Source organism: Artibeus jamaicensis, unplaced genomic scaffold (assembly GCF_021234435.1).
Source record: "Artibeus jamaicensis isolate MK-2021 breed Jamaican fruit bat unplaced genomic scaffold, CSHL_Jam_final contig_540, whole genome shotgun sequence".
NCBI classification, from domain to species: Eukaryota; Metazoa; Chordata; class Mammalia; order Chiroptera; family Phyllostomidae; genus Artibeus; species Artibeus jamaicensis.
The window spans coordinates 4,383,141-4,455,229 of NW_026521879.1; the positions used below are offsets into that span (position 1 = coordinate 4,383,141).

General features: G+C 40.5%; 1 protein-coding gene and 1 long non-coding RNA gene across 3 annotated transcripts; one reads left to right on the top strand and one right to left on the bottom strand.

The window, feature by feature from the left end:
• The first annotated feature begins 21,826 nt into the window (after positions 1–21,826).
• Positions 21,827–54,424, top strand: LOC128628111 (uncharacterized). 2 transcript variants are annotated; one of them, XR_008392442.1, is made up of 3 exons: positions 21,827–21,890; positions 23,753–23,926; positions 52,364–54,424. It is a non-coding gene; the product is annotated as an uncharacterized LOC128628111 (long non-coding RNA). The 2 variants fall into 2 exon arrangements; XR_008392443.1 differs by lacking the exon at positions 52,364–54,424 and adding an exon at positions 42,768–43,169.
• On the bottom strand, positions 46,499–47,606 carry TMEM229A (transmembrane protein 229A). The gene has a single exon (XM_037145505.2). The coding sequence runs from the start codon at positions 47,604–47,606 to the stop codon at positions 46,506–46,508; it is 1,101 nt and encodes a 366-aa protein (XP_037001400.2). The 3' UTR covers positions 46,499–46,505.
• Positions 54,425–72,089: the final 17,665 nt, after the last annotated feature.

Here is a 72,089-nt window from a genome sequence, read left to right on the forward strand (position 1 = left end):
TTTAACAAAATTCCTAAAAGAAATATGGTGAACTGATGTGGACCCCGACCCAGCGGGGTCTGTGTGTTGTGGCTGCAGCAAACACATTCACATGGACTACAGAAGTTCTGTGGAGAAAAAAGGATGGCATGGCCACTCTCTCAGTGAGAGAGAGAGGGACCCAACCCTTGCCTAGATTTTTATTGTTTTTCTGGGCACATTACATTGAGGATGGTCCTCATTTACTATGCACAGGTTCACTTTAGGTGGTTACCTTTCACAGAAAACAAAGGAGAGGATGTTGCTATTACATCAAAGAAGAAGGATATTTACAAATGCAAATGGAAAAGTGGTTGAACTGGTTGCACTCGTCCTTGGGAGGGTTAGCATAGATATAAGGAAGTTACTTTAAAGATATGCAGTAAACATTTGCTACCTCAGTTCAGGGTGAGGGAGTTTTAACAAAAGCAAGTCTCAAAGCTGCCCAGGTACAATGCAGGCCCGATTCCCCATTGGGAGAACCTATCCGTGGGCTTGGGTCCTGTGTGCCGGCCTCGCTCCCCATCGGTTTTCTGGATTAGGGGCTGGGCTACATTCCCCAACGCCACATGGAATGGTTCCCTATAGTTAACAAAGCTAGGCATTTTATAGCCCTTTTGTAATCACTAGTTTTCTTGTAAACACCACAGGTTGTAGAACTCTTTACAGAAGGAGGGTCTCAGAAGATCAGCTCTTCAGTCCCTGAGCCTTGCTCCCAGTTGGTATCTTCGTTCCTTGGTATAAGCAACAACGATAGTTGGGCTTTCTAAATAAGAATAAAAAGGCACCGATTTGGAATACAATTATGAAGACCGCATAGTGAAAGAGAAAACATATCTATGTATGTAGTAAGGAGAGGTTTCTTACATGTAAACAAAAATGTGAATGTTTTCGACTGAAGGCATTCCCCATTTTTCCTTCACATCCACGATCCTAGATGTCTTTCCACTGTCTGCTTAAATCCTATCATGAAAGGGTATTTATTTCTATTGCTCTGAGAACAGAAATAGAATATCATATTCCTGACAGGTTTGAAATTAATAGAAAGTTAGCTGTTTAAGACAATTCTTCTTTTACTCCAGGGTTTCTTTGAATAATGAGTTTCTTGAGCATTTAAAATGTGATAGGATTGACTAAAATCCATTTAAACATGTCATGCCTGAAACAATTCATTTTATAAAATAAAGACAAGTTGTCTATGTTAAATTTCTATAAAGAAGTAAGTTTTCACATATGGAAGAGAACCTGTGACTCTTTTCTTAAAATATTTTACATATGTACACTAAGAGAGAACATATGTGTATTATAGTTTTCTGTTTCTAGATACATCTGGAGATCATATAAATTTTACTCACATAATAGATTTCCATTTCTAATTAGACATCAGTTTAACTAGGTTGGTTGATAACACTGAATAACTGTTAGAAATACAGCTTACACTTAATTCTGAAAATGTGTACTGTGAAGACAAGACAGTGATTTCTACTTAAACATCCCTTGTTGGATGAGACTTTTAAATTATAAATGGAAACATATCTTGCTAATTCCATACTTTTAGAACATGCAGACCAATGAAAAAGTTGTGAGGCTGAAAATCTACCTCCATAAATGGAGAGCAGAAAAAGACCAAGGAAAGAGTCTGGTCGCTCCAGTCTGGCAATTTAATAGAGTTCATTAAGGACAATTTATATGCAAGGCTTGTCTTGTGTGGCTGTGAGATGAAGGGGGTATTCTGTGTATGGTTTGTAGGTGCCAAAGAATTACACAGGGCAGAAGGGGGTAGAGGTAGTCACGGATATTAGTACGTGAATGCTACTGGGTATGTGATTGCTTCATGTTTTACCAGTGATGACGATGGGCTGTTCCAGGAACCAGCACCTATTGGTAGGCAAGGGACAGGTGCTGATAAGTCAAGATGAACAACAATTATGGCGAGATAGTCTCTAAGGGGGTTTTTGGAAAGCAACCTCTGTTCTGGTTTGGGTATAGCTCGAGGAACAGACGTCACACAGTGGAACAATGTGTCCTCCACACATGCAAGTCATGATGAGAACTGGAATTAGACTCCGATTTATTCCTTTGCAGGGTTATTCCTATGTTGCCTGGACATGCACCAAGAAGTCAGCCCCAGCTCGCTTCTTAGTGCCATCATTTAGCTTTTTCATTGCCTCAAGTATGAGCTCATATATGCTATTACGGTAATTCTTTTATCCATCGTTATTTCCCCCTGCTTTTTCTCAGGATTTTATTAAATGTTTTCAGAATATAACTGTTCTATAAAAAGGCATTTGGTAGTCAAAGCCATTGGTACTCTTATATTCACAACGTACTTACTGAGCTCCAGTGTGGGCCAGGCACTGTTCTAGAGAGTGGGAGTGCATCTGCGAAGTAAAGAGACAGAACTTGTAGAGATTCTAATGGAGAGATAGAAACCAAACTACATTAAATAAACAAATGAAGTAGAATGCTAGAAGGCAGTAAGTGTTACTAAAATAGGAAAAATAAAGTAGGATAAGGGAGGAAGGTCAGGACTTCCCCAGAGGGGTGTGGGGCAGGCCTCACTGAGACGTGATGTTTGAGTAAAGATTAAAACCGGTGAAGGAGTTTTCATTTAACAATAACAAAAACCTTAACATCCTTTTCATTAAAGCAACACTTTTAAAAAATAATTTGAGTATCACAGATGTCTCTGCACCCAACCTTTTCTGTTATTAACCCTAGAAAAATAAATTCGCAGTTTCTACATTTCTGTTTTCAGCTGCACTTGTTATGCTTAAAAATAAAATTGAGTTTATTATTACATAATTGTTATCTGAATTTTTCATTTTTGTACTAAATGAAGGTAAAAAGCGAATATTGAAGGAATGATGCTCTATTTTAAATTAGGAAAAGTATATTGGATAACCTTTTTCTTCCTGATTAAAGAAAAGCTTCCTGACATGCATAGCACTTTTTTCATCTTCACAAGAGAAGGTAGTATGTATTATAAACCACACTAATGGCAATAATAAGTAGTTATTTAATGCTTATCATAAATTAGTCAGATCTTGGGCTTCGTATTTACATTATTATCTTAACAAAATCCTCAGAAAAATCTTGTGAGGGAGTTCCTGTTATTGTAACCACAGAACCAGCTCCAAATGGTCCCATCCTGTTTAACAGGATACTGAGTTGATTTTCAGAGATAAAAGACCAAAACCTCAAGCCATACCGTTGAAGCATGTTCAGAGAACTAACTGTGATCTTCAGCTGCACCTGGGACCAAATCCCTCCCACCCCCCCTAGTCCTCCTCCCCAGACATAACCTGAATTGGAACACCAGCACTCTGTCAGAAGCAAAGGGTCACCTGTCCAGGAAGATCAGGTGCTGATGCTCCTTATCATAAATGGTCAAGTTCTGAGGTCCTCCTATTAAAACTTGCCTTATCAGCACTTCTGCACTATGTTCCCACTAACCCCTTAAAAACACCAACCTAGTCCAGAGAACAAGATGGACTTGAGGCACTGCTTGGTCTCTTTTTCTCATTCGTTGCCTTCTCCATCAACGAACCTTTCCTTACTCCAAACTCTGACTTTTTGAGTTTTGGCTTCTCAAAGGATGGGGCCCCTGAACCAGTTTGGTAACATTATCACTGTGTCACAGATAAGGAAACACAGATTACAGAAGTTAGTAAATGCCAGACCTAAGATTCAAATCCATGTGGGTTTCAATGAAAAATTTTATTGTTTAACTTCCTATGGTTCTCAAGCATATACAGCACAGTTGTAAAACACGAGATCATTTTGGATGACAAAGGCATAAACAATATTTTTATTTTAAAAATTGTGTGTTTGTTTTTTTAAACTTTTTTTATTGATTATGCCATTACATTTGCTCTATTCCTCCCCTCCATTCCCCTCCACCCTGCATACCCCTCCCCCACCATTTCCCCCTTTAGTTCATGAACACGTGTCTCAAATTCTTTAGATTCTGTATTTCCCCTACTATTCTTACCCTCCCCCCTATTTTCTATCTACTGTCTATGCTACTTATTTTCTGTACCTTCTCCCCCCTTCCCCTCCTCCCACTCCCCTATTGCTAACCCTCCATGAGATCTTCATTTCTATGGTTCTGCTCCTGATCTAGCTGTCCTCTTAGTTTGCTTTTGTTTTAGGTGTGGTTCTTAATAACTGTGAGTTTGCTGTCCTTTCACTGTTCATCTTTTTTATCTTCTTTTCCTTAGGTAAGTCCCTTTAACATTTCATATAATAAGGGCTTGGTGATGATGAACTCCTTGAATTTGGTCTTGTCTGAGAAGCACTTTATCTGTCCTTCCATTCTAAATGAAAACTTTGCTGGATAGAGCAATCTTGGTTGTAGATCTTTGGTTTTCATGACTTGGAATACCTCTTTCCAGCCCCTTCTTGCCTGTAAGGTCTCTTTTGAGAAATCAGCTGACAGTCTGATGGGAACTCCTTTGTAGGTGACTGTCCCCTTAGCTCTTGCTGCTTCTAGGATTCTCTCCTTCATTTTAATCTTGGCTAATGTAATGATGATGTGCCTTGGAGTGTTCCTTCTTGGGTCCAACTTCTTTGGGACTCTCTGAGCTTCCTGGATTTCTTGGAAGTCTATTTCCTTTGCCAGCTTGGGGAAATTCTCCTTTATTATTTGTACAAATAAGTTTTCCACTTATTTGGTGGCTGTGCCTTTCCCCCTTCTGGTACCCCTATAATTCGGATGTTGGAACGTTTAAAGATGTCCTGGAGGTTCCTAAGCTTCTCCTCATTTTTCTGAATTCTTATTTCTTCATTCTTTTCTGTTTGATCAATTTTTTCTTCCTTGTGGTCCACTCCCTTGATTTGAGTCCCAATTTTCTTTCCATTACTATTGGTTTCCTTTGTATTACCATTCATTTCAATTAGTTTAGCTTCCATATGTTTCTCTAATTTGTGGCTAAAATCAACCAGTTCTGTAAGGATCCTGATAACCAGTGTTTTGAACTGTGCATCTGAAAGACTGGCTATTTCTTCATCGCTTAGATCTATCGGTTCTGGGGCTCTGAGTTGTCCTAGAGCCATTTTTGGTCTATTCGTGCTGTTAAGTAAGCGGAGCGAAGCCTTAGTTGTTTACCTGGACGGGGAGACCCAGGTCGCTGGTTTGTGACGCTGTGTGTGGGGGCGTGGTCAGAGAGGGAGCAATGGCGGTCCCCTCCGCTAGCCCAGCCCTTCCAGTCACTCCACACGCCTCGGGCCTGTTTATCCGATCGGAATTGTGCGAGGCTGCTGCCCCGAGCAGGCTTCCCTTCTCCTGGTTTCTCCGCACGTAAATGCGCACGACCGACCGACCCGCAGCGCCTCTTCCCTGTGTGCTCCCGTAGCTAGCTCGCTGGCGATCAGCACCTTTGGCTGCCTGCGCGTACCGTGCACCACCCCGGGAATTTTTTCTTGCTAACCTGTTCTGCTGCTGGCTTTGCTCCTTGTACCGGTCCAGCTGAGTATCTAGTTGTCCTTTGGACTCCGTATTGTCGATTTTCCGTGTGGCTTGGTTGTGACTGCTGTTAAAAATAGTTGTTCTTAGATTTGGTTGTGCACAGAGGCAAGGTGGTTCCTCCACCTACGCCTCCATCTTGGTGGAAGTCTCGTGTGTTTGCTTTAAATGGTTAAATTTACTTTCTCACTAGGTTTTGTGAGATGTGAGGGCACTGATCAAAAGAAGATGATTTTGACATTTGAAATGGTTGTATCTGAAAAGATGCAGAGAAAGCTATACCACGAAAGGACCCAGAATCACTCATATCCTTTCTTCCATGTCTTGAGAAAGTAACCCCAACCCCTGACTTTTTTGGAAATAGCTAAATATTTCCCTTAAGAAATATTTATCTGGACTAGTTATCAGAATATGAATTTACAAGGTCTCAGGGATAAAATGCAGATTTAAACTGTGGGAAAATTGGCTAAACTATATTTTTTAAATTATAGTTTAAAGATATAAATATAAATATAGTTTAAATTATTTTTTAAAAACCTTAGTTTTAAAAATTTATTCATTCAGTGCAGTAACTATCTACCATGGTTGCTGTGCTAAAGCACCGTGTTAGATCTTGATCCCTTGACTTCAAGAAGATGGGATAGCAGGCAAGCCAAAAATTAACCCACTAATTTCCCAGCCAATATAAAATGACATTTGTAGCTCTGGCTGATGTAGCTCAGTGGATTAAGCACGGGCCTGTGAACCAAAGGGTCACTGATTTGATTCCCAGTTGGGGCACATGCCTGGGTTGCGGGCCAGGTCCCCAGTACCAGGTTGCAAGAGGCAACCACACATTGATATATCATTCCCTGTCTTTCTCCTTCCCTTCCCCATCTCTAAAAACAAAAACAAATAAATAAAATCTTTAACAACAAAAATGACATTTGTGACTTATGCATTTCAAGGAATGTCCTGCTGGTCTCTGAACAGCTATAATAAAACAGGAGGGTTGCCTTATTCAGTGGAAAGTCTTCTGTGATGGGTGGCATTAACCAGTAAAGAGAAAGGGACAAGCATTCCAGGCCAGCAGACTAGGATATGCACATGTGCTTTGGTGACAGGGACAACCAAGGCAGAGAGACTAAAAGAAGGGCACTGAGGCTAAGGCTGAGAGAGTAGTGGGAGCCAGCAAGATCCAACACAGACTAGTACTGTTAAGAAGCTTTGCATTTAGCAGTAAATTTTATTTCTCTATATTTCAATTAACATTTTTATTGCAATATTGTAACTGTATTTATTTTTTAAAGTTACCATTTTATTACAAGTAATACTAGTTTTCCTATTACAGTAGTAATATTTTAATTTTACAATTAATTTATTTAAAAATAAATGAATTTTGGGTTGTTGTGTTCTTATTTTCAAGGTATATTGTTTGAAGGTATCTTTTGATTTCTTCTGTGATCTCATTGTTGACCCATATATTTTTCAGTAATATGCTGGTTAACATGTCTTTGTGTTTCAGTTTTTTTTCTTGTGATTGATTTCTTTTTTTAAAATATATTTTATTGATTATGGTATTACAGCTGTCCCATTCTCCCCCCCACTTTATTCCCCTCTGTCCTGCACACCCCCTCCCACCCACATTCCCCCTCTTTAGCTCATGTCCATGGGTCATACATATAAGTTCTTTGGTTTCTACATTTCCTATACTATTCTTAACCTCTCCCTGTCTATTTTCTACCTACCATTTATGCTTCTTATTCCCTGTACCTTTTCCCCATTCTCCCTACTCCACCTCCTTGCTGAAAACCCTCCTTCCTTCCCCTCACTCCCTCTCCCATTCTCCTGTTGATAACTTTCCATGTGATCCTCATTTGTGTGGTTCTGTTCCTGTTCTAGTTGTTTGCTTTTGTTTTTGTTTTAGGTGTGGTTATTAATAACTGTGAGTTTCCTGTCATTTTACTGTACATATTTTTATTTTTATCTTCTTTTTCTTAGATAAGTCCCTTTAACATTTCATATAATAAGGGCTTGGTGATGATGAACTCCTTTAACTTGACCTTATCTGGGAAGCACTTCATCTGCCCTTCCATTCTAAATGAAAGCTTTGCTGGATAGAGCAATCTTGGATGTAGGTCCTTGACTTTCATGACTTGGAATACTTCTTTCCAGCCCCTTCTTGCATGTAAGGTCTCTTTTGAGAAATCTGCTGACAGTCTGATGGGAACTCCTTTGTAGGTAATTGTCTCCTTATCTTTTGCTGCTTCTAGGATTCTCCTTCATTTTAATCTTGGGCAATGTAATTATGATGTGCCTTGGTCTGTTCCTCCTTGGGTCCACCTTCTTTGGGACTCTCTGAGCTTTCTGGACTTCCTGAAAGTCTATTTCCTTTGCCTGATTATGGAAGATCTCCTTCATTATGTTTTCAAATAAGTTTTCAATGTGTTGCTCTTTCTCTTCTCCTTCTAGCACCCCTATAATTCAGATGTTGGAACATTTAAAGATGTCCTGAAGGTTCCTCAGCCTGTCCTCATTTTTAAAAATTCTTGTTTTTTTATACTGTTCTGGTTGAATATTTCTTTCTTCCTTCTGATCCACACCGTTGATTAGAATTCCAGTTTCCTTCCCATCAATATTGGTTCCCTGTATATTATCCTTTATTTCACTTAGCATAGCCTTCATTTTTTTAATCTAATTTGTGACCAAATTCAACCAATCCTGTGAACATCCTGATTACCAGTGTTTTGAACTGTGCATCTGATAGGTTGGCTATCTCTTCATTGCTTAGTTATATTTTTTCTGGAGCTTTGATTTGTTTGTTCTTTCATTTGGGCCATTCTTTTTTTGCCTCGGTGTGCCTGCTACATATAAGGGGCAGAGCCTTAGGTGTTCACCAGGGCAGGGCAATCCATGTATAGCTGCTTTGTGGTGCTATATGTGGGGAAGGGGTCCAGAGTGAACAATGGTGCTAGTTCTGCTCTCTGCTGCATTTCAGTCACTTCCCCCTCTACCCACAAGCAAAGTGGGCCCTTCTGGTGCTGATTTCTAGGTGGGTTGGTTTGTGTATGTTCTAGAACCCTGTGGGTCTCTCCGACAAACTCTCCTGTGAGGCTGGGAGTTTCTCCCACTGCCTCCTCAACCCCAACAGGTGTTTTCAATTGGTGGCTTGAGGCTTTATTTCTTTTGGCACCTGGGTTGTGAGGTCTGTCTTGCTCCCCTGGTGTCCCCTCAGTTAATCCACACATGAATGTGGGACCACCTGCTCCACCCACTGCCGCCTTGCCAGTCTACCAGCTGCTGGCCAGCTGCAGCCTTGCCCACCTTGCTCCACAATTCACTGCTTCCCTGGGTCCATCAGCTGCTGTCTTGCCTGCCCAGTCCTCCACCTCTGCTTTGCCGAGAGTCCTCTCTGCCTGGCTGCCCATCTCCACCTCTCCTACCAGTCTGGATGCATGTTTCTTTTTTAACTCCTTGGTTGTCAGACTCCCATACAGTTTAATTTTCTGTCATTTCTGGTTGTTTTTTGTTTTGAAATTGTTGTTGTTCTTCTTTTAGTTGTGTGAAGAGGCACAGTGTGTCTACCTATGCCTCCATCTTGGCCGGAAGTCCTCTCATGATTGATTTGTAATTTCATACCCTTATGATCTGAGAAGATACTTAATATCATTTTAATCTTTTAAAATTTACTGAGACTTGTTTTGTGTCCTAACATGTGGTCCATCCTAGAAAATGTTTCGTGAGCATGTGTATATTCTTCTACTTTGGGATGAAATCCTTTGAAGATATCAATTAAATACATCTGATTTAGTGTGCATTTAGGGCTGCCATTTCCCAGTTGATTTTCTGTCTGGAAAATCCTACCTATTGATGTCAGTTGAATTTCAAAATCCTTTACTCTGACTGTATTGTTGTTGATCTCCCTTCATATCCATCAGGATTTGCTTTACATATTTGGGTACTCTTATATTGAGTGCATAAAAGTTTACGAGAGTCATAGTCTCTTGTTGGATTGCTCCCTTTATTTTCATTCAGTGTCTTTCTTTGTCTCCTACTATAGCCTTTGTTTTATAGTCTATTTTGTCAGATATAAGTATTGCTACCCAGCCTTTTTTAAATTTCCATTTGATGAAATATCTTTTTTCATTCTTTTACTTTTAGTATGTCTGTTTCTTTTGCTGAGTCTCTTGTAGACAGCATATATATTTTCTGTCACTATGGGTCTTATTTTCTTATCTATTCAGATACACTATGACTTTTGATTGGAGTATTTAAGCCATTTACATTTAAAGTGATTATTGATAGGTAAATATTTATGCTATTTTTTTCTTTTAAGTGTGTTCTTCTGTTTCTTTTCTCCTCCTCCTCCCAGCTTCTTCCTCTTCCTCCCCTCCTCCTCCTCCTCCTCCTTCTTCTTTGGCACTTTGACATTTCTTTTAAAACTGGTTTGATGGTAACAAATTCTTTTATATTTTTCTGGCCTGAGAAGCTGTCTTTTCTCCTTCAATTTTAAATGATAGCCTTGCTTGGTAAAGTAATCTTGGTTGTAGGTCCATGCTTTACATCACTTTGAATATTTCATACCAATCCCTTCTGGCCTAAAATGTTTATGTTGAGAAATCAGCTGATAGTCTTATGGTAGCTCCCTTGTAGATAACTAATTGTTTTTTTTCTTGTGGCTCTAAGATTCTTTCTTTGTCTTTAAGCTTTGCCATTTTAATTATGATTTGTCTTGGTATGAGCCTCTTTGAGTTCACCCTTTTGGGACTTTCTTTACTTCTTCGGACTTGTGTGTCTTTTTCCTTCCCTAGGTTAGGGAAAATTTATGTCATTATATCTTCAAATATTTTCTCAATACCTTGCTCTCTCTCTTCTCCTTCTGGAACTACTATAATGCAAATATTATTATGCTTTATGTTGTCCAAAGTTCTCTTAAAATATCCTCATTCTTTTTTTTTAATCCTCACCCAAGGATTTTAAAAAATTTAATTGGTTTTCTAGAGAGAGGAAGGGAGGAATGAAGAGAGGGAGGGAGACAGAGAGAGAGATAGAAATAGTGACATAAGAGAGAAACATTGATCAGTTGCCTTCTGTATGCACACCAACCAAAGATTGAAACCACTATCTACGTATGTGACCTGATTGGGGATCCATCCCACAGCCGTTTGGTGTAAGGGACAACACTCTCACCCAAGTGAATCCCCTGACCATGGCATATACTCATTCTTTTTAATTTTTTCTTTTTGCTCTGATTAAGTGGTTTATTTTTGTGCCTTCTCTTTCAAATCATTGATTCAATCCTCTGCCTCATCCAACCTACTGTTTATTCTATTCAGTGTATTCTTGAGGTCAGATGCATTCTTTATTCCTGTGTGGTTCTTTTATATGGTTTCTGTGTCTTTTTCATGCTGTTGTGGTTCTCATTAAGTTCCTTGAACACTTTTATAACAATTACATTGAACTCTGTATCTGTTGAATAGCTTGCCTCCATTTCATTAGCTCTTTTTCTGAAGGGTTTTCCTGTTCTTTCATTTGAGGATCGTTTGTTTGTCTCCCCATTTGGGCTTCCTCTTAGTGTTTGTTTCTATGTATTAGATAAATGTGCTGTGACTCCCAGTCTTTGTGGGGTGGCCTTATATAGTAGGTACACTGTGGGACCCAGTGATGTGTCTCCCTGATCCCTGATCTAGGTGTTCTAGGAATGTCCTTTTTAGGTTATGTGAGTCCTCCTATTGTAATTGACTATTGGTTGCCATTGGCCAGTTTGTGTGTGGGATCAACCCTCAGTGAAAACTGTGCTAAGAAGGAAATTCATAGCACTATAGGCCTATCTCAAGAGGTGAGAAAAATGTCAAACAAAATTCTAAGTTTACACTTAAAGGAACTGGAAAAAGATCGCTTCTTGGTCTTTTGGCTAACATCAAGTATAGTAACTATTCTAATCAGGAACTGGGAAAAGAACAACAAAAAAAGCCCGAAGTGAGTAGAGGGAAGACAATAATTAAGATCAGTGCAGAAATAAATGAAATAGTCTAAAAACAAAATACAAAAGATCAATGAAAATGAGAACTGGTTCTTTGAAAAGATAAGCAGGATCGATGAATCTTTAACCAGACTCAACAAGAAGAGAGATAAAAATAAATAAATAAATAAATAAATAATAAAATCAGAAATGAAATAGAAGAACCACTGACATCACAGAAACAAAAAGGATTATAAGAATATGTTATGAACAATAATATGCCAACAAATTGGGCAATTTGGAAGAAATGGACAAATTCCTAGAAACATACAATCTTCCAAACTGAATCAGGAAGAATCAGAGAATCTGAATATACATATTACAACTAGTAAAATTGAAGCAGTCATTAAAAAAAAATCTCCCAACAAACAAATGTTCTGGACAAGATTGTTTCAAAGGTGAATTTAGCTAAACATTAAAAAAAAAACTACCATTTTTTTTTTCTCAAACTACTTCATAATATTCAAGAGGAGGGAAGTCTCCTGAGCTCATTTTACAGGCCCAGAATTATCCTAATACCAAAACCAGATAGAGAAACTACAAAGAAAGAAAATTATGGGCCAATATTCCTGATGAAAATAGATACTAAAATCCTCAATAAATATTAGCAAACTGGATCTGGCAATACATTAAAAGATCATCTGCAGGGGCGACTTTTCTCACAAGTCCTCCTGTCTGCCGTGAATGAAAGTAAACACTACCAAGATATGATATGCTTGGGGAGGAGAGGTAGCCAGTTTCTCCGAGGAAAAAAAGGCCTTGAGTGGTGGCCAGTTTCTCAGAGGAAAAAGAGGCCTTGAGCCCCTTCCTTCAGGGCTTTTATTGGGTTGTAATACACAGGAATACAGGGCAGCAAGGATCAAACAGTAGATAACATTTCAAAGAAATCTGAGGGCTTAGTCTGAGTCAGAGTCTATCAGGAAGGGGGTTTTGCAGAAACTTTAGGGTTTCCTGCTTGGGCCCTTATGAATGAAAGCACTCTTAGCAGAGCAGATTTCACAGTTTTTTTAGGAATTCTTTGTGATGCTAGATTTTTCCCTGGGATCTGATCTGGCAAGGCAAGAAGCTGCACCCCTCCCCATCAGGTTTTCGGGCTTAAATGGAGTAGAGCCAGGAAGTACTTCTCCTAGAGGACATGGGGACTCAGGCTATGTCACATAGCCAGGGGGCAAGGGTCCATTGCTTGCTCTTTGTTGTAGCCCCCCAACTCCTTCCATGATGTCCTCCCAAGTGATCCAGTCTGGCTTAGGTTGCCCCTCTCTCTGTAAGGAGACTTACCTGTCATGGACTTCTGACCATGCTTTGGGGGGCAGGGAGGAAACTGAGGCAGCATTTGCTATCAGAGACAAGCTTTGTCTTCTGTAGCTCATATTCCAGAGGTCACTTGCTCATCCTTAGCCATGGGAGGTGCTTACAATTCCTGAAACCAGGCATAGTGGTCCCCAACAATCACTTATCATGATCAAGTGGGATTTATTTCAGGGATGCAAAGATAGTACAATATCCACAAATAAATAATTTTATATACCACATAAAGAAAATGAAGGATAAAAACCACATGATATATTAATACATGCAGAAAAATCATTTGATAAAATTCAGCAACCCATTTATGAAAAAAAATCTCAGCAATGTGAGAATATAGAGAACATTCCTCACCATAATAAAAAGGAAAGGAAACCATCAACAAAATGAAAAGACAGCCCACTGGATGGGAGAACATATTTGCTGATATGCCTGATAATGGCTTAATATCCAAAATGTATAAGGATAAATTGACTTATAAAACTCAATACCATAAAAACCAAAGAACCCAATTAGGAAAGGGCAAAGGACACCAGTAAATGAATGGATCAAGAAACTATGGTACCTTTACACAATGGAATTCTACACAGGAGAGAGAAAGAAGGAGCTCCTACCCTCTGTGACAGCATGGATGGAACTGGAGAGCATTACGCTAAGCAAAAAAAGCCAGGCAGGGAAAGATAAATACTATATGATCACACCTTTAACAGGAATCTAATCAACAAAATAAACAAATGAACAAAATATAACAAAAGACACTAAAATTGAGAATAGGCTGACAGTGACCAGAGAGGAAAGGTGGGGGGAATTTCAGGGGAAAGGTAGACAGGTTTGAAGGAATTAGTATAAAGGACACATGGACAATAACAAAAGGGGGGGTGGAGATGGGAGGGAAGTGGGGAGAGCTGGGGGTTAGCTAGGATGGGGGTAAAGGGCAGAAAACTGTACTTGAACAACAATTAAAATAAAATTAAATAAATAAATAAACCAAACGAAGAAGAAAGTGCAAAGGTACTGAATAGACACTTCTCCAAAGAGGACATACAGATGGCCAATAGACATCTGAAAAGATGCTCAACATCACTAATCATCAGAGAAACGCACATTAAAACCACCATGAGACACCGACCACCTCCTGACTGTCAGAATGGCTATCACCAATAAATTAATAAATTAACAAGTGTTGGCCAGGATGTGCAGAAAAGGGAACACTTGTGCACTGTTGATGGGAATGTAGATTGGTGCAGCCACTAAAGAAAGCAGAATGGAGTTACCTCAAGTTACCAAAAATGAAACTGCCTCTTGACCCAGCTAATACACTTTCGGGAATATATCCAAAGAAACCCAAAACACTAATTTGAAAGAATGTGTGCACCCCTATGTTCATTACAATGTTATTTACAATAGCCAAGATTTGGAAGCAACACAGTTTCCATCAGTATACCAGTGGATAAAAAAAGATGTGGCACATTTATATAATGAAATACTACTCAGCTGCAGAAAAGAAGGAAGTGTTACCTTTTGCAACAGCACGGATGGACCTATAAAGTACTATCCCAAGTGAAATAAGCCAGATAAAGACAAGCACTATATAATTTCACATGTATGTGGAAGCTAATGAGTGAAAAAAAATGAACAAAATAGAAACTGGTTCATGGGTACAGAGAACAGAGTCATAGCTGTCAGAGAGGAATAGAGTTTGGATTTGGGTACAAAAGGTGAAGAATTTCAGCAAAGGAAAAACTCATAGTTACAGACAACAGTATAGTGGTTAAAGAGGAAGACGGCAGTAGGGAGGAGGTAGAAGAGGGTAGAAGAGGGATAAATGGTGATGAAAGAAGATTTGACCTGGGGTGGTGAACACAATAGTACATATGGGTGATTTACTACAGAACTGTATGCCTGAAACCTATATAATTTTATTTACTAATGTTACCTCAATAATTTCAATTAAAAAGTAAAAGGAAACAAAATTTTACAAAATGAATAAACCGTAATCATTTGTAATCAACATGATTATGGACATGCTTAGATTTAGACAAAAACTATAAAAGTGGCGTGAACATGATTCAAGTTTGAGAAACATACTAAATCAGTTTTTGGCAAATTATGGACCTTGGACTAAATCCAGCTTACCACCTGCTTTTGTAAATAACATATATTTGGAACACAGCCACACCTTATGGTTTGTTATTGCCTATGCCTGCCTTCTCCTGCTCTGGCAGAGTCGAGTAGTTGAAGCAGCGATGGTATGGCCCCAAAAGCCTAAAATATTTATTTCTAGCCTTTGATAAATAATTTGCTGATCCCTCTACCAGGTTATACTATTAGAGCATTAACAAATTTTAACAATCAGTATAATCATGACTTTTCAAGGCAAAGGTATATTTAACAGCCAAACTTGTCCCTTCACTGTACTGTCCTTTTTCTATATTCAGGACAGTTCAGTGCCTTTTTGCAGATCTGGAGCCTCCTGGACACCTGAGCTCCCAGGCCGTGCGAGACACTGGGCTATTATGAGAGGTTCTTTGTTTACTGTTTGACAGAAAGGATTCTATCTTCTCCTCAAATTCTGTTTGATCAGAAACACTGTGGCATAAGAAAGGAGCAGATGAATTACTGAGGCCCTGAAGCTCCACTAAAGATTTGAGTAAAATTTGTACTTCAAAAGATCCTGGTATCCCTGGCTGGCATAGCTCAGTGGATTGAGCACGGGCCTGTGAAGCAAAGGGTTGTTGGTTTGATTCCCAGTCAGGGCACATGCCTGGGTTGCAGGCCAGGTCCCTGGTGGGGGACACATGAGAGGCAACCAAACATTGATGTTTCTCTCCTACTCTTTCTCCTTCCCTCCCCTCTCTCTAAAAATAAATAAATATATATATTTTTAAAAAGATCCTGGTAAAGGAGAGAAGGTCAATGGCTTTGACTTCTTAATGGGGATGAGGTAAGGATACTTGGTATGAGGCAATGATACAGGGTGCAGCCAAGAAGGGGGGGGGGTCCAAAAAAGATTTAGAATAGTGTCCCGAATACAAAGTGTATAGGAATATTGGAGAGACATATAAGATGTCCTTACCCACCCCCCTTCCCCGGGGGAAGAGACAAATAGAGCCAGGGCCATTGAGAGCTGTTTTGCATAGCAACAGTTTTGCAGCTAACCTCTGGAATGATTATTTAACATATCTATAACCTTTAACTGGTTTCATAGATATGTTAAATAGCTGTGGCCAAGTTTTGAGCCAGGGAGAGGGGAGAGGCTTCTAGCCAGGATGTAACTAGGGGCTGTGCTCCTGAGAGGGAGCGCCTATGTGAGAGCTTGGAAAAGATTGGCTCTGGGACATGAGGGGATAACTGCCCAGGTGAGGAGAGGGCCACGCGGTTTGGGGCAGAGTGAGGACCCCTGCAGTCATGTAGGGGAGAGGCATACGGTTTCAGCACAGTGAGGACCCTTCTTGGCCAGGTGAAAGAGGGAGCCACATGGTTTTAGCAGGGTGCGGACCCCCTCTTTCCCAGGTGAAAGGGAAAACCACGCAGCTTTGCCAGAATGGAGATTCCTGCAGCCAGGTGAAAAAGAAAGCCACATGCTTTTGGTGGAGTGCGAACCCCTGCAGCTTTGGTAGAAGAGGCCCACGCGGCTTTGGGGTGCCCCTTTGGCTGCGTGGCCTGGGAAGCAGGAGAGACTTTGACTGGAATTGGGTATGTTATACCCAGCTAGGAAAATTACAACTAGGGCATTACCCAACCCAAATCTGCAGTTCCTGGAACAGGGTAATGAACAAACATCAGGGAACAATTGGGTTTAAAATTCTAGCCAAATAAGGTAACTAACCCGGCCCGCCAGAAAGTGCCCTCCAGCAGCAGCACCCACCAATCAGGGACCCTCGCCGTTTTTAAATAAGCCAATAGCTAACCGCCACCTCTGCTTCTGTTATGCCTTTGCTTGCTTGCTAGAAAATATAAATACCCAGTAGTCTGTAAGCCAGGCGCGACTCTCATTTGCAGCCATTTTGGCACTCGTGTGTCTCCAGAGGCACCCCGAGAGTTCGCCCCTGCGCAGGTAAAACTTTGAAACTTTGGCCAATAAAACACCTCTGACTACCCAGCAGTCTCCGACCCTTCTTGCTCGCAAGGACGGGATGTAACATTTGGAGGCCCCAGCAAGATGTAAGATCTAAGTTCGGAGACTGGGTAAACTGCTTGAGCAAACGTAAATAACGAGGAACCTCTTCTGCATTTGGTTTTGGAAGTCTAGACTGTTTGACTCTGAGGTGGTAGGCAAGACGTTGCCGGCAGTCCACCCAGGGGCTCCCAAAGGAGGGGACGCCCTCGGGAGTAGTGACTAGGTCACTTTTGGTTTGGATGCGTGAGAACCGCGGTTTGCCTGTGTGAGAGGAGAAACTGTGTCTGTGCCGGCGTCAGTGTCTGTGCAGTCTTTGTTATGGCTGTGTCAGTGTCTGTGTGTTTCTATGTCTAGTTTGTGATTTTTAAAACTATGACTAGTTTCTGAGCTTCCAAAGGTCTTACAGGCGGAGGGATTGCGCTGCAGGACGGCATGAGCCATGCAATGAAATGGCGCTGGACCAGCCCTCCACACCCCCACCCAATAGGCAAAAGTTTTACAGGCATCAAAGAGGGGTCCAGCCGACCAACCGACCAGCGCCGGCCGCGAGCGAGCCCGGCACGTCCCAGGATTGCCTCAGCTGCAGCGGGCCTCTCCACCACCGATGGCAGCATGCCAGGCCCAGGCGGGCTTCGCCCCATCCCCCGGCCCTTGTCTCTGCCTTGCTGCGTACTGGGCCCAACGTTGGAGCGCCGTGCTCGTGCTGGGCTGACTACTGGCCTCTCCGGTAGGGGCGGGCGGGGTTTGCCTCCTCTCCCCAGCCCGGCCTCCGCCCCCCTGCTGGCCGCCGACACCCCCGCCTGGCAGCCACCCTTTCCCGCCACCGGAGGCCGGAGCCCGTGCGTGTGCCAGCTGGGTCCTCCGGCGCCCGCGCCGAGGAATCTGACTGTTTGATTGAAACAAAGCATCAGGGAGGCCACGCCGGTGTGTTGACACGATGAGAATTCTGTCCCCAGGGCTCTCCCAGTCGGCAATGCTGGGACCCTCGCTCGCTGATTGGAAAAGCGCGCACACAGAGTTGGGGCTGCGGCACCCCCTCCCCTTTCCCCTGATCGGCACCCAGGGGCAGGGCCGTCCCTCCCGGCGACTGTTCTCCCACCCCCAGCCCCGGGGACAGGGTGGGCGGAGGGCAGCTCCCGGGCTACTACCAAAGAGATTTAGAAAACTGACCAGAGCAGTGACGCCCGGCTGGCTGTTTCCTAGCAACAGGTAGAATGTCATCCAGTGGGCGGGGCTGGTAGCATTAAAGCTAATTTTCTAGTAAATTCTCCTGATCCAGATTTCTCCAAGCTGTGTGGAATTCCAACCAACACCCCTGGAGTGGTCACCTAAGAGAGACTTTTTCTACCAACTTAAAGGGACTAAATTAATGCTGCAGGATATTTAACACTTGACCAAGCAGGAGTTTTTGTTGTTTTTTTTCAGCTTCTTCATGCTCAACTGTCTTGCCCTGAGTTCAGATATGATGCATAATTCTTCCCAAAATTGAAATGTAACCAGACCTGTTACTTTTGTCAATCCCATGTGTTTATATCACTTTTTCAACTGACTGAATTTAAGAGTTTGAGTTATAACAACCGGGGAATGCCTTATTTTAATTCCTGTTTGTACTCTATGATATATATACAGAAGTTGTTCCTTGTAATTGCATTTGAGAATAACACATAGCAGATTTCACAGGCCTGTTTTGAGTTAATTTTATAAATAAGAATAGAAAGATATTGCTGACCGCTCTGATTTCAGGAATCGTACCTCTAGAATGCCGGCAGCAGGAGACGGGGCTTGTCCCTGGCGGCAGGCGCCTCCTCCAGTTCCTCTCCCTGCTCCCAGAGCTTGGTCGGAAGTCAGTGGTGGGTGAGACCCCTTTGGGCCTCCCTCCAGTGTGTCTTGGGAAAAATCTAGAGTCACAAAGACTTGCTGATAAGCCTGTGAGGTCTGCTCTGCTAGGAGTGCTTTCACCTCTTTGAAATGTTATCTACTGTTCAATCTTTGCTGCCCAGGAAGAATTAATTAGGTCTGCTATATACTTCAGCCAGACAAAGCAGCATGCCACTGTAAGGCACCAGTGAACCCATTAGTGCAAGGTAGTGCCTCTACACCCACAGGTAAAAGGGGCCTTGGGGGGGCTTTTGGGTTTCCCGAAACTAGATTCCTAAGACCTTTGCAGATTGGCAGAACCAGAGTTAGGGTACTGCTATTTTGGGTAAAATGGATGAGCCACATGAGTGCCCCACCATGGAGGACAGAGCATGCATGGGCATCGCCATCTTGGACAACCCCTCTTGCATGGGTGCCGCCATGTTGGATGACTCCACGTGCATGGGCGCCGCCATCTTGGAACTGGATAAGGCTTCTCTTCTGATTTATGGGCTGTATACTGCTGCTGTGTGGGCACTGCAGCAGTCAGGTTCTCTGTGTAACTGGTTCTGATAGTAATGGCTCTGGTTTTGGAGGTCATGAACTGAGGTCCAAGAGTGACCATCTGATTTATAGGGTATTTGCAAGGTCTAAGCTTCAGAAAGGTGCAAAATGTCCCTGCGAATCTAGGGACTTTTAGTGGAAAGTACCTGTAGTGCTAAGGACTTTTGGCTGCCACATACTGAGTTTAACTACTGAGTTTAAGTATAGTCCTTCCCAGTGTGGGAAAAGGATCAAGATTAAAAGAGAATGATAGTTAAATCTAGATAAGTAGAATGAAAATGAAGAAGTGTATAAAAGGTTGTAGAAGTTTTTTGAATGTTGCTGAAGGGCTGTGAGAAGCTGTGAAAATAGAAGAGGGTGTGTAAAAGGTTGTAGAAGTTTGCAAAAGTTTTGGAAAGGAATTATGTGAAGTTAGTAATGGAAGGTATAAAGCATGGAAATGCAATCTTAGTGGATATCAGAAGGGAAAAAGATTTTCCATTATGCTTTGTATTTTTCTCCCTACCTGAACCCTTCAGAATTTGGCATTCTAAAGGAATGAGTGATGACAAGGTTTCTTTGCATAAAACCAATAAGACCAGTCTTTAATAGTGGTTTTGTTAACCAAGACTTTGGCTGGAATGTCACGCCTGAAGGAGGCATGTATGAGTTCTGGTCGTTACCAGAAAGCCCTGAGGAACTGAGATTGACCTGTGAAGCTAGCGAAAGCCCACAAGAAAAGCCTGGTACTTTAGTTGATTGTGCGGTTCGTGCCAGTATTTCTAGGGAAGGAACGAAGGTTGCTTTCCTGAAAGATGCTAAAAAGGAACCTGTAGGCACAATAGAGGCTCAAGGACTTGAGTGAAACAACTGGTACCGGCAAAGCCAGATGGCAGGTGTGTGGCTCTGCGTTTGTGCCCTGAGGGGCGGACTGAGAAGTCAGTCTGAAGGTTCCCTGTGTCAGTTCCAGCAAAGTAGACTTAGGGATCATCAGTGATCCAGGCTGCTCTTGGTGTGTTTATGCAAACGAACAGTCAAAATCAAAAGCGGGACCCAAAGTAGTCTCTGTAAATAACAATGAGGGTGATCTTAAGGAGAAAAATTATAATTCAAGGAAAATCACAATGCTCAGTATTGGACATCAGAATGGCGCAGCTAATTGTCTTGAAAGTTTGTTTTCATTTGAAAGTTGAAACCAGATTTGTGATGTTACCGAAGATGTACAATTTACCGGTGGAAAGGATCTTGCAATGGAATGTCTTCCCAAAAGACAGTCTCAGAAGCGCAGAGACTGCTTCAAGGATTGTTGTGTGAATTAACCTGTGTATTCTCTGTTTCCATAGAGTGTATGCCTATGACCTGCCTATGCCTGTGAGTGATTGGTTGCAATATAGGCCTCAGAGCTCAGGCCAAGTAAAAAGGATGAGATAATGTTTGGACAACCTGTCCCCATTATCCCCAAACTTTCCAGTGAAGAAATAGCCAGCACAAATCATAACTTCCTTAAGTCCCTCCAGGCTTTGCAACAGGTGCGACGGAGATACGAGTCCTACGCCACCAGCCTCCAGCTGAGACAACCCGATGGCCAGCTCCACCTGAACCGGGACAATGGATCTGGGTCCTTAACCATCGCCGGGGAAGCCTAGAGCCGAGGTGGATTGGCCCCTTCCAGGTCCTGCTCAGCACCCTCTCTGCAGTACGAGTAGCAGAGAAGCCCTACTAGATTCACCTATCACACACGAAGCCAGCCCAGCCCCCGGAGGACCACCAAGGAACATGGCGGATCAGCAAAGATCCCGAACAACTGCTAAGACTGAAATTTCTCAAACAGTAAGACTTTTCCTGCTTGTAGTAACTCTGCCCCATGGAGGATTCCAAGCTAGCCCCAAGGACCTCCACGCAGCCCTTTTTGGACCACGGATTGTGGAGCCACTGTAGCTTACCTAGCCTATTCTAGAACCTCCACAGGAGTCAGCCAGCCCAAATGGGTATGTGTACCAAAGCCTACATGGTTTCCTCCCTCTCTTACTCCCCTTGCTAGGGCCTTTACTAACAGTAATATTAATTTTAACAATAGGACCCATAATATTAAACAAAGTGTTTGCATTCATCAAAGACAGAATAGATGCTGTCAAGCTAATGGTCCTATCCCAACCCTACACCATCTTACCCCAAGAAGATGAGTCAATGGTTTGACCACCTCCCCACAGAAAAGGGGGGAGTGTTATACCCAGCTAGGAAAATTACAACTAGGGCATTACCCAACCCAAATCTGCAGTTCCTGGAACAGGGTAATGAACAAACATCAGGGAACAATTGGGTTTAAAATTCTAGCCAAATAAGGTAACTAACCCGGCCCGCCAGAAAGTGCCCGCCAGCAGCAGCACCCACCAATCAGGGACCCTCGCCGTTTTTAAATAAGCCAATAGCTAACCGCCACCTCTGCTTCTGTGTGCCTTTGCTTGCTTGCTAGAAAATATAAATACCCAGTAGTCTGTAAGCCAGGCGCGACTCTCATTTGCAGCCATTCTGGCATTTGTGTGTCTCCGGAGGCACCCCGAGAGTTCGCCCCTGCGCAGGTAAAACTTTGAAACTTTGGCCAATAAAACACCTCTGACTACCCAGCAGTCTCCGACCCTTCTTTGCTCGCAAAGATGGGTTGTAACAGGTACAAAGCACTCTCACCAGTGGACCATGAGAGGGTACCACAGTACTTTGGATTAACTAGTAATCCTGCCTGACACAGCTGACGATACCAGTGGCCTGAAACATAGACATGTGCTCTTTTCCTGACTTACAGTACCCGGAGTTGGGACAGTGGGAGAAGGGAGCGCTGTGTGGGTGTAGGTGTATACCTCAAAGGACTTTGATATTTTAGTGGAGGCATTAGGCCTGAATAGCATTAAATAAACATTTAGTTTCCTTTTCACAAATCTCTGGCATTGAGAGATGTCTTTCCAATTGGCGGCAGACAGAAGAGCCCAGTAGATATTAGTATTCTGTCCTTGGGAGGGGCCCCTGTTCTCTAGCAGTTTTTGGCATCCCTGGGTGGGCCAAATATTGCCCCCCCCCCCGGACCTCTTGTTCTGTAACAGCAACTGGAAATCATCATTCGTAAATGAGCATATGCAGCCCCGTGAGGGGACTGTTTTGCCCAGCGGTCAAAGTTCTGCCATGCTCTAGTTTCATTTTCCTCTTTGGCTTGAATATATTCTGCTTAGGCCTTCCATAGTCAGTGTTCTTGCAAGAACACGTTGTTCTCGATTACCTGTGTGTCTTTTGTATGGGTGGTAGGCAAACGATGCATTACTGCTGGTTTACATTATGAGCCCTTGCTATGTCCCATACATTGTTGACAGTGTTTGACATCTATTATCTCACTTCATCCCTGCACTGAGCCCATGAGGTTCGTCCTAGTATCCCCATATCATAAAGTAGGGCATAGAAGCACAGAGAAGTTGAGTAACCTCCCCAAAAGCATTTAGCTGGTATTTGGCAGAGTGCAGATTTCATCCCAGAATTGGGCCCTATCCTAGCCTGCTTCTGCTCTGACCTGGACACCCTGCTGAAGACATAATGTACTCAAGATCACATACTGTGCTCAAGGGGTGGAGTCTCCTTTGAAGCCGGTGAATGATCTTAGTGTCAATCCTGAAGAAGAGACAAAGGTTTAGGCAGGAAAATGGGACTAGGAAGGCTGGTCTTAGGTTGGAGGGAGGAATTTCTGTCTCCACACTTCATCTTTTTCTCTTAGGACTAGCCACAGTCAGCCCCTTCCTGTGGACACAAGGCCATGAAGACTGAGAGGAAGTAACACCTTGAATCTCGGATTGAAGAGTTTTAAGTTACTTTGTGAATTTTTTGTTAATCTTTTACAAAGGCTTGTTTAAATATCTTTGTTTCATTGCACTTGTGTTCAGAGGAGCAACCACGGTTTATATGAAACCAGAGAGAATGATATACACTTACTGTGAGGATAATGTTGTTAGCATAGAGAACCAGATATTAATAAAGGAAGAGAACAAAGGAAATCAGGTATTATTAAGCATAATCAACTAGGGAGCATAAATCTGGTTGTTTCCCTAGGAAGTTACAGGTCCCCAGATCACTGAGGGGAGGGACAGAACAATAAAGGGGGAGGTAAGGAGAAGTACAATAGGAGCCAAAATGGCGACCACTGGCGACCAGTCCAGCCTGGAGAAGAGACAAGATCGGATAAGAGACACAACCTTGGAGGATCCGTGGGGTGAATTGTTTGGGGGGGGGGGTGGGCCTATCAGAAGCCCACAAAAGCTTGGGAAGTTGATTGATTAGTTTGAAAAGTGTACCAGGTCCTTTCCCAGTGTGAGATAATATAATCAGCTTAACAGAGAAAAAGCCTTTTTTCTCTCACCAGGGAAGGGGTACCTACCCTGTTCATTTCTGCATTCTCTCTCCACAGCAGCCATGTGGGACCAGCAGCCACCTGTGGTCCTGGAGGCCTGTGAGCTCTGACTGTGGGCCCCAGCTGAGGTGCAGCCTGTAAAACAAGATAAGCTGGCTGGGTGGTGCAAAAGGATGGACTGGCATGGCACGAAACGTCTGGACACTGGCCTTATTTCTGGGCCTGCTGAAGGTGAGATCGAACTTTTTCATGGTAGGACCGAGATAGGACACTGCAAACTCGGTGGAATTCCTTTGATTTTGTGTCTGGTGCCACCAATAAATCTTATCACCAGATCTCCTCCTTTGTGGGTCTTCTGGAATTCTTTCCTCACAACACCACAAGGACCTCACTTTCACCAGCCACATCACGACAATAACAAGTAAAATATCCAAAGGTGGAATGTGACTTTCCATAGACAAGTTGAATTTACAGATCAGAAATTTCTCCCATGAAGAACTCATGTCAATCGCTTGCATTGCATAACTTTCATTTCATTGTGTTAGGGAATCCCCTTAAAATTCTGCAAAGCTCTAAGATGTAAAAGTCATGATGTAGTTCTCATTTTGGGGAATGTCTCAATCTGCTATAGAAACAAATATATATATGAATATATTCATATATAAGTGTTTACATACTAATATGATATATACACAGTATATGTATCAGTCATCATGAAATGGGATAAATTTCATAACATCAGCATAAACAAAGTATGTCCATGCGGTTTCTATCAGTTGTGCTTGAGTAGGGGTATCTTTTGTATTAAAAAAAAAACCCCTGAAGTTTTTTGAGGACATATTGGAGAGGGAGATGTACAGGATGTTCTAGTGGAGTCAAGGACAGGCTGTTGCGAAGCTGCACAGATGAGGAAGGGGATGAATGTAGCGCTGGAGCTGGTGCCAAGCCTGTGTGGGGAAGTCAGGGAAGACGAGATCTGTTGGTCACCCATTTGGAAACCTGAAGACCAATTCCCATGAGAGCCTGAGATAAAATCTAGTTGGAATGCCTTCGTGAGAGAATGAACAGTGAGAAAGTAGAGACTGCAAGTATGGAATCTTTTCCTTGAATTTTTGCTCTGAGGAAGAGCAGAGGACAGTTGGAAGAGGTTTTACTGCATTTTAAAACTGTTTCTATTATATTTGTCAGCTGACTAAACTAACCAAGAGAGAAAACTTGATGATACAGGAGGTAATCGAGTTACTGTAGGAGCACAATCCTTGAGCTTGCAGTGATTGGATACAGTGCACAAATGGAGGAATTGATGTTGTACTGGAACATAGATGTTTACTCTAAAGAATAGGAGAATTTACAAATGTGCAAAAGTCTCAAGTGCCGGGAAGCAAAAACTGAATGGATTGAGAAATGGTCTGGAGAATGGCAGTTTAGCATCTTATTTTATACATTACAATCATAGGAGGTGACAGAAGGAAGTTACATGAAATCTGTTGGCGATAGATTAGGGAGGCAGGAGAAAGCAAAGTGGGAAAAACTTTGGGATTGGATAAAAGGTAAAATGGTAAACACACACTTCTTTTACATAGGTGGTTAAAGGATAGTTAACAGTCAAAAATTAACATAATAACAATGAGGAGATTTGTGGTCTCAGCTCTGGTGCAGTGGTTGTGCCCAAGAGACTTGGGGTGGGGATGGGATGGAAGTTACCTTGACATTGCAAAAGTATGTTATCATAGATGCAAAAAGACAACAGACAGGTTTAGTTCGGGTAAAGGCTGACCTTTGTTAGGGAAAAATGCAAACCTAGGACATGACTTCCTGCCATGAATTACTTTTAGTTAATAAGTTTTAATTTCAGAGCACCCTTTGTGGTCACTTTAGGTCACTGAGTCTGTGAGGCTGCCTCACAGTCCTCCCCTGAGCCTGTCAGGTTAATATGGGGCCTCTTCTTCCGCACAGCCAATCAGCAAACTCATGAAGTCATGGAGCCCATGACTCCAGCTTTTTTAACCATCGTGATTAATGATTTTTCCCCTATGTAGTACATCTCCTAGAAGCCACTGAGAAGCCAGGTCTTTGGACACTAACTGTTTTATCTGGGACTCCAGACTTGACACCGACAGGAAAAAGCCAGCACCAATTGCTATCATGGCTCCATTTGCCAAGCAGGCCCATGACCTTATTAAGCATGACTGCCATTTTACTCTTCTGAGCTAATGTTCCCAATACTGAAAAATACTGGAAAGCAAACACAAGGTAAAAAAAAATGCTGCCCACAGCCACAGGTAAAAGGTAACATTAGAGCCAACTGCAGCTTATGCAAAACCAACCAAAACCTCCTGTGTTGCAAAGCCCCTAACAGCCTGGCAGCCAGACTACAGCACTCCACTTCCACCCGTTATAAGACCATAAAAGCGCTAAGTCCCAAACTTTTGTCACTGGTGCGTTTCTCTGCATCTAGCCCCTTTCCTCTCTTGTAAAGTGAATAAAACTTGGCTCTCTGCATGTTCCTCTTTGTGAATTCTTTCACAGCCTGCATCAATAGCCACCCCAACTAGCCCTATTTTCTCAAATAACAAACCCTTAACTTTTTTGGCTGCAAACTCCTGTTTGCATTTGATTGGGCTTTGATTTGTGCAGGTAACAGGGGTTGTACAAAATGGAAGGTTTTTATAGCAAGAATGGCAGGAGAGTATTAGCAAAAGAAAAGACAGAATTATTTTTAGATCAGAACATCTTCTTTCACAGAGAAGGGAACTGCAAGCACTCCATCATGAGAACTGCAAGCACTCCATCATGAAAACTGCCTCTTCCTAAAGGGTATTGAGAAGGCTCTTGTGACAGAGTACTTTACCAGCGCTTGACCAGAAAATGCTGGACTGGATGGTTAAGATTATGTTTCTGGGAGAGTTCAAACTGGAATTAGATGAAATATTAAATCTAGGTTTGGTATTCTGGGCTTTTAGCATAAGTGATACATTTTGGGCCTATGGTTTTCTTTTTAACAAAACTCAATTTTACAAGTACTTTTTAGCCTTTGGTTATGGCATCCTCCTAATGTCCCATGGATTAAAGCAAGTCATATGGCCAAACACAAAGTCAAGGGACAAGAAAGTTCAGTCTACCCATGCGTGGGTGAAAAGATGGAGTGGAAAGATGGAGTGAATATTTATTCATGATGACTGAATCTACCATGTTGACAAACTAGTAAGACCTATGAATGACATATGAATATCAAAATATGTAATGATTAATATATAAAAATCAACTAACCCTGAGAATCTCAATTAGTTGCTTTTAACTAAAGCACAATTTCCTCAGTTCTAAACATGAACTCTTAAAGAAAATATGTAAGCATTAAAATCATATTTCAATGTAATGCTGAATATAATAAATATTTCTATGTGATTTAGATTTTTTGCTTTCTCATTTTCTTTTGTAGTTTTTTAAATTTTATGACATATAAATGGTTGTACCCATTTCAAAAATGAAATGTTACCAAAAATAAATTTAACTAACTTATTCAAATGTTCAACCAAAGTATTAAAATATCTTGCTCTTAGACTTCACTGATATTCGATTGATAAAAATAAGCAAGTCTATTTTATTCATAATTAATATTTCTAAAGTTAAACCATATCTTGTCAAATTTATAACAGGGCATATGTTTAAAATATGCAGCTATAAACATGCTAATATAACCATTTCGTAGGGGTCATTGACTAATAAATACATCCCAGAAGAAAGCAAAGACATTTCAAAAGATGAAAGAGTTGCAAATTTCTGTTTGAAAATTTTAAGCAAATTACTTTAAGATATGCCTGACTGTTATAAAATGCATTAAGAGTTCAGCTGTATAAATTACTTAATATACTCTGCAAAGTAATCAAAAGAATCCCTTGGGCTAATACAAGAAAGTTATCAATATATACTTATGTATTTCATTTATATTTATCAAATATTTGATAATATTATCATCACATACTGTCATTTTTCTGTGATGGTGCTTTTGTGTTAATATGAATGATGTCTTTTAACTCTGAGATAACAGATAAGAGAGAGAATTAGAGAAAGAAAAGGGTTATATACAACCATAAATCCAGCAGGCGATATTTTGCTAGTAAATCCTCTCTTACTTACACTTCTATAGCCCATGACTAAATGGATTTCTCACTTTTTGTCTGGACAACATGAAAATAGGTTGGGTACCAAACTCTTCCTGTTAGAACTCCATGAAGGTCAGTAAATTGTAGTATGCATCTGTTTGTAACAGTCTTATAGTCTATAACAGGCTCAGATCATCTGTATACTCCCTGGAGGACAAAAATAAGAATCCACTGAATATGCTCAGCCATTAAACTTGGGGCTTCATCTAGCACATTTGTGCCCTTCTTGAAAAGTGTCCTTAACAGAGTCACAGAGCTTTCCTGGAAGCTGCAATTAGGAGGGTATCTTACTTCTCTTGCTAAAAATATATGCTCTGAAACTGTCCTGCAGCAGCCTGAGACAGGAGGGTAATAGGGGGTGGGAACAAACAGACTGGGTATTTTTTCAAAATGCCACTAGCCCTTATTTTCTGACCTCAAGCCCTGGAACTTGCCAGAACCAATACTAAAATTCTGTTATATCCTCCAGGGAACCTCTAGAAATTGCCCAGACCTGCCATTGTGTTTAGATTACTTTTCAAGTCACTGAATTTGGAATTGCCAATAGTTACACTGTGCCCTCAATTGATGTGAAAATATTAAGATTATTGTGTTAATTAAAATATCCTTGGACACCTACACTTTCCAAAGGGTGGGCTAAGGAAAGTTCCGTGTTCTAGTGAACAGGTTTGTGATCTCGAGTGACCCAAGGTTACCTAGGTTCCATTCACAGAAACCTGGGGGCTTCCATCTTCTCCTCACCCTGAACCACTACCTTCTAAAGTTGTCGTTAAGCAGAGCAAAAAATACCACCACAAATTATGCCTCTTTGGCATATTGTTCATTTTGAGCTAGTTATTTTTAAGAAACAGCAGACACAGCAGAAGCTCTGAAAGCTGAGAAGTTACCCTTTTGTAAGAGACATTTACATTTATAAAGAAAATATTCATTTGCAAGGGTGTCTCCCTCTCTATACCAGAAAGAGGATGACTCTAAATCTCTAGAAACTCTAAGCTTTGGAAAAGGCAAGGCTTTCAATATGCACAATAAACTTATCCTTGTTTGCTGTGCTTTTCCTGGTAACCTCCCATAACTGGCCTCCTTTCCCAGCCTCCCAAATCTTTTGTCTTTAGCAGCAGTTGATATTTAAGGTGATGGCTTGGACCACTTCAGGATTACTCAGTTTTCCTTGGTATTGTTGGGGTATAAAATATTTTTTCCTCCTACCTTTCTACATTCTTCTGGCTGTAGAATAATCAAATTAGCATGAGGTAGATTAATGGAAAAAAGTAATTAAATTTACTATGGATGTACACGTGGGAGTACCATAAGAATATGAGACCCAAAGACACATTGGGCAGTTGAGGCTTATATGCCATTCTGGAGTTCAGGCAGGCGGGTTATGTAGTTTGTGACTTCAAAGGAGAAAAAAGGCATTTCACAAAGAGATGGAAAAGCAAATGCTTGGTAAATGTTTTCTGGCCATTTTTAACAATGCAACACAGAGAGGACTCTGAACAAATGTGTCTTGCTTGTTCCCTGTCTGTCGTACCTAATTTGTATTAAACTACAGTTACCTATGATGATGCTTCCATCCTGGAACAGGTCCTTTATCTAAATGCAGTTAAGGGGAAGTTTAAAGAATTTTTCTGAGTTTTTCCTTTCTTAAAAATAACCAGCTTAAAATAGTCAATATCCCAAAAAGCATGTTTTAGGTTAGCAAACTCTGCTACCTATCAGTATCTACCATATATACTGGAGGTATATGTGTTATTGAACTTCTATTTGTTTTTCTCCTGTTTATCTGTCTTTTTATTTTTGGGTAGGAGTCACAGCCAAGAACCTATAAGGGAGAGAAAAAACATTTTTTCTTCTCCTACATTAAAGACCTTTCATCTTTAAATATCACACACATATACTATATATATACATATATTTATGAATATGTATATATAATATATATTCATATTTATATGTGTGCATAAATATATATTTATATGTAAATAAGTATATATTTATATATACATATCCCTTTAAAAGAGGAAGCAATGGACTTCTGGTCAAAATGGCAGCATAAGCAGACATGGTTCACCTCTCTGTACAACCACATCAAAATTGCAATTAAAATATAGAACATCCATCACTCAGAAATGTCAGAAACTGAGTTGAATGGAAATCTGGCAACTATAAAATTGAGTTGAATGGAAGTTTGACAACTATGGAATTAAAGAAACCGCATTCCATCCAGACTGGTTGGAGGGCTGCAGATGCAGAACAGACTGGTACTACAACAACGATGATAAAAATTCAGAAGGGATATCTTGGGAGCACGGAGTCCAAGACCCACATCAGGCCCCCGGCCCAGGATTCAAGTGCCAGGAAGATAAGTCCCCACAACTTCTGGCTACAAAAAACAGCAGGGATTGAGTCAGTAGAAAAAACTGCTGGAGCCCTAAGCAGTTTCTCTTAAAGAACCCATGCATGAAGTCACTCAGACTCACTCTCTCTGAGTTCCAGCACCAGGGTAGCAGCTTGAAAGGCACTGGTAGTATACAGGGAGACACTGAAATGTCTGGAATCAAGGGTGGCAGAGGCCATTGTCTCTTTGTTAACTTCCCCCCCCCCACCCCCATTGAGCCACAGAGCCAGCAAGCTTGTGTCCTATCTGAGACTCCATAACCCTGGCCAAAACTGTTTGATCTGCTTTGGAGTTCCACAGAGTTTCAATTTATAGCCCCACCCAAGCTGCTTTTCCATAAGAAAGGCTGGTCCTGAATCCTATCAAACAAAAAATAGCTGGCTTTAGTGAGTCTAGCAGCAGCAAGATTAGATTCACAGCTTGGCTTCACCTGGGAATCTCCAAACCTAGCACAAGTAAGGATCAGCTCAGATTGCTTTAGGGATTGGGCAGGGTGCCCCAGGCAAAACACAGGTGGGGGATGACCTTGGCCTGCACCATCTAGGAAACCCCAGGGCCAGCACACACAGTGGACAGCTACAGACCACATAGAGCACTGCCACCATGGCCCCACATAGCTGATCCTCCACAGATGGTGGAGGTTAGTGGTCAATGATCACAGCCAGTCCTTGCAGCTGAGTGCCCTGGGTAAATCCCTCCCATTGATCAGCCAGCAGTAACCAAAGCCAACTACAAGAGGAGGATCTACACAGCCCACATGAAGGGCACATCTTGAGTACCCAGCTTGGGTGATAGGGGAGGCTGTGCCACCGGACCCTACAGGACAACTACTACATTAGGCCACACTACCGAGACATGGAGTCAAAGCAGCTCTATCTAATATATAGAAACAAACATACGGAGGTTGCCAAAACAAAGAGACAAAGGAAGATGAGGCAAAGATACATGGACCAAATGAAAGAACAGGTCATACTCCAGAAAAAGACCTAAATAACATGAAGATAAGCAATCTATTAGATGCAGAATTCAAATCACTGTTAAAATGGTGCTGAAGGAACTTAGTGAGGACCTCAGCAACATAAAAAAAGACCTAGTCAGAAATGAAGGATACACTCATTGAAATAAAAAACAATTTACAGGGAAACATCAATAGAGTGGATGAAGCTGAGAATCAAATCAATGATTTAGAACATAAGGAAGCAAAAAACAACCATGCAGAACAAGAAGAAATAAGAATCCAAAAATAGGATAGTATAAGCAGCCTCTGGGACAACTTCAAGATGTACCACATTTGCATCATAGGGGTGCCAGAAGAAGAAGAGAAAGAGTAAGAGATCAGAAATTTATCTAAAAAAATAGTGAAAGAAAAGTTTCCTAATTTGGTGAAGGAAACAGACATGCAAGTCCAGGAAGCACAGAGTCCCAATTATGATGGATGCAAATAGATCCACTCCAAGACACAACCCAAATAAAAGGCCAAAAGTTAAAGATAAAGAGAGATTTTTAAAAGCAGCAAGAGAAATTAGTTACCGGATGGCTGCCAGATGGGAGAGGGAAGGGGGAGAATGGGTGAAGAGGTGAGGGGACCAAGATGTACAAATAGGCAGTGACGGAATAGCCATGGGAATGTAAAGTACCATTTAGGAAATGGAGTAGCCAAAGAACTTACATGCATGACCCATGGACATGAACAATAGTGTGGGGATTGTCTGAGGGAGTGGGGAGTGCTGGGTGGAGGGGGTCAAAGAGGAAAAATCAGGACATCAGAACATTGTAACAGAATAATTAATAAAATATAATAATAAAAAAAAGAGGGGGCAAGCCAGCATCTGGCAAAGTGTATATTTATTAAAATTAAATACAAGAAAACAAGTTATGCTAGCTAGCTAATATTTATATAGAATACAGTAAAATCCTGAGAAGTTTTTACATGTTGCAAGTCTATCAGTATTGGTACTCATACATTTTAAGTAAAAAATGTTAGACAAACACATAAAGAAACAAAGAAGCAGAGAAAGAGAGAAAAAGGAAAAGGATGAGGAAGTGTGTCATGTCACATACTTGGAGCTTGAGCCCCTCCTATCCCCGGTTTGCAATATCCAGTAAGTCACCAGCACCTACTTTCTGAATAATGCTCTCCTATCCTGTTTGCCACAGTTTTACTCAGACTCTCAGCCTCAGCATTCCTTACTTGAACTATCACAACTGTCCAGTTTCTCATTTACTTTCCCCCCCTGCTAATCAGAATAATCTTTCTAAAATCCATATCTGCTTATGATGGCTTACTCTCTGGCTTCAGTGAACACCCAGTAACCACAAGATAAATCCAGTGTTGGCATAGAATACACATCTTTTCAGAACCTGACCCCTATTCTAATCTGATCTTACAGCTACTCCTACTTGATTTTCTCAGTCCCTGCTTTTGCCTGAAATGTTTCCTCTGCTCTCCATCATCATCCCAGGTGTTTATCCATATGGATAGAATTTGTTTATGAAGGATGGAGTTAACTATTTCCTTGTAGTTACAAAAAAAGTGTATTTAATAACTTAATATCTACTCTTATCAATTAATTTGGAAGTAAAGCATATTAAGAGCTTCTTAATAGAAGTTCCTCCTGGTACTTAAGTTATATCTGGTTCACTGGAAGCATGGGAAGGAAGGAGGAAAGGTCAGTCTCATATACAATAGAGAAAACACACAGCAAGGCTAACATCACTGATTAATGTGGTTTATGGGATAATTTTTTATCCCTAATAAATCATAACTAAGTCTTCCTCTCTAATTTGAAGACAATTTTTAATGGGAAGCAAATTAAAGAGTCAGTTTACACATTTACATACTCCATTTTAAATTTACCTGCTTGACCTTTGTGTGAAAATCTTGTACCCTCATTTAAATTGATCAGTAAAAATGCAGAGAGAGATGAACACAAAAAGAGAAAGTTATTTTAAACTTTACCTAAATTTATTCTAAATTCATATAGATGCCAACAAGGACTGATCTCATAGGAGGGTCATTTATTTATCAAACAGTAACTGATCACGGTGGGGGCCCCAGTGTTTGGTTCTGTGTCTAGGTGAGTAAATTCCACAGAGGGAACCAAGGAGGACCAGGCTGAGTAGAAGACCAATGGCAGAGAAAAGTCCCTATGGGGGAAAAAGAAAAGATGAAAGAGATGATGAGACTCTAAAAAGCAGCATCAGATGTAGGAAAAACATATCCTATGGTTTCTGAGCAATGTGGGCTTTCTTCATACCTCCTCTATCACTCCTATCCTCATAGCAGTTGATATGTAAAACTTGGACTTACACTCATTTCCTTCAAATATGAAAAATCTTATATTTGAATTACAAAGTTCTGGTTTCCTAAGCACTTTATAATTAGCTGAAACAGGAATATGCTCTATTTTAAACTTACACAGTCAGTTGTATTTTTCATTCTTTTACTCTCCATTTTTCCAATTTCCTTCCAGTTTCATAAGGAGAGTAAGAAATGCAGTGGTGTTAAGAAGAGCATTCGATAGTGTTAAGTGAACACCAGACAAGCAGATGAATATCCATCTGAAACCCATTCAATGTTTTGTTTAAAAATTTTATTTAGATAAAGCCACAGCTTGAGGGATCAAGCTCTTCTGTAACGGAACAAGGGACCAAGGGGGGGGTCCCTATACACTTTTTATCGAAAGGAACCCCTGCTAGTTTCGTTATGTCTGCCGCCTTAGGAAAGACATCTCTCAATGCCAGAAATTTATGAAAAGGAAAAGAAATGTTTATTTAAAGTTATGCAGACTTAAAGTAGTGACCTAACATCTTCATTAAAATATCAAAGTCCTTTTTGGATACCCATAGATGCCCACAGTGCTTCCTTATCCCCTTGCCATTATTTGGGGTACCGTAACTCTGGAAAGAAGCAAATAAATATCTGTGTTTCAGGCCACTGGCACTGTCAGCTGTGTCACCATCCAGGAAGGATCTCTACTTAATCCAAAGCCATGTGGCTCCTTCTCATGGCCTATTGGCAAGAGTTCTTTCACCCTCTTCCAGGCAAAGTCTCTCCTGCTTCCCAGGCCAAGCAGCCAAAGGAAGCACCTCAAAGCCACGTGGTCCTCTTCTACCAAAGCTGCACAGAGGTCCCTCTCCTCAAATGTTGTAGACTGCTCTACCCGGTTCTAGGAATTGTATCTCGACCCCTTGTGGCTAAGGGTGAGGCACAACCTTTGGAATGTGAGCCGCAGTAGATAAAGCCTGTCTCTGGTAGCAAATGCTGCCTCAGTTTCCTCTTCCTGCCCCCAAAGCTTGGTTGGAAGTCAATGATGGGTAAGACCCCTCACAGTGGGGGGCAACCTAAGCCAGACTCTATCTCTTTGGAGGCCTTCATAGAAGGACTCAGGGGACTGCAACAAAGAACAATAGACTCTCACCCCCCAGCTTTGACAGAGCCCGAGTCCCCATGTTCTCTGGGAGAAGCACTTCCTGGCTCTAATCCCCTTAAGCCTGAATACCTGTTGGGGAGGGGTGCAACAACTTGCCTTGCTAGAGCGTGTCCTGGAGGAAAATCTGACATCACAAAGACTTCCTGATAAACCTGTGAAATCTGCTCTGCTAAGAGTGCTTTCATCCATATGTTAAGGGTTCGAGCAGGAAACCCTAAAACTCTGTTCCTGACAGACTCTGAAGCCCTCGGATTTGTTTGAAATGTTATCTACTGTTTGATCCTTGCCGCACTGTATTCCTGTGCATTACAACCCAATAAAAGGCCTTGGAGGAGGGGGCTTGAGGCCTTTTTCCCCCTGAGAAACTGGCCACTGCTCATGGCCTTTTTCCTCAGGAAAAATGGCCACTTCTCCCTAAGCAGATCACATCGTGTCTCAGTCATATTCACTCTCATCCGTGGCACACGGGGGGACTTGCAAGGAAAGTGGCCCCCACACTCACATGGCTGTGGGAGTCTGTATTCCACCAGAAGCACGTGGCTCTCTTCCCCTGCACTGCCACAGCCTGGCGATCCTCTCTCCTGCCAAAGTTGCGTATGGCTCTCTCTTACTGTTTGCCAAGTCTGGGTTTCCATCTTTGTGCCAGTCCTCCGCTCCAGCCCCATTCCAACTCCTCCTACAATTGGCTACACTTGCCAGCACTTCTCTATTCTTCCAGCTTTACTGGGCTGCCAAAGTGAGTCTGGGCAGGAGTGGCCCCATGGCACGGAGCCAATCTTGTCCAAGCTCTCACACAGGCACTGTCACCTGGGGCACCTGCCCCCAGTTACAACTTGGATGGAAGTCACTTTCCATCCCCCTGGCTCAGAGCCTGACCATAACTATTTAACATATCTATGCAACCAGTTAAAAGTTATTGATATGTTAAATGCACATGCCAGAGGTTAGCTGCAAAGCTGTTGCATACAAAATAGCTCTGCATGTTCCTGCTCCATGTGTCCTTTCCCCCAACTCATGCCCGTGGTGGTGGTGGTGGTGGTATGGACATTCTATATGTCTTTCTAATATTTCCTGGACACCTTGAGTTCTGGACCCCATTCCAAATCTTTTGTGGGGGCCCCCCTCTTGGCTGCACCCTGTTACACTTCCACAAGACAGGTCATCTCAAGTCTGAAAGTTATAGAACTGACTGTTTCTCTGAAACATATATGACATACCCCCATTTAAGAAAAAAATTATCATGAGTGTAATTTTTATTATAAAGTAGCTTAAATAATGCAGAAACAAAACCAGTGATTTAATTGTTACCAGACAGGGGTCTGGCCCTGACTGGGTCTGCTTAGAGTCAGCTACAGTGTGTGGGTTCTTGGCCTCATGTAGGAAAGATTTCACAACACCAGTCCAGGTGGCTATGAGGTTACATTTATTAAAGCTGAAGACCATGAAACAAGGAAGACTTAGCCTAGAGGAAGCAGTAGGGCAGCTTAGGCTGGGCTGCCTTAGTTCACTGGGGAGTCAGAGAAAAGGGGGCTTTGGTGACAGGTTCTGGGGATTAACTTGGGACAATCTGCCAAATGCCCATTGCTTTAGAGTTTAGGAGACACATGCATGTGAAAAAAGAAGTCGAGGGGTGGGGGGAGAAGAAAGGAAAGGAAAATGGGGCTGGCTACTCCCCAGAGGGAGAACACACACCCATGGGTCCTTTGTCGTAAGACTTTTATCTCTTTCTTGCAGGCAGGACTCTTAGGGGAGGTCTCAGGGGAGGGTTTGGGTAGAATATTCATCAGCCATATCCTTTTAGGGTCACGGTCTCCATTGATTGGTCAGTGCCAGGGCGAGGGGCGGCCATTAGTCATTGTGGTTTTTCCTGGTGCTGCCCACTTGGTTTTGCTGCTTTTCTGGGCCTGGAGCTGAAACACAGCTGAGGCCTAGATGTTATCCCCAAGATGTTATTTCCAGAGAGGAGAGGTCAGAGGAGAAAGGTTACCCTGAGGGTGAGGTTTTTGTTTTCTCAGTTTTTCCTCTGCCAGGCACTCAGGCCTTCCACCCTGGTGACCATCTGCATCTGGCTGTATATTGTGTAGCCACTGTGTTCAGTATCTGTCTCAGTTTCCTTGTGCTGCTCGCTGAGGAATTTTCCTAATTTCTCGCTATCCTTTCTCGAAACCTTTCATTTGTAGATAGCTCTTACACAACTATATATTGAAACAAATCTATACATTAGCATCAAGCAAACCATAAAGCAATAACATCAGAAATAAACTGTGAATGTAATATAACCGATGATGCTTCTTTGCTGAAAGTCAATTACAAATATTGGGTCTAGTATCGGAAGATGTAACTCTCAATATTGTCTTCCATTTGTCTGTTTCTATCCACTTGTTCACATAAAGGTATTTCTATAATTTGCTAGCATTAATGCCTTTGAGAATCTTTTATTTTTGTTGTTACTCGAGGAGAGTCAAATCTGAATAATCATGAAAGCCAATTTTAATGAGACGGTACTAGATAACTCTATAAATATGTCATTTTCTTCCCATGAAGATAAATTCAGCATTTGGTGTTAATGAAATCTACTTTAGTTGGTTGTCTACTTCAATCATTACTGCACGTGGGAACACAAAAGTGTGTTTGGCATTGCCTTTGTTCTATTCCAGCTCCAGGACAAGCCAAGGGTTGATAGAGCAATAATGGACAATCTTAGGCATTCAATGAACAGTTAGTTAATAGTAGCTGACTGCTATTAACTGCTTCTGCAAAAAGGGAATTTTGGACACAGAGACATGGAGACTGGCAATGTCATGATGGAGGCAGAGAGTGAAGTGATGCCTCAACAAGCCAAGGAATGCCAAAGATTGCTGGCCAATACCATACACTAAAAGAGGCAAGAAAGAATTCTCCCCTACAGATATTGGGGGGCACACCCTTGTCAACATCTTGATTTCAGACATCTGGCCTCCACGACTGTGAGACAATAAATTTCTATTGTTTCAAGGCAGCCAGTTTGTGGTATTTTTAATGGTAGCGTTAGGTCACTAATGCGTATGGTATAGAGGTGTGCTACTCAATAGTAGCTACTAGCCACTTGGGTCTATTTAACTTAAATTGTATAAAATACAATGTGATTTAAAACTTACTTCTTCAGATATGTTAGCCATATTCCAGTTGTTCATTAGTTATACGTGGTTAATGCCCATCACATTGGACCTTGCAGATGTAGAATGTTTGCAGAATGTTCTAGTGGACAGCACTGGTATAGGGTAAGGTTGATTTTCAAATTACTTCTCAACATTTAACTGGTTTAGCAAAGAGGCCTGTTCGAGAAACTTTGGCGTTGGAAAAGAAAACAATTTTGTAGAAAGGCCATTTTAATAGCTAACTTTGATCACTGGCCTTTTCCATTTTGAGAAGATTTTATTAACCTCCTGAAACTATTTGGAGGCAGCAAGTTGCCCCCTAACAGAATTTTTACCACTAAGGTAACCATATTATCCCAAATACATAATTTGTGTGGTAAAATTTAAAGTCTGCAATATATTTATTCTAAAAAAAGTCCACTTAGCTGCTACAACAAGAAGCATTTGCTCAGACTATTTTTCATGTTTTTGGAAGGCTGATGGTTTCTAACACCAGGGGCGACATGAGGTATGTATGCAGCTTCCAAAGTAATATGTGACTTTCTAGATTAACACAATCTTTGAGTAAGAAAATGAAATACCACCCTGGCTGGTGTGGCTCAGTGGATTGAGTGCTACCCTGCAAACCCAAGGGTCACTGGTTCAGTTCCCAGTCAAGACTTATGCCTGGGTTGCCGGCCAGGTCCCCAGTAGGAGGCGCTTGAGAGGCAACCACACGTTGATGTTTCTGTCCCTCTCTTTCTCCTTCCCTTCCCCTCTGTCTAAAAATAAGTGAATAAAATCTTTTTTTTAAATGTGAAATACCTTGTTATCTATGTTTTCTATTTTATGTTGCCAATAGAAAAAACATCATTTGATAAGTAATCTGGACTTATTTATAGATCACCCAGAAATAATATTAAGAATTCATGTCTCTGAAATGGAAGTAAACACCTGGTAAAATTAATGGAAATGTGGTTACTCAATAATAGTTATAATATATTAAAATTGATTTTGTAGTCTTGAGTACCACTGGACAAATATTTTAAACACTAATCTCAAAATAATTCTATGAAATTAAGTGAATTGACTCTGAGTATAGTTGTCCTCTAGACCCTCTGTCTCAGCTCTCAGAGAGTCCTGGAGACACAGTGTCTGCAGTCAGTGTTTGGTGTCTGCACTCAGTGTTTCCAGAGAGCTAATGTTCTGGGAGATAAGGAGATAGAATATGAAGAAAAAATAAAATGGGGATGCGTTCACCTAAAAATATGTACAAGTACTAAAAAAAAATTAGGGATGGACAACATAATGCTCATCCCTAGAGAGAATAAAAAACCAATGATGATTAGATTATGCAGCATTAGGAAGATGAAAGTAAGAGGATGCCTGCTCTTTCTTTTTTGGTTATTGTTCTTCCGTGTCTAATGATACAATCCTGACCTTTCTGAAAGACAGATTAAGTTGCCTAAAAAGAAGGCTGAAATGGAGTCTCATTCCTGTCTTTTACCAACTGTGTGTCAGATGCATTTCACTGATTTCATCTATAAGCTGTACATAGCGATAACAACTATTATAATAACCATACAGGATCGTGGTAGGATTTAAAAGTATAGGTACTATAGACTGAATTGTGTCCTCCCCAAATTCGTATGTGACTGTCTTTGTGTTTGGAGATAGAACCTTAGGGGAGTTAAGGTAAAACGAGGTCATAAGGGTAGGTAGGGCCTTATCAGATGACAGAGAGGTTACCCTCTTTCTTCCATGTGAGGGAAACAGCAACAAAGCCGACCTACATCTGCAGGCCAAAAAGAAAGCTCTCACCAGAAACTGATCCTGATAGACCTCGATTTTGTACTTAAGTGAGAACATAAGTTTCTGTCGCTTAAGTCAGTCAGTCTAGGACATTTTGCTACAGCAGCCCTAGCTGACTTGCAGAACAGAGTACCAACGGGTCGGTGTTAGACTTGTTCATGTTTTAATCCCAGGGCATTTTCAGTGCCTGTTTATACAGTAACTCCTCAATAATCCTTACTGAATGAATGATTAAGTCAACAATACAAAAGGTAATCATTGCATATGGAGTTAAATTCTCTTTGAGTGAAGCTGACTTCAGAAGCTTTCTCTGGGTTCCTTACTGGATTGCAAATGTTAGGCAGCATGTAAGTAAGTTCAGTGCATTATCAACCCCAGACTTCCTCCTCCCCCTCTATCCTTTTTCTTTAGCCCATCTGTCTGTATGGATGCTTATAGGATGGAGCTGGGGATCTAGAGTAGGCACCTGGGCCCAACTTCTGGCTCTGCTGCTTGTGGCTTCGGGCAAGATGGTTAACTCTCTTGTGTACCAGTAATAGTATATGTAAAAATGGAAATAATAACAGTACCAACTTCATTAGGTCACTGTGGGAATCAAACAAACTGGTACATGTCATGCTTAGAAAACAAATGTTGAGCTCTCATCAAGGTTAATACCAATTATTCCTGATCACACTTTCACTTGTGACCTTATATCTCTTCTGAACCTTCTCCCTCTATACTAGCTCTTTCCCACCAACATTTTTATATGCACAAATCTCCCACTTAAGAAAATTAAAAAATTCTTTCTTGACCCCTTACTCCTTTTTAGCCGCAGGCCAGCCTTCCCCCCCTACTTTATAGCTATTCTTCAAACAAGTTATTTATACCATTCTCATCATTTTCTAGGTTGCACTCCTCAATCTCTTCTAACCTGGCATCTCCCATCTTGCATACTCCTTCTCAAATACTTTAAAATACAATAGTCATTCATTCTCTTTTTAATTTGATTTAATTTTAAGCTGAATTTGATGATACAGACATATACTCCCTCTCTTCCTCACTTCTGTTATCAGAGATACCACATTCTCTGGATCTCCTGTCTATCTGACCATTTATTCTCTGCATCTCTTTCAGCTTCCCCTTCACTTACTTTCTTAGCTACCCAAGGCTCTGAATCTTCACTCACTTCTCCACCAATTGCACCTGCTTCCCTTGCACAAACATCCTATCACCATACACAGTCTATTAAATATCTTTCAAATCTATGTATTTTATCCCATCTCTACTTTCCCAGTTCTGGTTGAGTTTACCATCATCTTTCATCATTTTGTACAACAGCCTCATAACTGGGTTTTCTCTACCTTTAATCTTGTTCTCTCTGACCTCAGTTTTCTTTTTGGACCAGTTTTTTTGCCTGCTTATACCTCCTATATATATAGAGCTTGCCAACTCCCTTAGCAAATGTGGCCTTCCCATAAGGCTTTAAGACCTGTCTCTTGCCTGCTCCTCTGGCTTCCAGTCTCACTCATTATTCCATCACTCTCCTGAGCCAGGCACAATGGGCTTTGAGTTTCTCAATGCTCTGATACTTTGGGCAGAACTTTGAGCATGCTAGACCCTCCACCTGGAACTTTCCTAGCATGTTCTTTAGTCTAGGTGGCTGCTCCAATATCTCCTATAACAGCATCTTTCTGCTGTTTTAAAACCTGCATCCTATTATCTGTGTCCATGATAATTTTTGGTGGAAGGCTTCATTGTTTCTTTCAACTCTTAATTCTTCTTAAAGGTATTTTTTTCTAAATGGGAAAGGTGGTGCATGTGACTCTTGAACTTTAATAGCTAGCATTGTTAAGAGGTAAGATGAAAATTAAACCTTTTTGTATGTTAAAGACTAATCTCTCTCTGTCTCCTTTCTCATCTGATAATTTGTTTAGCCATTTCTGCAAAGAGAATTTTAAAATAAAATAAAATATTCTCTATAGTTACCTCCTCTTTTACTAAGAGAAAAAATGTCCAAGAAAAAAATGCTCTATACACATCACAGATTAATTGCAATTTGGGTTGCTAGTGACTGAAGCCATGACCTGTGTGAGGCTTTCATGCCTCAATGTTAAAAATAAAAATGAAGCCAATTCCAGTGAATTAAGGTCCACACAGACAATTGCTGTTTCTGCTGGTTCTTCTGGTACCAAGTCTAAGAATAGAAAAGAAATTGGCAACACAATAGAACCATCTTTGGCTGCCATTTTTCCCTTCCACATTAGCTGAGGCATGTGTGTGATAGAAGGAGGTGGGAGGTGCTTCTTCTTACTTTCCCTCAGTAAAAGAGCTTAGTTCCTTCAAGCACTGTTGGAACATACATTAAAGATAATATATTTTAAATTAATTTAAAAGGTAAAGGGTTTTAATGCCTTTTAATATAATTAAAAATTTATTAAAATGCTTTCAGATACTGCAATACAATGATTTATTTATCACTTCAAGCCTGTATCATGAGTATAACTTCCTTTCCAAGTATATTGATCTTTTTATGCATTTTGAAAGTAAGAAAAGAACTAACACAGTCTACCAAAATTCTTCTTCACCATTCTTATTAAACAGACCAGGTCCGTTATGTCAATAGAGACTATTTCAAAACAGTAGAATTAACCAACTAGATATGTTTTACAAAGTAACAAAGGACAGGTCATATTTTTCTAAGCTATGCTTTGCTGAGTTAAAATATGAAATGTCAAACATTCATAATGAAATATTCAGAATTAAGTACACCAAGTCACTGAAATGCCTGAAATATTAAAATGGATCATTAACCTTATTGGAGTCTTTGTACAACATAAGAACTTCTGTAGTCATTGTTAACATAAAAAACTTAAAAGGTTGTATTTCTTTTTATATTTAGAGCTCAAATAAAGTTTATTTAAAAATTAAAGCACTTTTAGTAAGACATTTCAGCATTGTATAAGTTAAACATGAAGCAAAAATCATTTTGTTACTTTTTTTCATGTTTTCCTATTAAGAACTTTCTTAGACCTTAGGTGTTTAATCAAACTCAGAATAAATGTTTCAGCAAAATATTTCATTTGAATTTCTGGGATGTTTATCTTTTGCAGTGGTTCTTATTCTGAGTACTACATGAAATGAAAACAATTATATGTATTTTTTTCCTAGCTTGTGATACAAGACGTCTTACACTTTGGTGTGTGATTCTTATACTCAGGATTATCTCACTTCAAATGAGGATTCTATTTCAGAGCACTGTTTGAATGCAGACTATCATCTGGAGATCAAAACGTGGCTGATTGTCAGTTATGCATCCTGGTGTTAGCTCCCTTGTTATTTTCCACGGAATAAAAGGCCACATGAAGAAGTGTTTCTGCTACTAGCATTCGACTTGTCTGCAGCAACCCTTACATGTGTGATGGGAGAGGGAAAGCAGCATAGAGCATAAGGTGAAACCCATAGGAGACCCCGATCACTGTGGTCAGTAGACAGAGGCGCAGCAGTGTTGCTGTTAGGAATAGACCTTGGTTTGCAGGAACAAGTATAAAGGACACATGGACAAGAACAAGGTGGGGTGGAAACAGGGGGGAGCTGCAGAAGGCTGGGGTGGGTGGGCTGGGATGGGGGTAAAAGGCAGAAAACCATGTCTGAACAACAGCTAAAAAAAAAAAAAAAAGAAAAGCATGTAACTTGGAGTCCAGCTACTTGGATTTAAGTCTCAGTTTTGCTGTAAGATGTGGGAAGTTACTTAACATCTTTGCACTTCAGTTTTACTGTCCTCAACTGTAAAAAAAGTTTGCTAAAGGTTTAAGTAACCGTGTGCTAGTATACATTAGAATTAGCTCTTTTTAACTAATGAAAGACCAAAGGAATGACTGGTAACATTTTTTTGCTCTGTGTTTTGTAGAGTTGAAATATGAAATATCAAATATTTATAATAAAATATTCAAAGTTAAGTACACCGAGTCACTAAAATATCTGAAATATTGAAGTGGGTTGTCAACCTTATTGGGGTCTTTAAATAACATGGGAATTTCTGTATGCATTGTTAACATGAAAAATTTTTTAAAGTTATATTTCTCTTTAGATTCATATATATGTATTACCTTAAGACATATTACTTAACATTATATACCTCTACTTAAGATATACCTGATATATAATCATTTAAGATATACATGGATATATAAATATATTTAGTTAAGATTTTATATATAGCCCTGGCTCGTATAGCTCAGTGGATTGAGCGTGGGCCTACGGACCAAACAACTGAGGTTTGATTCCCATTCAGGGCACATGCCTGGGTTGCAGGCCAGTTCCCAGCAGGGGGCGCATGAGAGGCAACCATACATTGATGTTTCTCTCCCTCTCTCCTTCTCTTCCCCTCTAAAGACAAATAAGTAAAATCTTTAAAAAAAGATTTTATATATTATAGATCAGTTCTCAGAAAGTGGTGCTACCTATGTATTACCTATTATTATATTACCTTATCATTTCTATACCTGAACTACTAATGGGTAACTAAATTGATCTGATGGTTCTTTTTCTGCTTTGTCTTTGAAGGTTCAAAGTTATAGCCAAACATCACTTGTAAGAAGTTGAGTAAGCCAGAATGATAAACCGAAAACAGACAGGGTAATCACTCCCTGGGTATACGTTTATCAAGCTCTCTGTAGAACTTGCAGAGGGACTGAACCGGCTTTTCTGTACAGTGATATTCTAGAGCTTGGCAGGATGAAAGCCATCATAACAACTGCCTCTCACAGCCTATTACTAAAACAATGGCCTTCCAAATAAATATAATCCCATATGAATCAAAACACTAGAATGTGAGCTTCATAAGGACAGAGGTTTTTGTCTGTATTGGGTCACTACTGTATCAGCAGAGTATAGGCAAGTGCCTAGCGAATGGGTGCTGAGTAACTATTTCTTGAATGAATTGAGTGAATGAAAACCTTGACCTTCCCTTTAAATAATATTATCTCTCAAAGTAAAACAGACCAGCAAAAAGTAGCAGGCTTTTCCACTTCCTGACAGATTTCCAACCCTGAGGATGCTGGTGAGCAGGGCTGAAGAGCAGCAGTGAAGGACAGGGTGCAGACAGACGTGTGGAGCAAACATTTCAGAAGTCGGGGCTCTGGGTACATATTCACAGGGATGTGTGGTGTGGAGTGGTGCTGTGCTTGACTCAGATTCATGCCCACGTGTCACAGCAAAATTACAAATATTCTGTTCAGCATCTGCCTAACCTTAGTGTCTATACTTACACTTGTTTCTCCCCATGGCTTATAGGAATCTCTTACCCCATGACCAAGTATCATGAAGTAACTCTTTTACTCTCTGAAAACATTTTAGCTGACTATTAACAGTTTGTACCCAGGTCTGACTGAGTAAAAAAAATCAGTTTGACATGATCCATTTCACAGGTGGGGTTGATTATATAGCATTACTTATAATTTAGCTCACAACCTCAGGGAGTGGATTAAAATAATATAGTATTCACACAATTACATCTGACTTAACTCTAAAGACATATTTATTTCTATTGCCATAGCAAATATATATTTTTTTTTAGAAAAAAATGAAGTTCCTTTTTATGGCATGGGTAAGCGAGCAATTTGAATAGGAAACTATTCATTTGCACAGGTTGTAAGTTTTCCTAATTAGCTTTATAATGAAAACTGCTGAGCAATACTCAATTCTACTTGTCTTTTAAAAAATATCATAAAAACAGCAAACAATTTTAAAGTATATTATTAATTAATTAGACATAATTTTTTAGAATGGTTTGCATAATCTCATTTAACTTTGGAGCTCTGAGACATTAATAATGAGTCACTAAAGGGCTACCAATGATTTATAATTTGAATTACACATCAGGCTTGGCCCAAGAACTCTCTGTGGGCCCCAAAAGAAACATGTTTATAAGTGAGCCATGGCAGAAATACACAAAATACACATATTTTGTATTCACAGAAAACAATTAGGCCTAAGGCAATTAGAGTGAACATTCAAGTTCCTTTTATTCCAAGGAACTGTTTTTACTCTTGAAGCTCCGTGTAGGGTTAAGACACCACTAACAGTATAATCTGGCTTGGCCCTTGGACATGTAAGGCAAACATTTTACGTTATTACACAGTATGAACATTTACAGCCGTGGATAACATAGCATCTGATCAAGTTAACACTTGGCATTTAAGGCTAACCCACACTGGAAAGCGATCCTCTCTGAGACGGAGATCAAATACGTAACACAGTGTCACCTGTCGGAACTGCTAGAAAAGATTTATGTAAAAATCGTTTTTATATTTGTCGGTTTCTTTTCACTTTGTGTGCTAGAGGGAGGCACTTTAAGAATTATTAACTGCAGTTTCAGGAGTACAAGACACTGAGTGTCAGCAGTTATTTATAAATATGGCAGGGGATTAAAGTGGAATGGGATTAAAAAGCAAGTGAACACACCATTAAACAAGAAAATTTCAATATATCTTCTAAAAGTCACTGGTCTCTGATTTGAAGAATTTCCTCCGGGGGGGGGGGCGAGATGAAATAGCAGCTATCACCGCGCCCCCTACCCCTGCCCTCAGCTCCATGCCCAAATGAGTGAATCCCGCAACTTCAGGACGTTAAGATAGAATAGCTTTGCTTCTGTTTGGGCTTGTAAGGTTTTTAAAATATTGACGAGTTAGTACTTTGAGTTGTGTTTCCAGTAATATTTCAAATAGTAAATTATGTATAGGTTCCAAATAGAAAAACTAAAATATCGAATGAAATACGTATGTTGGAAGAGTTTAGTAAAACGTATAAAAATTAAAATGCTTAAAAAAAAAACCCCACTCCGTTTTAAAAGTGTAAAAATAAATTACACCGTCTGGTGGGAATCCAGAGTTTTGCTTTGCTTCTTTTTTAGTCAACTGGTATGTACTGCACGCGCCACAACACGCTGGAAAGCAGGTCCTGGTACACACTAAGGAATATCCAACCAGGTAGATACATCAGGGTGATGAGGCCCATGAAATTGAGCGGGTAGTGAGAATAGTCCCAGGAACAAGCACCGCAGGCGCGGAGCCCCAGACCCCAGGACAGCTCCCACAGGTAGATGAAGATCACGTACATGGGCACCCGCTTCCAGGTGCTCCAGCCTCGACTGTAGTGAAGGTGGAAATAGAGCTTTTCCACCATGAAACTGCAGCTGCCATAGATGAAGAATGACCAGAGCGACGTGTGACCACTGGTTGCCCTGTCCCTCTGCCCCAGCACGTTAAAGAAGAAGGTGAAGAAAATCTCATCCAAAAAGCCGTGCATTCCGTAAAAAAGAAAGCGGAGCAGGTCCGGCAGCCCCTTGCTGGGGGCTGCTCCGGAGCCCGTGGGGCCACTGGCTCTTCGCCGCCCACCACCTGCCGCCGCAGGGGCTCCAGTGCGAGGAGTGGCGAGGGACGCGCCCCGTGGCTGCTGCCGCAGCTGCCGTCGGTACCGCAAGCGTAGGAAGCGCTTCAGGAACACTTGCGAGTGGTAGAGCGCCAGCACATACTGCAACGCCAGGTCCAGCGCCCCCGGCGCCGCCGCGCCCCGCAGCCCGCCGCCCGGGCCGAGCAGCGGCGTCTGGCCCGCCAGGACCTGCAGAACCACGTGCGCCGAGGGGTAGAGAAGAAAATTGAAGACGAAGGCGCTGGGGCAGTGCCGCCGTTGCAGGTACACCTTCTCCAGGGCGAAGTGGGTGAGCAAGTGCAAGAGGCAGCGGAAGGGCGAGGAGAAGCCCAGCATCCGAAAGTCGGGGCTGCGGGCGAAGCGCCGCGCGGAGGACAGGAGCACGTCCAGGGTGATGCCGTGCATGCCGTAGAAGTACAGGCGCATCCAAGCCGGCAGCTCCGCGCCCTTGGCCGGAGCTTCAGCAGCGGACAGCGGCGCGGGGCGGTCAGCCGCAGCCTCGCCTCGCCGCCCGCTGGAGGCCGCGGACGCACCGCCTCCGCGCGCCAGAGCCTCGCGGTCCGCGTCGCTGCCCGCCATGGGCTCCGAGGCTGCCGCGCCGCGCGGAGCTGCGGAGCCGGAGGGTCGGGCCCTGCGCCGCCTCCCCGCCGCTGCCGGCCCCCGGGGGGCCCGCGGGGAGCTCCGTCCCGGCCGCGGCCCGGCGGCAGCCGCGGCTGGTGCCCTCCCGGAAGGCGCGAGCCGCCTGGCTCTCGGAGTCCCCCCCGCCGCGGCCCCGCCGCGCGCTCCCCTCCGGTCCGGGACGAGGTGCCACTGGCCGGCGCCCGCGCTCACCCGGCGCGGCCTAACAGGCGCCAAGGCCCGGCGAGGGGCGGCGGCACCAGGGCTGCGAGGCGAAATGCCGAGGCTGGTACGAACCCCATCTTCTCGGCGGCTCGGCTCCGCCGCCTCTGCCGCAGGCTCTGGACGCGTAACGCGAGCAGCGACGCCCCTTCTGCCGGCCCCTCTCCGCTGGTCTCCATCTCTCCCGCCTTCTCAGCCGTCCTTCCCCGCCCCAGCCTTCCGCTGCCAGCCCCTCGGGGGTCCGCTGGAGAGGGCCGGGCCCTGGTTCTCTACCTCCTTCCTCCGCTCTGCAACTGGATCTCCGGCGGTGCGGGAGGCGTTCGCTGGGGCCGAGGCACAGAGGGGACACACACTGCCCAGGTGTAACTGCTAGCTGAACGGGGTGTTCCCTGTGTCCCCAAAACCAGAGCCAGGAGCCTGGCTGGTGAAGACCAGTGGCCAAGTGCCACAGACCAGGGTCCGGGCCCGAGACCAAACTATCAGTGCTGTGTATTTAATGTCTTTATTCAAAGCCAGCTGTGTCCCAGTCACGGAACATAAACAGGAGACTCCAAGCCTGTTTACCCCAGTGTTCCCCTCATCTGAAATATTGCCGGAGGGTCCTGATCCACTTCGTCAAACCTCTCTGCAGAGCCAGTTTGCTTTCTTCGGTTAGTATACTCCCGGCCAAGGATAGAGATCAAAGTCTCTCAGAGTTAACGCAGTGATTTGAAGCTAGCTGGCTCAGACTCTGTCCGCGCTGCGGTGCTACGGCAGTGCAAGAACAGTACCTCTGCGCAGCCTGGCACACCCAGGGCGCCTTCCTTCTTGCAGAACTAGGTCACCCCAGAAAGAAGGAGTGAGAAAGAGGGTGAGGAGTATATTTTCGAGTTGGGTGGGGGGCAGGACGCGAAATCCAGAATTTTGGTGTATTGGGCTCCACTTTTTTTTCCTCCAATATTAAATTCAGGCTTAAAATCGGCAAGGAGTTCAGTTATTCTGATTAACCCGCTCCTCCGCCCCCAAATCTAAGTCAGGTCTACACAGAAACTAGATAATAGTTCTAATCTGTTCTTAGATAAGCAGATCAGACGTTCCTTTGGTAGATGGCTAAGAAAATTACTTTATTCTGGAGAATAAATTTTCTGACAGTTTCTGTATTTCTACAGTAACATTCTCCAGTTATTTATTTCAACCCCTTATGTTCGATCTGTGGTTGCTGTTTTGTCTGTAAAGTAGATAAGAGAAAGAAATAAGTATGGTGAGAAGAAAAATTGTTAAGGATCAACACTTTTTATAAGGTAAAAGTATTAAAAAAATTTTTTTTCATAGCATTGTTAGTGTGTGGCTTATTTGAAGACTGCTTTTGGCAGTGGTCAGAAGGCAGTGGGCGGGTGTTATCATATCAGGGGCAGAAGCCTCAGGTAGCAGGCTCACCAAACTTGCTGCAAAACAAAGACAGGTTAGTTGCCCCAGTGCCTGAGCAAGTACAGTGAAGAGAAATAATAACGCAAAAATTTTCTTGAGCACCTACTATATACAAAATGCTGTATGCACTGGTAAAATACGTGGCCATAAGATTTACTCTCTAAAGTACATAACTAGGTGATATCATAATCATACCTCTTGTAAAACCCACTATGATTATTATTAACTATGATCAGCTAGTAGTACATACCAAATAAAACAGTTCTTTAGACAATGTTTTATTCTAGACAATAAACTCAATCTTGGGCCTGATTTATCACGTATTAAGAACAAATGTACTCTTTTCTCTACAATTGCTTTTCAGTCGAGGGAAAGCACTTTGTGATAACAGCATAAATACAGCCGTTCCAATGTGTATACATTATTAACTTGCAAGATGAAACTTGAATTGTTTTCAAGTAGTAAATTAAACTTCAGGGGCCTAAGTCTTCTAATTATTCTAATTTTTCTTTAAAAATGCAAGGAAAATTTAATCTAAACTAAGTTTAAACTAAATCTATTATCCAGTCTAGTTCTTCTCAGGGGGACTTCTTAAAAGGACCTCAGGAAGAACAAAGCTGTCCAAGTAACGTGTCTGTAGAGATGCAGCAGTTTGCATGGTGGCAGCATTGACCTTATTGGACCAGCCAGTTTGGTTCCATATGAACTGTTGCAACCAGAGTAGCCAATGTGACCAGGGAGAGATTTGAGAATTAGAATGATCCTTTGGAGGATTGTGATTATCTATAGCCTAGTGTCCCTAGGTTCAAGGTTGTAGTCTTTTATTTATTTATTTTAAAAATATTTTATTCATTTATTTTTAGAGAGAGAGGAAGGGGAGAGAAACAGAGAGATGGAAATGTTGATGTGAGAGAGAAACATTATTGGTCACCTCTTGCACTTGCCGTGATGGGGGGTGGGGGGGAGCACACCCAACACCCAGGCATGTGCCCTGACTACGAATGGACTTGGCAACCTTTGGCTTGGCAGTATGACGCCCAACCAACTGAGCCACACCAGTGAGGGATCAAGGTTATAGTCTTTTTGATGCATGGAATGTAGGACCTTTCCTTACCACACCGGAAGAACAAACAAGGTGCATGGAGAACACAGCATACAGAAGAAAACTAACAAGAAGTTCAATGGGTGAGGCATGAATGTAATGATAGAAAAGCTATAAAAGAGAGAAATGATATTAGCAGGAGATATACAAACCTCGCTCATTATGGATCAAATTGCAAGCCCACACACAGACACACACACACTCAAATCTCTTACATACAATAATCACCTAACTAAGAAGGAGGGCACCCATCCAAGAATGCTGGCTTCCTAAAGCTGAGTCTGTTACTTCCCATTGGAAAGGAACTCTCTAACTTGACAAAGTTTGAATAGCTTCTTGCGAGGGGTGGGCAATGTTACACTATTTGTGAGGTTTTTGTATTCTTGCTTTTTTTTTTTTGATGGGCCTTTCACTATTCAGGCTTGATTAGAATTGGGTAATGAATTATGATACAATAGTTTAGGATTAGTGGGTGTTGCCAGGCAAGGGTTTTGAGGTTAGGGTTTCAAAAAGTATTGGAAATAAACAGTAAACTTTTATCTTCCTGGGCCAGAGTTTGCTGGAATAGTGAAGTTGTGCTGATGAAGACAGTGAAATAGTAAAGTCACATTAACAAAGATGACCAAATAAAAAAGGGGTGACCATGTAGATGGTAAATTGTGGGGGCGAATGGTCTTGGGTTTGCATAATCTGATGGTGAGGACCAGTTTGGAATCCAAGAGGGGAACTGTTAGAGTAAGGAAGGACAAGTGAAGATAATGAGAAAGCAAGACTGACACTGAGTTTTGCTAAAACGATGTGCTTCCCCAGTGGGTGTGGAAGGCAGGGGAAAGGAGGGAGGTTGATTGACCGTTCAAAGGTATAAAATATTTGCATGCATAGATCTGTAGTTTCTTATACCTTATGTAACTTTTTCTGAATTTTTTTGCCGTAAAGTTTCAAATTAAACAATTCTTCCTATGTGCTGCTTAAACAACAAGGTCAGCAAATGGACAGGCAGAAGGTGACTGTTAATGCTCGTTGCCTGATGTGGAACGATCATTGAATAGGAGCGTGCAGACTTCAATACGACCCTGTTAGAGGATCATCTTGGAAATCTGCCTGTTGTTCCTATTGTATGATTTTGCAAGACTCTTTTTAACTATACTCTTTTAACTCTTCTCTTTTTTTTAAAGATTTTATTTATTTATCTTTAGAGGGGAAGGAGAGATGGAAAGAAACATCAATGTATGGTTGCCTTTTGTGCATCCCCTGCTGGGAACTGGCCTGCAGGGAACCGGCCTGCAACCCAGGCATGTGCCCTGACCGGGAATCAAACCGCGATCGTGTGGTTCGCAGGCCCGCGCTCAATCCACTGAGCTACACCAGCCAGGGCTTAACTCTTCTTTCTAATAATCTGATTAATGGGGAGTCGCACCAATATCAGGAAAGTTTCTTTTGGTACCTCTTTCTGGTGTTTTGTTTTGTTTTTATGTGCTTTTATATTATTAATTTTAATGTCAAGTGCTTTATTCAGTTCTTGGAATTTCTTGGAGCTCTTAATTTTCAGTAGGAATTATTGCCTGGGCTGAAGCATTGTTTCTATGATTTCACTGAGTGGGGCTCCTAAAGAACAGACTCTGAGTAAATTCTTTTAATTCATAAAACATAAAAAGTGTAACAAGTTGTTTTGGAAATGCTTGCTTAAAAATAACACTTCACCTTGAGCAGTATTCAAATCTTTGCCTGACTCATCATGAGTCCTCCAGGGAAATTATTGTATTTTTCCTCCCCAGTCGATTCCATTCTGTTTTCAAAGTGAGCAGCTTATTTTGAATAATGACAGCCCAAGTACATTGGTTAAAAGTTTGCTGGTAACTTAGAGACTTTGTGAAGAGAGATGATCTCAGTTCATGGATATTACTTATTGAGCACCTACTTATCAGCTGTGCACTTCAAATATATTATTAGTCTTTAATGTAACTGTCCCCTTATTTTTTTTAAACAGATACTGAAACTGAGGCTCCGACGAGTTGCTTGCTCAAGGTCTCAGCAGATGAATAAAAGGACAACTTATGGAGCAATTTTTACCTGATGCCAAAATTCATTTGTGTTACACTGTCACCTCCTATATTCTCATTTTAAAGCTATTTTAAATGAGTCATAAATAATAAGAAGATTTATTAAGAAGAGAGATCAATTCCATTTATAGTTCTAGGGAGTATCAGTCCCTAAACCCTTCCCAGTCACTTCTGCTCTTTTTTATCATACATTTTATTTTAATCATCAATCTATACAGTCACATTCCTTTTTTTCCTGTACACTTATTTTTATCCCACCTTTCCTCTTGGGTTTCTTTATATATTAGAAAATGGCTATTTACTTATATAAATGTGGCTATATGAAAGGACTAACATCTGGTGTGAGAATAGATTAGGTTTAGATAACAGGAGAAAATATAGGCAAAGTATGCCTGGAGACTGTCAGTACACGTTTCTGTATATGGAAGTTAGGCAAGACCGCACCTTGTTCCAGTTGTGAAAATCCATATTCATAGTTGCCATGACCTGGAAACCTTGGCTTGGCTCCATGCAGTGACTTAACAAGTAGATTTGTGTATGTTTGTTTATTTGACCATGTCCGCTTGTACCCGGTGGATCTTCAAAACCTATGTGCATATTATATTTTAATATTTTCAACAGAAAAAATATGTCACTAAACAGGATTCTTTGCTAGCATGGATGCTTTGTGGAAAAAACTATCCAAGTTTTCAAAGTGTACTTAGGCAATGAGGTGTGTTGGGAGGTGGATGAAGGCAGCTGCACCAACATGTCAGTCAAACACCAGTTATGGAATGGAAATCAAGTCTCATGAGTGCTTGAGCCCCATCCTGCTGCTTACATTTATTGAGCACTTACTGCATTTTAGGTATTCTGCTGTGAAGTGAAGATGCAAAACCGAGCACCACATGGATCTTATCCTTACTGAGATCATAGTTTAGGGTCCAGCTAATTTTTAATCATTGTGAGCAAGATGGCAAATTCTAGACAGAAAGAGATACGTACAGCATAGTAGACGTGGAGCTCTGTAAGGATCCTGTTCATTCCAGCCTGTGTGCACTGCCAGGTCCCTCCCACACAACTAAGAAGCCAACCAGTGATTTCTCTGCTGTGCAGAGAAGGACAGAGAATGATTGTTTGGGCACTTTTATCCAAGTTTCTTTTCTTCTGATCAAGGGATAGGTAAATAGCTAAGTGGTAAGTAGGGAGGAGTGGGTTTTGGAGATGGGCATTTAAGTGGTTTTAAATCTTTTGTCATGGTAAAAATATACTGCAGTATAAAAGCTTTGAATATATGTCCTTTTATTTATGTAGGAGTATATGTGTGAAGAATAAGTTCCAATAGGCAAAGCTGTTAGGAAAAAGGATGCGTACATTTCTAATTTTGACATTCAGGGCAGGGAAAAAAGCGCTTTACAGTTGTGAGTGTGGGAAACGCAGACTTAATCCTTATATTATTTATTGATTACTGTATTATTTTCCATCCAAACAATTGTAAACCTACTTTTGACCCCACCCTGTATATTGCCAAATTATTCTAAGAAATTATCCAAATTTGCACTCCCACTAGCAATCATGAAAGGGTCTATTTCCATACAATCATGCCAGTGAAGACTTGTGACCCTTTTTGGTACATGCCAGTTTGATATGTGAAAGCAGTATCTCGTTGCAGTTTAATTTCCACTGATCGTGTTATGGATGCACTAGGGGTACACGTGAAATATAGGAGAACAAAAGGACGTCTTTTGTTTTCTGTGAACTACCTGTGAATATCCCTTTCCATTGAATTAATGATTTTTTGTGTGTGTTTACTTATTAGCAGCAGTTTTTCTTTAATTAGGGAAATTCATTTTTTTTTGTGTGGTACAGCATACCTTGGATTTACATTTCATGGTCATACTACTGTATTGAACACATAAACAAAACATCATTTCTGATGATAGAATCTTCAGAACTGGAAAATCTTTTGCCTTATTTCTCTATTTCCATGTGGGATACTGCCTTTTGTTTCTTTCCCAATAAAGTTATTTCTTCCTTGTAATTAGGTTACAATGTTAATTAATTTCACCTTCCCTGTAGTGTTTCTTATTTCTGAAACATCTTCCAAATTCCACTGATAATAATTTTACTGATAAGAGTATTCCTTTTCTGAAAAAAAATTTAATTTTTACCCAAGTGGAGACTAATTAACTTCTAAACTTCTAAATTTTGCAATTGCACAGTAGCATAGTATATCTCCTTTGAATTAATCATTTCGGGCACCCAGATTTTTCTAGGTGTATGTGATAACAAGCTGTATCCCCTGTGCTCACTCCTTATGCCTAACCCACAGCAATTGCTGTGCTCTGAATTTACGCCTCCAGGATGGTGTACTCCTCCCTGTCTACTGGTACGGTGGGTCTCCCAGGAAGAAACTATTGCACCACTCTTTCCCATGCCCTTCTTGTCCACTGATGAATTTTAGTGGATTATGTTCAGCCAAATACAAATTCTGAAAACATAAAGAACAGACTGTAATTGACAAACCCTTTGTTTTCAAGTTATTTATGTGGCTTTTCAGAAATAACACAAAGCTCTCTTTGTTTTTGAAATACAGAAAGAACCTCTTAACACACCAAGTATTTAAATGTACTCAATATGATGGGTGGGCTAATGCGTGAATCCTAGCCGGGTACAAAGGAATTGCTATGAAAAACTCATTCTCAAGCCATACATGCTGCTAAATTTGCAAACACAAATAGCACTTTGGTTGAAGACTGTGGGGAATTAAAGAATGTTCAAAGATTTACAGTGGGAATAATTAAGGGGTTGGGAGACTCTTAAGAAAGGCATAAGCACTCATGGTTATTTAGCCTATAAAAAAGAAGTCTCTGGAGTACTTTAATAATGAGTTTCTGGGTCATAAAAAAACATGGAAAAGGTGATACCCAGGAGGGGTCTTTGCCTAAGGATATGGGAAAAGGAGCACATAAAACATGAGTAAAAATACAGGCTAGAAACAAGTTAACACTTGGATTGAATATGCTTACTTAAAAATGAAACTGCGCTTTTCTCTATACATATTATAGTTTAATAATAAAAAATATTGATTCTTATCTGTGGAAGATGACTTTGGAATGGTCAGAGAGTGAGAAGTGGTGTGTCCTCTGTCATCAGGTTGCTTGGACTAAATCCCAGCTCCTTTGCTTCCTGTTTGGACGACCATGGCAAACATCTCTCTTTGTTTCCCCTAATCTTAGTTCTCACTTCTAAAACCGGAATAATAATAGTGTCCACCAACCAGTGCTGTTATGAGAATTAGATGAGATAAGGTATGTGCCCTAGTTATGATTTGGTTTTGTTTTAAAAGGCTGAACATCTAAACATTAGTGGGCTATAAAAGAAGCAAATTGTTTTCTCTCAGGAATAATTCTCAGGAGACATCTGGGGCTGGAGTGATGCTCAAGGGTCCTGGTAACAAGGTCCCAGCTCGCCTGATCGCTCTATCCTGTATGATTCCATTCTTAAACACACATCTATCCTAACCATGCAGTGGTCTGAATTCAGTCCAACAATAAAAAATAAGGAAAGGGCTCTTTCTTGAGAATACTTTCTGGAAGTTATACTTCTATTCCCAGGCTGTTGCTTAGACCTTAGTTGAATGGTGATATATAGCCACAACAGATGTTGGGAAAATTCTTTAAATTACAATAGCTGTATCTTCAGAGAGAAAAGAAAAGAAAAGAAATGTCAGCTGGTGTGTACATTGGTGTCTGTTCGATTCATGCCCAAATGTGTCCCCCAAATAGGCATGACCAAAAGCAAAAATTTGACTCAAGTGAGCACCAAATTATTGCCATTCTGAATGATGGTCAGTCCTTTCTTTGATAATAAAAGTATTTTATTCTTTTATTTTTCATTCTTTGTTTTCATACATTACATTGCAGTTGTTACTATTATTATTGAGAATTCAGGTCTATCAATAATCAAACACCAAATGTACTCAGTTACCCATATAAAGTTTCATTTAATCCGCTCAATAACCTTGTAAAGACAGTGGTTTTCAATGATGATAATTTTGCCCCACAAGGGACGTTTGACAATGTCTGGAAAGAATTTTGATTTTCCAACCAAGGTTGTGCCAACTTCTAGGGAGCAGAGGGTAAGGATGCTGATAAACACCCTATAATGCACAGGACAACTTCTTAAAACAAAGACTTATCTGGTACAAAATGTCAATAGTCCTAAATTGAGAAACCCTGATATAAAGTTTTATGACCTCTGTATTATAGATGAAGAAAGTTCAGAGAGGTTAAGGAACTGACCAAGGTTATGGAGCCTGTAAATGACAGAACCAGACCTGGTATGTAAATATATCTAGTTCAAAGTTTAAGTTTTTCATTTCTAGGGAGGCAAAAAGAATTTCATTTCAGAGAAGGTGAAGAATGGTATATATACCAGAACCACAAAATCATTTTAAAGGATAATTAAATGAAAACACATCAGTGTCAAGTGGAGTGTTTAGTAAATCTTCTGACCTTGCTGTGATACCTGAAATTAATAATGTCTAGAGTACCTGATATAGAGAACTGAAACTATAATCATGTCAGGAAAGGGGGAATTATTTCCTCTTTTGTTTAATTACTTTCTGTTTTTGAAAATGTTGTCACTGCATACTAAAGCTTGAGAAAAGACATAGGCAATCAGAAAAAAACCTTTTTAGGTTTCTAGGAAAAGGGACCATTGAAAAATGATCTATCATGGATAATAGACATATTATAATGGAATGACATGATAATACTAAACTGCCTGAAATACTAAACAATTTTTCAAATGAGTTAATTGCAATTTAGGAAATATAAATATAGCATTTATTTAGCTTATTAAAAAAAGACCACCTGCTAATTAGGCTTATTAGAAACACTTTGCATTTTATTTGTTATTCAGCTAAATATAATATACTGAGGGATATATCTTATATACTTATAAATATATGTATTTCATGTAAGCACTTAATGGGAACTGAACCTAAATATTTTAGACTTTTGTTCATGAAAAGGAAAGAATATTTCCTCTGAACCATATTCATAGTATTTCCATAGTAGAAAGTGGCAGAATATGGCAATGAGGAAGGTAAGTCAGTTGTGACCTGTATGTTTTGGGAATTTGGGAGTCAGATTGAATACTAATTATTTCTAACTGTGGGGTGGGGTGTAGCTTTGAAGATGATGTGTTAAGACCCAGATGACTTCAATTTTCTGATCCACATACCATAGATCATTTTATGGTGTCCCTACTGAATATTTTAGAATGCATGATAACTAATTTTTCAGGGCATTTACCAACATCAATATTTTTTTTTAATTTATCTGTTTCCTCTGGAATGTAAGTTTCAGCATTCGTTGTCTAACTTTTGCAGTATTAGATATTGACTTAATGGATTCCGGAATGTACAGGAGTTTTCTTTTCAGGTACAGGTAATTTCACTCAAGGAGCTCTGCAGATAATGCAAAAGAACACCTAGATGGGGGAGAAAGTGGATGTTAAGTAATTTGTATATACAGAGAACCAGAAACTGAAAAAAGAGAACATTATACAAAAAATTTTAATTTGCTCTCTAGTAGTGTATTTAAAAATTACTTCAAAATAGAATATGAGCATGGTTAAAAATATAAAATGGTATTGAAGTGTGTGTTTACCTTACCACCTGATATCACTCTCTAGATGTTAATACTTTAATAACAACTTCAGGGTTTAATCATTCTGGTGTTAGCTTTATATTTACAAATAAATCACATACAGCTCTAGTTCTCGATTGATCAATCTCAATAATGTCTAAAGAGGGCTTGCTATGAGTGATAAGGGTTTCCTTCACACTACTCTCACGCCTGCCATCGCTCAGGTAACTTCCTAATGTAACAAGGGTGTGTAAAAGTAAATTTGTCAATGCTTTCAGATGGAAAAATTCTTTATCATTCCCTCCCACTTGATAAATGGTTTGGCTGGGTAGAGAACTTGAAGCTTAAAAAAGCTTCCCACAGAATCTCGAAGGCATTGCTCTACTATTTGAAGTTGATAATAAACAAAAAACAAGCAATGCTTCTGATTCTAATTTCTGTGTACACGATTTCCCTTTCTCAGCCCTCTTTGGAACATTTTAATATCTTTTAATCTTTGGAATTCTGAAGGTTCATAAATAATGTGCTCAGATGTGATTCCTCTTAAATTCATTCTATTGGTAGCAGGTAAACCATTCCAGATTGAAGACATGTGTCTTCTTTCTTCTCTGAAGAATTTTCCTAATTTAATTCTTTCATAATTCCCTGCCTTGTCTTAGAATTTCTAATAATTGGACTTCCTATGTTGATTCTCAATTTTGATGATCTTTTCTTTTATATTTTCCTCTTTGTGACTTTTGTTTTTAACCTCTTGGAGAGTTCTTGTGCTTTAATCTGTCAAGCTTTTAATTATCATTATTTTTTATTTGGCTAATCATTTAATTAATTTCCAAAGGAAATCTTATATTCTGATTGTTCTTTTTTAAAAACATTATGTTCTTTGTTTTTGCATACAATATTTTTCTACCTAAGGACACTAAAAGCTTGCTTCTGGCCATGACCAGTGTGGCTCACTTGATTGGGTGTTATCTTGCTAAATGAAAAATCAAAGTCAAAGCAAAAGGCATCTGGTTCAATTTGGGGCACTAAAAAAGGCAACCAGGCGATGTTTCTCACACTCTCATTCTTCTTCCTTCCCTCCCCTCTCGTTCTTCTTCCTTTCCCCTGGCTCTGAAAAAGAGTTTAAAATCTATTTAAAAAAAAGATTTTATTCATTTATTTTTAGAGAGAGGGTAAGGGAGAAAGAGGGAGAAAAACATCAATGTGTGGTTGCCACTCATGTACCCCCTACAAGGGACCGGGCCTGCAACTCAGGTCAGGTCCTTTGTTCCCTAACTGGGAATTGACCTGGCAACCCTTTGGTTTGCAGACTGGCACTCAGTCCAATGAGCTGCACCAGCCAGGGCTGAGATCTATTTTTCAATAAAAGACAAAATAAAAGCTCTTTTCTGTTTCCTGAATATACTCTCTTTATTTAGGGGACAATTTTCTATTTATCTTTGTCTCTGTCTGCTATCCTGCTGGCTTAACTCAATTTTATGGTGATCATTTATTGTGTATTAATCTTTAAGACCGAGGGAATTATGATGTGTTATGTATGTGAAAGAGATTTGTTGCTTGAAGTGTTACATGACAGTGAGAAAGAGATGAGCCAGCTGCCTTTTCTTCTGACAAGTATTAGAAAAAAGGAGGCCTTGCCCTTTTGACACCTGTGTGAAATGCCTGGCTATAGGTTATCCTGCGTGACAAGATAGGTATTTGTTGCATACATAGGTCTTCAATCAATCCCCCACTTTTTGGCTCTTTCTCCTGCTCTGTCTTCTATCTGCAGCCTCTAATTTGAAGCATGCCAGATTTCTGCTGGGCAAGCTCTTTTCCATATCTGTAGAAGCCTCCTTCTCTCTCAGTTTGAGCTACAGCTCTAGCAGATGGCATTCTTTCTCACCTTCCATGTTCCAGATACACATTGAAATACTTGTTTTTGGAGTGTCCTTAGTTTGTTCTTTTACTTATTGTGTTTTTATATTTTAGGCACTACTGTATCACAATTTTATTGCCATCCACAGGAAGGTGAATTTGTTACTTTGTACAAAAATGTAGCAAACAATGTTTGATTGAAGTTGGTGAGGGGAAGTGGGTCAAAAATTGTGGTCAATTCCATTTATTCCCCACCTATTTTAATTGTCTTAGACCACTGGCTCTTGGACTTTATGGGAAAAGAGCAGATAGGATAAAAACATATATAAATACTATCCTTAAGAGATTTGAAGCCACCAAAATGCACATGATACTTATTCTTTTTGTAGTTGTGAATGGGAAAGTTTTCCTAATTTCCCTTTCTGATAGTTTATTATAGGCACATAAAAATGCAACTGATTTCTGGATATTAATCTGTATCCCGCTGCTTTGCTAAATTAATTTATCAGTTTTAATAGTTTCTTGGTAGAATCTTTAGGGTTTTCTATGTATAATATCATGTCATCTATAAATAATGACAGTGTTCCTTCTTTCTTTCTAATTTGAATGCCTTTTACTTCTTCTTCTTGTTTCATTTCTATGGCTAAGACTTCCAGTACTATGTTGAATAAGAGATAAGAGTGGTAAAAGTAGACTCCCAGTCTTGTTTCTGATTTTAAGGGGAATGCTTTGACCCACTGAGCACGATGCTGGCCTTTTGTCATAATGGCCTTTATTATGTTTAGGTATGTCCCCTCTCTTTCCACTTTGCTGAGAGTGTTTATCATAAACTAGTGCCGGATTTTATCAAATATTTTTGCGTCTATTGGTAAAATCATGTGGTTTTTATCCTTCATTTTGTTTATGTGGTGTATCACATTTATTGATTTGTGAATGTTGTACCAACCCTACATATCCCAGAATATATCCCACATAATCATAGTATGATTGTGTTTTTTAATATATATTTTTAAAATATATTTTATTGATTATACTGTTACAGGGGTCCCATTCCCCCCTTTATTCCCTCCACCCTGCACCTCACCTCCTGCAAGCATTCTCTGCTGCCCCCCAATTTAGTTCATGTCCATGGGTCATACATATAGGTTCTTTGGCTTCTCCATTTCCTATACCATTCTTAACCTTCTGTCTATTTTGTACCTACCATTTATGCTTCTTATTTTCTGTACCTTTCCCCCTACTCTCCTCCCTAACCCTCCCCGCTGATAACCCTCCATGTGATCTTCATTTCTGTGATTCTGTTCCTGTTCTAGTTGTTTGCTTAATTTTTTTCTTGTTGTTTTTTTTAAGTTTGGTTGTTGATAGTTGTGAGTTTGTTGTCATTTACTGTTCATATTTTTGATCTTCTTCTTTTCCTTAGATAAGTCCCTTTAACATTTCATATAATAAGGGCTTGGTGATGGTGAACTCCTTTAACTTGACCTTATCTGGGAAGCACTTTGTCTTGCCTTCCATTCTAAATGATAGCTTTGCTGGATAGAGCAATCTTAGATGTAGGTTCTTGCCTTTCTTGAGTTTCAATACTTCTTTCTAGCTCCTTCTTGCCTGTAAGGTTTGTTTTGAGAAATCAGATCATAGTCTTATGGGAACTTTTTTGTAGGTAACTCTCCCTTTCTCTTGCTGCTTTTAAGATTATCTCCTTATCTTTAGTCTTGGGTAGTATAATTATGATGTGCGTTGGTGGGTGCTTCCTTGGGTACAACTTGTTTGGGACTCTTGGAGCTTCCTGGATTCTATTTCCTTTTCCAGATTAGGGAAGTTCTCTTTCATTATTTATTCAGATAAGTTTTCAATTTCTTGCTCTTCCTCTTCTCCTTCTGGCACCACTATGATTCAGGTGTTGGAACATTTAAAGTTATCCTGGAGGTTCCTAAGCCTCTCCTCATTTTTTTGAATTCTTGTTTCTTCATTCTCTTCTGGTTAAATGTTTATTTCTTCCTTCTGGTCCAAACCATTGATTTGAGTCTGAGTTCCCTTCCCCTCACCGTTTGCTCCTGTGCATTTTCTTTTATTTCACTTTTCATTGCCTTCACTTTTTTTCTCTTTTTTTTTTTTTTTTTTTTTTTACCATACTCAATCATTTCTGTGAGCATCCTGATTACCAGTGTTTTGAACTGTGCATCTGACAGGTTGGCTATCTCTTCATTGCTTAGTTGTAGCTTTTCTGGAGCTTTGATCTGTTCTTTCACTTGGACCATTTTTTTTTTTTGTCTTGGCATACTTGTTACATAGTAAGGGGAGGAACCTTAGGTATTTGCCAGAGTGGGGCAACCCACATTGCTGTGTTGTGGTGGTGTATGTGGGGGAGGGGTCCAAAAGGAAACAATGCCACTTTCTTGGCTCTTGGCCAGTTTTCAGTCATGTCCTCCACTACCCACAAGTAAATTGGGTCCTTCACTACCCACAAGTAAATTGGTGCTGATTCCCAGGTGGGTGGGTTTCATGTATGTTCTAGGACCTTGTGGGTCTCTCCTACAAACTCTACCATGAGGCTGGAAGTTTCTGCCACTGTAGCAACCCCCACGGATTTTTGCAGTGAGAGGTTTTGAGGGCTATTTACCCACACTGGAACCCTGGGTTGCATGGTCTGTCTTGCTCCCCAGTTGTTCTTCTTGATTTATTTGCACACAAATGTGGGACCATCCAGTCCACCAGCTGCTGACTCACCGACCCCTGTCCTCCACCCATCCCCATATGGTGAGTCCTGTCCACCCAGACTGCCTGTCTCCACCTCTCCTGTTGGTGTGGATGAATGTTTGGTCTTTAACTCCTTGGTTGTCAGGCTTCCATATGGTTCAGTTTTCTGGCAGTTCTGGTTATTTTTTGTTTTTAAATTTGTTTTTGTTCTTCTTTTGGTTGTGTGAGGAGGCTTAGGGTATCTACTTATGTCTCCATCTTGGCTGCTGATTATTTTGATGTATTGCTATATTTAGTTTGTCAATATTTTGTTGATGATTTCAGCATCTACGTTCATCAAGGATATTAGCCTATAATTTTTTTGGTAATGTCTTTATCTAATTTTAGAATTAAGATAATGCTGGCCTTGTAAGATAAGCTTGGGAGCCTTCTCTCATTTGAGTTTTTTGGAAAAGTTTGAGAAGGATGGTGTTAGATTTTCTTAGAATGTTTCGTAAAATTCACCTGTAAAGCCATCCAGTCCAGGTTTTTTGTTTGTTGGGAATTTTTTGATTATTGCTTCAATTTCACTAGGTATAATCTGTCTCTTCAGAGCCTCTTGTGGGGGGCTCTGCCTAAAGAGACCTCCCTCCTCCTGTCCACCATGGATGAGAATAAGTCTACCAAGACTCCCCAAGACTTGGGGAGGAAAGGGGGCCTATCTCTTAAAGGAGAAGGGCTAAGGGCCTTTTCCTCAGTGGGCTTTTATTGGGTTCAATTTGCACAGGAATACAGGTAAAGCTCATCAATCCTTATCAGGCAGTAAGGATCAAACAATAGATTACATGCAAAGAACTCTGAGGGCTTATTCTGAGTCAAGGTCAGTTAGCTAAAGGTCTATAAAACTTTGGGAAACAAACTCATGTCATGCTTGGACGCTTATCAGAAAATTGAGGGCATTCTTAGCAAAGTGGGTCTCACAGGGTTTTATGTATTCTTTCTTAGGCCTGATCGCCCTCAGGGAATTGCTTGTTCCTGCCCAGGGGTGCACCACCGTCTGTCATTGTTTCAGGCTTAAATCATGCAGGGGAAGTAAGGCAGCCAGGAGATTAGGAGACTTCTCACAGACAGAATGAGGAGTTAGGCTATGTCAAAGCTGAGGTTTGAGGGTCCATCACCTCCTTTTTCTATTGCCTCCCAAGTCCTTCCCTGAGGGCCCCTTTGTGACCATGCCTGTCTTAGGTCATCCCTCCTTTGAGGAATCTTACCTGTCATTGGCTAACTGGTCATCTGCTCGGGGTCAAGCAGGATGAAGTAAAAGGGGGCATGGTGCCCCTGCCAGGGAGATAAGCTTTGTCTCCCTAGTGGTTTAGTGTCCCAAGGTCTCTCCCTCAGCCTTAGCCATGGTGAGTTACAGCTTCTGAAACCAGGCAGGTGGTTCCCAACAGTCTCTGTTTCTTCCTGATTTAATTTTGGAAGATTTTATATTTCTAAGAATTTATCCATTTTATCCAGGTTGTCTAATTTGTTGGCATATAAAAAGACCTGTACTTCCAAAATTATAGACACTGAAGAAAGAAATTGAAGAAGATACAAATAAGTGGAAGCACATATCATGCTAATGGATAGGAAGAGTTAACATTATTAAAATGTCCAAAGCAATCTATAGATTCAATGCAATTCCATTCAAGATACCAATGACATATTTCTGAGAACTTGACCAAATATTTCAAAAATTTATATGGAATAACAAAAGATCCTGAATAGCAACAGCAATCTTGAGAAAGAAGAACAAAATTGGAGAAATCATGCTAATATCAAACTATACTATAAAGCCATAGTACTCAAAACAGCATGGTGCTTGTATAAAAGCTGAAACATAGATCAATAAAATGGAACAGAGAGCCAAGAAATAAATCCATGCCTGAATAGTCAGTTAATATTTGACAGAGGAAGCAAGCACATACAATGGGCTAAAGGTAGTCTAGTCAATTAATGGCGTTGGGAAATTGGACAAATATGTACAGAAAAATGAAACTAGACCACCTTCTTATGCCATACACAAGAATAAATTAAGCAAGGATTAATGACTTAAATATTAGACTCAAAACCATAGAAAGCTTAGAAGAAAAAATAGACAGTAAAATCTCAGACATTGCTTATAGCAATATTATTTTCTGACATATTTCCTCAGGCAAAGAAGACAAAAAGAAAAAATCAACAAATTGGACTATATTAAACTGAAAAGTTTTTGCACAACAAAGGAAACCATCAACAAAATGAAAAGACAGCCCACTGATTGGGAGGATATGTTTGCTAATATATCTGATAAGGGCTTAATACCCAAAATTTATAAAGAACTTATCAACTCAACACCAGAAAAACAAACAATCCAATTAAGAAAAGGGCAAAGAACCTGAACAGGCCCTTTTGCAAAGAGGAAAAACTAATGGCCCATAGACATATGAAAGGATGCTCAATGTCACTAATCATCAGAGAAATGTAAATTAAAACCACAATGAGCTATCACCTCACACCTGTGAGAATTCCTATAATCAATAAATCAATAAACAACAAGTGCTGGCAAAGATGATGAGAAAAGGAAGCCCTTGTGCACTGTCGGTGGGAATGCAAACTGGTTTGGCCACTGTGGAAGGCAGTATGGAGTTACTTCAAAAAATTAAAAATGGAACTGCCTTATGACCCAGTAATTTCACTTATAGGAATTTATCTGAAGAAACCTGAAACACTAATTCGAAAGAATATTAGCACCCCTATGTTCATTACAGTGGTATTTACAATTGCTGAAATTTGGAAGCAACTCAAGTGTCCATTAGTATATGAGTGGATAAAACAACTGTAGTATATTTTTATACAATGGAAAATCACTTGGCCTTAATAAAAAAGGAAAAGGAAATTTTTCCCTTTGCTAAATGAAATAAGCCAGACTGAAAAAGACAAATACCATGTGATTTCACTCATGTTGAATGTAATGAACAAACTGAACTAACCAGAAAAATAGAGACAGACTCATAGATAGAGAGCAGATGACAGTTTGGCATGGTGGGTAGAGAGTGGGTTGAGGGAATGAGGATGGAGAAAAAAAGAAAAAGAACTCACAGACATTGACAACAGTGTGGTGATTGTGGGGTTGGGGATGGGTGTGGGTGGAGGTGAAAGAGGGTATAAGGGGGTAAATGGTAATGTAAAAATATAATAAAAACAAACTTAAAAATAAGATAAGATACACAGATGGCTCTTTTTTTCGGTCTGTTGTTTCCCCTACTTCTAGTCCAATCAGGACTTTTTGAAAACATCTATCAAGATCTCCTTGATCCTGATTCTTTTGCTTTTTAAGGCCTTTTATTTTTCTACAGAAACTTCTCAGAATTTAGTGTAACGACCTCAAATCTGGTGTCTCAGTTACTGTTTGACCTCAGAGGAGAACCACTATGGCTGGAATGGAACAGATTTAGTATATGGATTAGGTTGCTCAAAGCTGTGAAGAATCTAGAGACACAAAGACTTAGGACACGATGCCAGAAGATCAGAGGAAAGTCGCTAGTCACCATGAAAGGGAACTGGTGAAATAACCTCTGGAGGATCCCTCCATAGACCCTGTAGGTCAGCAAGAAAAGTACTTAGGAAATTAATCTGAACCTGAAGTTGGAGGAAGACGGTGTAGACTGGAACCAGTGGGGACAAAATGGAACTTGAGAAGACAAACTAGACCTCGCATGGGCAAAGGACACCTTGTGTGACTGTCATGGCATCTGACTCTGACAACAGGGTGACCTGAAGATGAAGGTGGTGCCTTTCATGAATTGTTGCATGTGTGCCTGGACTAGGACTCAGAAGATCTAAAGTAGGAGATTTGATGGAAGCTGGAATAGCTGTGGATCTGCTGCCACTCCTTGTCAGGCAGTGGGCAAACAGGTCAGCAACAAGGTGCACAGCTGTAGCAGTTCCTGGGCACAGTCTTAGTTCAGGCTCTTATTTGTCGTTGCAGACCCTGTCCAGCAGAGTCTGCCTGTTATGGCTGACGATGAGAATCAATGCACAGGTGACAACAATCCTGTGTGGAAAAAGGGAACAGGCACCACTACTCTCTCAAGGGGAGAGTGCTTATGGATGCCTCGGCCACTCTCTCAAGAGGGCAGTGCCCCACCCTTGCCTAGACAGGCTTTTATTGTTTTCCTAGGGTCTTACATCACCTATCACATAGAACATTATTGTCTACATTTTAGGTACAATCAAGAAAATAAAAATAACATGCAAAAGGGGATGGCAATGAGCTCATTAGCTCTGTTCTTGGGAAAACTCGTACAGGCATTGGAAATTACCTTGAAGATAGACAATACACATTTTTTGTTTTAGACTAGGATGATGGAGTTTTAGCCAGAGCAAGTCATAACAGTCTGTGTGCATTTTCTAGGCCTGATTCCCACGGGAAAACTCGGTTTGAAGGTCTAGCTCCTTCCCACTACTTCACTTCTATAGGTTTTCCATACAGAGCTGAGTCACATTTGCCAGGTCAAAACAAACCAGTCCCCTACAATCCGTGATCAATTAAACAGACTGAGTTTGATGTTTTGTTGGATGGCTATGTTAATGCATGGTTGGAAGTTAGAGGCTGTGGTCAGAGTGTAATATTAGATAGAAAGGTAAGGTTTTGAAGTAGAAGAGTTCCATGGTTGATAAGGTTCAGAAAATAGAAGAATAAGATCACTAGATTTAAAAATAGGAACTAGGTATTTAAAGTAGTTAGATTCATAGCAACAGAAAAATGGTGGCCACCAGGAGAAGGAAAAAATGGGAGTTGTTTAATGGGTTATAGAGTTTCAGTTTTGCAAGATGAAAGTTCTGAAGCTCCATTGTTTGATAATGTAAATAAGTTAATGTTAGTGAACTGTACAGTTTAAAGTGGTTAGGGTGGTAAATTTCATTCCATATCTTTTTTTATTTAAAAATGTAAAAAATACATACAATTAAAAAAATAATTAGTTCAGCCTATGCAACTTGTATAATACTCAGAAAAGTTTAGGTGTTAAAGTGTACCTGGAAATAAATGAAATAATCAACATTACAAAAATAACACCTATAAAAAGCTGCATCTTCAGAGCAAGTCCACTGTTTGTTACTAAATGTCAAATTGTAGTTATTTTATAGTTTCTGCCTCAGGGAACCAAAATCTAAATTTGAAATGGAGACAACCAAAGCTCAGGAGGGAGACTGGAGAGGAAATAGCATAGTCAACTAGCTGGTATCTCAGTACAAACACATAGAACAGTAAATTGTCAGTGAAGTTCGATTACATTTCAATGAAGAGGGAAGGAATGAATGGTTCAATGAAAATTTTAAAAAAGCAGTTCCTGGTCAGACAATGATCGTATGTTCGGTATAACTATCTCTGTGAGAGGATCGCTCAGCAAACCCTAGTGGGAGACATGGGGGCTGAAAGGTAATATAAAATATAAAAGTATGCATATCATGTGACATGTGTGTATGTACATATCTATCTTGATATAATTTTCCTTCCGAACAGGGTTTTTTGGCTTTTTTTTCACTTGAAACTGAGTGTGATGAATGAAAGTGTGGGAAAATACAGAATAATTCTGGTTCCTTTGGCCCCAGTTTGTAGGGCTGTTTTCAGCTGCTGCTAATCTGAAGTTACATGTCATGTCATGTCATGCTGTATTACAGAGTTCCAGAAGTGCTGGTTGAATCCTGCCAAAGTATGTTTCCTGGGGAAACTTGGTGAGGCTGAGCTGGGACAAGTATGTGGCAGTGGTGGGCTAGCTGTTAAAAGGTACCAAGAAGACTGCTGATTCCATTCATTTTCAGTTATTAGGAAAATAAATAATATATTCTCTAGAAAAAAGAAAATAAAAAAGCTGCTTTGTAAGAAATAACATATTACTATACTATTTTCCATACTCCCCGCTAATGAATATATTATTCAAATTGAGTTTTTAAAATATTTATCTTTGGGATCAGGAAGACAACATGGCAATTGTGAAATCACTCCAGTTTCAGGGTACATCACTCCAGCTTCAGGGTAATGCTGCCAGGATTCCGCACTCCATGCAAAACACGTTCCGGTTGGCTAACTTCTTTTCTCACCCAAATCATGAATGAATCATTGGGTTGTTGGTGGAACCTCTGAGTCATTTTGCTGGTGTGGAACCATGCAGTTTGGAGTTGTTTGTATTTTCTTCCTCCATTTCTTTCGGAGGTTTGAATGGGCTGGATCAGGCTGGGGGGGGGGGGGCTCTGTGGCCAGAGATTCCTTTCTCTCTGGTGAAACTAAGTGTCTTGTTTTAGGATCACTTGTTGGCTTTACTGGTATTGAGATTTTAATAGTGGATCCACTTGGCCAGGTGCCAAGCTTGTGGTTAATAAATACCATTCAGCACACATACAATAGAAATTTTGTTTTTCCTTTTGCCAGGCGTGGCACAGGCCCTGGAGAGTTGTAGCACGATTCAGTTTTTGGTGCAGAGATCACGGTGGTTTGTTGACATACCAAAGCTCTCAGGTCTTAAGTCACAAGGGTCACAATGTAGGCTTGTGACTTTTCCGTTTTGCTGGGTGAGGTTCTTGCCATCATTTGTGTTACATCTTCATGACGTAAAAAGAGAGGCGTGTGGGTGAGTGACTGGGAATGGGAACCATGTAATGATAGAAACAGCACATTCTTCTCTATCCGAATCTTAATATGACAGGATGGAGAGATCTTATACGCTGGTTGGTGGAAGTGTTTTCAAATACCAGAGTCACAACTCATGTCTTTCAAATGATAACATACTGTCTTCTAGGTGATTTGCTTATTTTAGGGGTAGAGGAGATGACATTATTGCTGATAATAACCTCCTCATTTGCTTTCATTTTATTATCATTTCTTGAGTGGAGAAGAAAGGAATATAGTAACAGTTATTATGCTGGAATTTCAAATTTTCTTGTCTTATCCATGCGTGAACCCATGTGTGAACCCTTGAGTGACTTATTGTTACATAACTCTGCCTGAGAAGTCCTTCACTCTTTCCCTGTCTGGGAAAAGAAATCTGCTTAACCTTGAACGCAGAGATCAAATGCCACCTCTCCACTAACAGAAGAAACTTGGGTCACTTCTCAGCCCTTTATAGCACATGACGCTGCCAGTATGATGCTCATCACATGTTGTAGTTAGTTATATGCAAATATTGTTCTCATATTAGAGGACGAGTCCTTCCAAGGCAGGAGCTCTGTTTTCCTCATTTGCATGTCACCAGAGCCTTGCAGACTAGCTCTAGGGCTTAGTAATGCCCAACAGATGTTAGTGTCAGAAACAGAAAGGGTGCCCAGGTCAATATTAACACTAGTTGCACAGCTAATTAACATTAATTACACCAAGTTATTTCTGAAATAAAAACCAACCAACAGAGAAAGCAAAAAAAAAAACCCAAACAAAAAAACCCAAACAGGCAATTGTTGTCTTTACTACTTGCTTAATCTGCATTTTTTACTCAGTTCAAACATTGCTTTTTGTGTGGGTGGATGGACTGGGTAATACATATTTCTGAACTTATCTTCTGATCAAATATTTCTCAGATTTTAGTATAAGTCGTTTAGTCATGGACACTGAAATCATGGGTACTGTGAAAATTTTCAGCATAAACGATACAGAAGTTTCAGGTGAGAGGTGTGACCTGCTGTGACATTAATGAGATAAGTGGAATCAATCATTTTTAAGAAACTGTACTTTTATCAAAATGTTGGCTAGAAAAAGCAGAAGAAGCAAATTCTGTCTTTGTACGAATCTGTTATCTGTTCTTGTTTTCCCTTCACCCCCCTCCTCCTTGCCTCTATGTCTGTTTTATCTGCTCCCTGCGCCCCTCTTTTTATTCCTAGAGGTTTATGTTTAAGAAGTTGGTAATGGTAATAGCAAGTCAGCAAATTAAATTAAAAAATTATGGAGAAATTAATTCAGTCTAGGCCATGACTATAAGAAGAAAATGTTTTGACTATAAGAACATAATCAGCAACTTTGCTGAAAGAAAGCAAGTGTTAATTTTATGAAATACATATTATTTATTGCTTTTACTTGTATTTACTTTATTAGTTATTCAAATATCTCCCTATCAGCAGTACATCTAGATATGGACAATAATGAACTCATTTATTTGAGATATTTTGCTAACTTTCAGTCACATTAAAGTACAGGTTTACATTTTTCAAGATATTTGTTATCAAGTTTGTCAGGTAGGACAGAGTATATTTCATTAAATGATTTGGTATCTTGACATCACAAATTACACATTTGGCCGTGCAGTAGGTATGTGAGTCGCCACTGTGCTCTTGTGCTGTGTGCTACAGATGATAGCAGGTGACCCTGCTTCAGTGACTGGCTTTTCCTTTGAGGATCCTGTTGTGTCTTTTCAACACTACCCCTTTTTTGAACTTGGCATGATTTGAGTGGGTTTCAGTTGTTAGCACTAAAGAGTTTAAGGTAATCACAGAGGTACATATCATTTCCCATGTAGATGAAAAGTAAATGCTATTTTTGAATTAAACATTATGTAAACCAGTACTTACCAAATTCTCCTTTTATATATCCTGAGCATTTTTTCAAATCAGGACTTTTGAAAGAGACCAGTGATCCTGCTAAGTTTATCAATATCTGTAGTACTTACTGTTTCTCTGGATATTTAGGTTGATTTTGAGTATAATATAGGGGTGCAATATGCACAAAAAATTACAATTTTAATTTGATTACATCATTTTAATAAAACACAGTATGATGTATTAAGTTTGTTAAGGACCAAAGTGACATTAATGGTATTTGACTCGTACTTCAGCTAGAAAAACAAACATTACTAGAAAAGAACTTCATGTATGACACTAACACTCTTTGAAAAAGAAATCTCTCTCTCTCTGTGGAAGAGGTGGCGGCAGATGCAGCTGGGGCTCCCCCTTCCTGCACTCCAGTTCCTGACTCACCATTGTTCCATCAGGAAACCACGCAGCAGCCGTGGCTCCTAAAGACACCGGAAAGACATCAGCAAACCAGAGGCGTGATTCACCCTGTTAGAATTGAAGCAGCTGCAACCTAAAGTCTTTGGCAAAGGTTTGTGCCGACTTGATCAGAGACTCACAATGAAAGGACCCGTTGGGATGCTTACCAACACTCTGAGAATCATGACAAGAAAAGCTCCCTGTGGGAAGATCTGAGACTTGGGATTGTTTTTCACATGAAGACCCATCAGTGACTCACTGACTCGCACAGTCCTCCTGAGACTGTTAGACAAATTACTTCCATTGATATTGAGCCAGGATGCTTAAATCAACCTTTTAAATAAATTGACTATCAGTTGTTATTTTAAAAAAAGAAGAAAAACAATCTACAATTTTTTCAAGCTTAAGTACTAACTTCAAAGTGAAAATCCAAGAGAAACATTTATTTTATTTCTTTTCCTGGTTGTTCACTATTTGGAAGATGTCCTTC

Coding starts and splice junctions, on each gene's coding strand:
- TMEM229A (XM_037145505.2), bottom strand. CDS start 47,606: ATGGCGGGCAGCGACGCGGACCGCGAGGCTCTGGCGCGCGGAGGCGGT.